This window comes from Ambystoma mexicanum, chromosome 5p, assembly GCF_040938575.1.
Source record: "Ambystoma mexicanum isolate Mex_15411 chromosome 5p, UKY_AmexF1_1, whole genome shotgun sequence".
Taxonomy (NCBI): domain Eukaryota; kingdom Metazoa; phylum Chordata; class Amphibia; order Caudata; family Ambystomatidae; genus Ambystoma; species Ambystoma mexicanum.
The window spans coordinates 549,753,556-549,825,644 of NC_090930.1; the positions used below are offsets into that span (position 1 = coordinate 549,753,556).

Consider the following 72,089-nt stretch of genomic DNA (forward strand, 5'->3'; position numbering starts at 1 on the left):
ACAAAGAGGGCATGTTCCATGTAAAGTGTTGTTGTGCAACCCATAGTTATTGATGAAGCCTTTTCTACGGTGAAAGCGGCAGCAGCCAAGTGTTGTTCGCACAGGAAGTGTCCTTTCATTACTGGGTCCAATTTCCCACTGTAGGATGCAATCGGCTTGTGACCCATACTTGTCTTCTGGGTCAGTACTGCATTCATAACCATGCCGCCGGCATGTGAAAACAGGAAGAATTCCTTTTTGTAATCTGGGGTCACTAACACAGGGGCTGTGCTTATTGCTTCCTTCAACTCATTCAATGCATCAGTCATATCCCTCGTCCAACCCAATGGCTTTGCTTCCCTTTGTGCTTTCTTAAGGGCCGTTAGAAGTGAGGCATGTGTATGAGTTGTAGTCGAAGACCCATGCTCTGCAGTAAATACATAATCTGAGGAACTGCTGCAGCTCCCTTACTGTTTTAGGTTGGGGAGTGTTTTGTATTGTTTGTGCTCTTTTCGGGCTATGTGCCTCCCATCTTTTGATATTATCTGTCCAATGTATAATAGTTCCGTTTGGCAGTACTGGAGTTCAGTCTTGTCTACTTTATACCCTTTGTCTGCTAACACTGTGAGCATGTATATTGAGTCCTTCCTGCACTCCCTCTCTGTCTTGCTACAGATGAGTATGTCGTCTACATACTGCAACACTGTGCTGTCCATTTGTATTACTCTATTGAAGATGAATGGTTACTCGCAGTACGCTTGTGGCATCCAAGTGTGTTTCCATTTCTTGTTACAATACATAAAGCTGGTCAAATCTTGTGAGTCTAGATGCAATGGTATTGAGAGAAAAGCATTTTTGAGATCGATAACAGTGAAGTATGTGGCTTCTGCTGGTATCCCACACAAGATCGCTGCAGGGTTTGCTGCTACTGCGTATTCTGCTTCTACAATGTGGTTAAGAGGGCATAAATCCTGGATAAAACGCCATGACCTCCCGTCCGCCTTGCGCACGGGGTACAACGTAGTGTTGCCTGGAGACTCTGAAGGTACCAAAATGCCTCTTTTAATGAGAGCGTTGATTGTCTCATAAATGCCCCCGTCTGCTTCTTTTGTCAGGGGATATTGCTTTACCCTATGTAGTATTGCATGATGTTTCAGCTTTATTTTCACCCCCCCTATGCTTTTTATGCACCCCACATCATAGGGACTTGTGGTCCATAAGTCATTGTGTACCTTAGCCAGGTCCTTCTCTTGGAATGGGGGCGGTGCTTCCAATGCCATTGCCATTTTCTGGGCAACTTCCCTGTATGTGATATGTAACCAAAAACATACACTCATCTGTATCTATCATATCATTTCTGTCTCCTCCCTGTCTTCTGACAACAGCTCCTCATCTGTCACATGTGTCAGCCTACACCCTTCTGCTGCTGCAATAATTGTCCTCCATGCTCTTGCTTGATCATCTATTGCATGTACTGCAATCCAATCCTTTCTTTCCACAACCTCTTGAATGTCTACAGCTACGACTGTTCCTTCTTTGTCATCTGATGGTGTCGCTGGTCTGGTCTCTGGTCTGAATAAGTACTCACCTGGTCTCCTCCATACCTGCCCTGCAATCCCTGGCAACCACGCAAAGGCCATGTCCATCCGTACTGGAACAATTTGGGGTCTGTTGGCTCCCCCCTCTATGCTGTCTTCCCGCAATATGCTTGAACAAACTGTCTTATCGTGAGCATGTGTATCCCTGGCGTGGAGCATATTATGCCCTTATCTGTGAATGAGATGGTCACGTTAAGTGTGCTCATTATGTCACGACCCAGTATATTTACAGGCGCTTGTTTGGAGTAAAGTAAGGGTAGAGATAAGTCATGCTCTCCTATAGATAAGGAGATTTTATCAGTAAATGGAACCACGTCTCGAGCCCCAGAGAATCCTTGAGTGTTCATGGCATCGCCTGACAATGCAAAAGTCTCTTCCCGGATGAATTACCTTGTCGACCCCAGTGTCAACAAGAAAGGAAAATGTTTTGTCACCTATCGTCACCCTTATGCGAGGTTCCTCCACAGGATTAGGTGTGATCAACAGGATGAGACACAGCAAGTTCGTCTGTGAGCTGTCCTATTGGGGAATAGGGATAATCCATTCCCTGTATAGGGGTTGTTTCCCACTATGGTCACTCCTCCCATATTCTGTATTGGTACTGTTGCTGTCGTATCCATGGGCTCTGGGGAGGGTGCGTGTACTTGTTCTAACTGTTGGGCCACCTGTAAATAATGGGGCTGTGCTGCTGGTGCCCGAGGCACCATCGTCTGGGGTGCTTGTTGGGGTTGTGCTTTTGGGGGTGGTCACATCTGCTGCTGAGTGTGCTGCACATGTGCGTGTTGTTGGATGTCTTGAACCTAGTAGTCATTCTGCCCTCCCTGGTACCCTTGTTCTCCCCACCCTAGTTGTGCCCCCCTGTTCCTGCATGCTTACGAAATGTGAGCTAGTTGTCCACAGGCCCAGCACTGTGGTGGCTCTATTGCCTGCCATGGGAATCCTCCCTTTCCCCCACCTGGTCCCTGTGTCATTTGCAGTGTGTAGCCCATAAAATCCCCCTGCATGTTGGTGCGATAGTGGCCCAAACCCCCGCCCTCTCTGGCGCGTATGTTGGTAGGGTGCTGTATGGCTGTTGTGGTTGGAGCTGAGGCAGTGGTTGAGAGGTCATTGTCTGTGTTTGTGGGCCGGGGCTCGTTATGAGTGCTCCTTCTAGTGCATACTTGGACCATTTTTTCTGTACTAACTTTGCTTCATCTGAATTCCTCTTTTCTGCCTTTTGTTTCATCTTCTGTTGCCATAACCTGCAATGATGTTCTCATCAGTTTTATTTCTGGCCATGTCTTCGCTTCCATCCCTACTACTTTTTTCAAATTCTTCTGTAATGGCTCTAGTAATCCTTGCACCAGGATGTGATAAAATATTGCTATTGTTTTGTCCCATGGCTCTCGGGTTTCGAGGCGCCAAAGCTGTTGAATCTCCTGAATGCGTGGACACCTTGCCAACTGCGGGCGGGATAGACTTCTCAAGGCGGCTCCCGACGGCCTATGTCCGGTTGCGCTGTCCAGTTATCTCGCAATTCCAGCGAAGGTCCTGCAATCTTCTGGGTCCAACAGCTAAGGAGACAGCTTCTGGCCGGGCTGACACCACAAATGATCTGGCGGGACCTCCAACTTATTAGGGGCAGACCCCCGCAGGTGCGAACTCGTGGAAGGCCTAACTCCTTCCCCTGCCCAATCAAGAACGCCAGGTCCACACAAGAGGCATGGAATTACTGCGGTTTATTACAGTCAGAACACCACAGGGATCACATACATGGCGGATGTCGACGCATCTCTCAGTGAACGCTGGCTCGCAAGCCAGTTTTGATAACATATGATGTCACAATTGGCGTCATCCCCGGGAACCGTCTCAAAATCCTATCTTCACTCGGGATAGACTATTGAGTAGTAGGTCCCATGTAGGAGCCTATAGAGGTGCATTGTTATTGGACGAGGTACTGGCCAGTGGTATCCTTGGCCATTCCCAAAAAGTTGTTACTTGAAATTTGTTACAGTGAGCAAGCCCTGTGATTTGTCAGTGGCTCCCCACCCCTAGGGTCCTTGGTTGTGATGGGATGAGCCACGAGCCCTCAAGCCTGGGATAAACTCTGTTCCTAGCCCGTGGAACACCCGTGAATGGTGCGTTGTGCAAGTATGTATCTGCAGGGTATAACTATGTGTCAATGTCATAACCGTGTGTAGCCCATTGCTGAAATGAGCGCGCTCCAGTTCCCAACGTAGAACTGTAGCGTGGATGTAACAACTTTGTTGCAACTATTGTCTGGACGGCGGAACAGGTTGCTCTTCTCAGACAGCAATCTTAGCAGCTCCTCCGCTCGGCCAGATCACGTGGTTGAAGACCACATTTGTGAGCTCGGGAGCTCTGAATTATTCTGTATTTTGTCAGAGAGCGCACCTCTCCTGCAGCCAGTGTTACTTTGGTTCAGAGTGAAGTAATGTAATTTGCAACATTGCAACATTGATGGCGGCTTCACTCCCGCCACAATAGTTCTGCTTTCATGGCACTCTGTGAGGCTCAGGGTCCCTTTCTACATTGAACGTGGCCTACTAAATTTCCTAAGCCATGGACTGGCTTTTACTGTGCACATGTTCTTATAGTCTTTAGGTTAGTACGTTATTGCTGTCAGGTCTCGTGAGTGCTCCTGCCATACCATTGGGTTATTTGCATATAAGTACCTGCAAGCATTAACGCAAACTCTTCATGCTTCTTGTATTACTGCAGTGCTGTAGCAGGCCTAATGACAAAATAATAAACGTGCAGACAGTATGTGTATATCACTGTCATCTAACTCATAGAGCTGTATCCCTGTGTTCTTCATGTAGTTAAGTGTGTGTGGGTGTCCATGGTGTGCGGATAGCACGTGTGCTTCATGTCTGACGTAGCTAGGTCGTTGTGGCGTCTCTAATGTCGAATGGCTTGGTGTCTGGCGTTTAGTCGATTCTGTCCATGTAACTGTCTCCAGCTCCGTCTTAGGTCTCTTTGTTCACTCTAGGTAAAGTCCACATTGCTGCAGGATTATAGGATCCCTGGGAGGCTATCTCTTGTGATAATTATCCATCGTGGAGCAGTGGGAATGGGTGTGAGTTCATATGAACAGCGGCCATATTGTTGCAGATGCTTCTTTCTGTTGGAGGGTCTTCCAGGGCGGAGGACATGTTCGGATTCTCCCTCTTCAGGTTCTTGCAAAAATGTTGTTGCAGTAATCCACTCTTGCGCCCGTGATTGCTCTGGCATTGGTCATACATCTTTCGGTAATGAGAAATTGCCTTGCAGCATTGATGAGCTTGGCTGTGTAAACCGCTGAGGTCGCAATGGCGCTGACCTGTTTTTTGAGAGAGAGAGAGAGAGAGAGAGAGAGAGAGAGAGAGAGAGAGAGAGAGAGAGAGAGAGAGGCAACGAGGTATATGTTTTTATCATGTCTGAGACTGGGATCTGGATTCCATCTATCATGAAAGCTGAGTATTGCAGGCTAAGGATTTTAGCACTGCCTGGAAGCCTACTACCAAAATCTCCATCTTGTCATCGTTTAGGCATAAATAGTTAGATGCCATCCATGACTGTATAGTGGAGTATACTTTGTTAATCATCAGGGAGTCTTTGACAAAAAGACCTGTTAGGGGTAGGAATACTTGGGTGTCATCAGCATAATTGGTATATGACATACCTAGGTTGTCCAGGAGATCAAATAAGGGTTTTGTGAAGATGTTATATCGGGAAGGGGAAACACAGGAACCTTGGGGGTCACTGCAGGGGATGGGCGCTGCGCTAGCTATGTCTGAAAATACTTTCCAGGATCTGCCTTCTAGAAAGGAGGCAATCCAATGGGCGGCTCCTTTGAGAAATTATCGGCTGATGTGAGGTGATGGCAAAGGATTTTGTGGTCTACAAGGTTGAACGCTACTGAGAGGTATAAAATGGGGGGATGGCAGGTTTTCCCTTGTCTATGAATGAGTCCAATTGTATTTTCAAGTCTAATAATGCAGACTCTGTGCCATGGCCAGGTCAGAACCCGGATTGCTGCATCCCTATGATGTGATTGATTCAAGATAACATTGGATCTGGTTGTAGGCTGCTCTGTCTAAGATATTGAGCGGGAAGGGTACTGTGGTGATGGGTTGGTAGTTGTTAGGCATCGTAGGATCAAGTGAAGGTTTTTTAACAGTGGGAGGACCCACAATTCTTTAAGGCATGTTGGCACCAGATTTGTGGCAAATGAGGCATTAATGAATTTCGTGATGAAACAGCCTTTCATGATAGTTGTCTCTGTTACATCTGGATGGTTTAAGGTTTTTGATAATATTAGCTGTTTCGAATTCTGGGATTTCTCTAAAGTGGAAGGTAGGTAAGGTATAAGAGCTAATGTGGGAGCAGGGAAGTTGCTGGGGTTGCTCTTAGCTTGTTTTCATTCTATTATTTTCTGTAATAGACACATTTTATTCTGCATGGCATTCTGGATGTTGGTACACCAGGTTTCTTCTCTATTTATATTGGAAGACAGTGTGGTGGGGGTTTCCAGCTCTCTAAGAATTCTGAATAGTTCTTGTGAATTAGAATTTGCTCTAGCTAGTCTGCCATTATAAAGGCGGGACATGTTGATACGACCAGGGCATAGGATTGTTTGAGGTCATGGTAATTTGGTTGTTAAAGTTGGCTATCCAGTCTAAGATTCTTCCTTTGATGTGGGTAGGGGAGAGACCCAGTGTTTAAAGCCTAGGTCGAAGAGGGCATTAGCGGCGCTTGTCGCAGTGTGGTCTGTTGAGTCTTGGAGGCCTAGATTGAAGTCTCCTAGGAGTATGACTCTAGATGTAGGTTTAATATTATCTCCTACAAAGTGGATGAGGTCTTCTTCAAAGTCTGATGATGAAGTTGGCTGTTGGTAGATGTGTATAGTGATGGAGTCAGAGGGTGCAGCAACAAGTTTGACCAAGAGGCGTTCACAGTTGCCTACTGTGGAAGTGCTAATGGGTCTAATCTGGAGGGAGTCCCTGTGGATGAGGGCTACCCCAGCCCCCTCTGGAGTCTGTTCTATCACATCTGAGGATGTTGAAAACTTTTGGTAATGCTAATGACAATTCTGGGCCTGCGGCTTTATGAAATCAGGTTTCAGTAATAGCTAATAGGTCTAGCTTCTGGGTTGTGATTAGGTCGTTGATGTCCAGAGCATGTGCCGGTAGGGACCTCACATTGATCAGGGCTATGTTAAGTGTTTGGCTTTGTTCTGAGGGAAAGGAGGATGTAGTGGTTGAAAGGAGCAGCTTAGGGCTTTGTGATTTGGTGTTGGTCCCTGGGTGTTTAGCTATGGTTAAAATAGTGTTGGAGATCCTTTTATTGTGCGATATTGGGCCGGCGCAGGTGGATCATAGATCAGCTCATCCTATTGGGCTCACATGACACCAAGTACACTCTTGCTCAACATTGGCAGACCAAACACCAGATGGATGAGAAGAGGGACATCCGCTTCACATGGATCATCATCGTGCCAGCCAGCATCATAGGCAGAGACAGAGAACTTCAACTCCTGCAACAGGAAGCAAGACTGATATGTAAACACAGATTAGTGACCACTGGCCTTAACAAGGAGCATGCATTTAAAGTGTTCTTGTGAATTCAGTCCCACATACTGCCTGTAAACATGCATACCTGTAATGTATGAGCATGCCATCTAGGCTACATGTTGACATATCTGTCTGTATATCTCTATATCCACAAAGTACTGCTTGTTTTAACCTGTCTAGGAAGTGCCACTACCTCTCACTCCCAATGGGCAGCTTCATGCAAATCACCACCAACCAGCGGTTCTGGCACTATGTCTCCCCCGCTCTTATTTCAAGACTAAACTGGAATATGTATATCCCTGAAATACATCTTTCAAATTTTTCAAAAAATGTTCTTAATATCTGTCTCTTCCATTTTTAATTACTTCTTCCTTTTCACTCCGCAAATTTCATTTATAATCTGCCTTATACTCAGGCGCTTCCGATTATTTATCTACTTTTCTCTGTTATGACCGATTGCATGGGGCATGTGTCACAATTATTCAGCATCCCATTAACGTTCTAAACCAATTTTTAGCAATTTTTCCATTTACCCAGTCTGGACCTCACTGGGTACCCGGCGAATGCCATTTGCCCGCCCAGTATCAAGAGGGACCAATAGAATTGTTTTTCTCCAGCCAATAGATGGGTGCCATGTCAACCCGTTCAGCAAAACGTGAAGCCTATTTAGCTTCACAGACAAAATGGCAAACCAACACTGTGAGCAGTGCGATAAACCAGGAAGACTCAAATCAAGAAGCCATCAGGTAAGAGGGCTCTATGCCACTAATGCATTTAGGAAGCCTTACTGATATGACTTCATGCTGTACTAGATTTGATTGTTCTTTACGTTGACTTAATGCACTTAATTGCAACCTTTCGTGCCCTCCATGCACATGCGTCACCTAGATAGTGATGCACTAATCACGTGGGTAAACCGCATTACCAATTTCAAGCACATCCTGGTGTGCCGCCATAATCACGGATGGCCGTACCAGCAAGCTAATTTAAACAGTCTATGTTCATGGGAATGCCGTGCATCTGTACGTAATTATCATGATCTGTTGCTGGTCCCGGATGCACATCTCGGCACGCAGCCCTTAAGTCTCCAACCTCACAAATCATTATGTACCAAGACACGCCACCAGTACTGAGATGATCATGGAGTTGTGTAAACCACCCATTATCAGACCACAGCTCTACAAGTGTTGTTAACAGGCGGCTTAGGAGCTTTCCTCCAGTAAATAGCACGTCAGCCAGGCCACCAACAATGCACCGACCCACCGTCATCTCCTGGCAACCATGGCACTAAATCCTGGGCTTATCTCAACTCATAAGTCCATAAGGGCCTTTCAGAACCAAGCGCCTTACCTTCCCCTGCCATTAATTCCATGAAGGTACAGGTTAATGTGTCTACTCTTCTTGCCCCAAACAGTCTTGATATCAGCCGCCAAGTGGATTAACCAATTTAACATAGGGGACTTCCCCTTCCTGATCTTGGGGCATATTACCAGCCCTACCTAACCCCCCCCTGGGAAGCCTTTTTTATAATTCAGCTCTGGTGCACAAGGGCAATTTCCGAGGGCAATTCACTTAGTTCTGCATGATCACACAATATAATTTTGTGACGTTCTGATGATGAGAAAAACCCTACACAGTCACCAGTACACGGTCCCTAATTTAGAGACTGGTTCACATTTTTGCAGCTTGTTAGTTCAAAGTGGTGGTTAGTCTTTTTTAAGGATAAACAGATAAATTAAATTAAAAAAACAGAAATTACAAAAAGCAAGCATGGCCTTATATGTCACCCCACACCCTTTTTCATATATCACTTTTCCACCCACCAACACATGTGCTAACACTCCCCTTTTGGTTTATATTATGTGTATTATGACTTCCTTTATGCATATAATTGGGTGACATGAACATGGGTGATGCGTGATTGAATGTACTACATATTATGATTAGCCTTGAAAATGACTATGTGGTCGAAACATGTGTCGGCAAATCCTAATTAAACACCTATCTATGCTCAAACCAACAAGATCTCATACGCTTATTTGAGAGAACACTCTTCTGATGTCTACACAGTGTCTAGCGCGAAAGTGACAGGTCTCAAAACTTTAAATCGAAAGCAAAGGATGCTTCAGTGCAAATGGATATTCTTTCAATGCATGCTTGCACTATGACAAAGTTTGCCCTTGTGCTAATACCTTTCCCTTTCAGTGCAAAAGCAAATATTGTCCTGGCGAAAAAATGCACTTAAGGTTTGTGAGAGGGTTTGCACTAACGCAAATTTTGATCCAGAGTAAACACTATGGAAAATCGTTTGCACCAAAGCAACGTGTGTATGATACAGACCTGACAGACTTTTCTACCAAAACTGGGTGCACTTTGACAGCAGTAACCACGGGCGTGTACTAAGTGTCACACTAGGGTGACAACCCTCTATGAGGTGGACTCACATCATCTGAAGTCGCTCATTGGTGGCGCCACGGGGTATGTGCACAGCAGCAGGTATAAGCGCTTCTTGGCCATGTGCCATGGACTTGGGCACCAAGGGAGCTCAAGGGCACGGGGTGGGGGATAACCAGGGGGACTGTTAGGGAGAATTCTCATTTATAGCTAATTTCCCTTACCTAGTGAGTCCCTCATCAGCTTTGCTGGATTTCTGGGTTTTTTTTTTCCACCTGGTAAGAGTGTGAACCTTTTCTCCACCCTGACATGTGTTTTGTCATGTGTATTTCTACTTTGTGTGTGATCTTGGGCTCTGGAGCACACCACTCCATGAGCCCAACTTCTTGAGTGTGTTACACTGCACCTTCAGTGCAGTAACACAGAGTTGTCTCTAAGACTTCCCACTGACTCCATTTTTCTGGGGCTGACTACTGTCCCCCAGAAACAGGTAAAGTTGCCATTTACTTTATGTAGTCATTTAACCTACAGACCCAGTACAACCCATCTTACATGGAGTATTGGAAAGGGTCAACTCTGATCCCTTTTTGTCTGTACCTCTGGAGCCTTGTTTCGCTCCCTTAACCCAAAGACTTGGCTGGTGGAAGTGGTATGTACCCTAACTTTTCTACCGCGATTACACTATATAAACGAGGTACTGTTTTAGGCTATTGTATTAGCCTCAAATATAAACCGGCTTGACCAAATACTTTTTATTTTTGCTCCGGTCGTGTTTAGTCACCATTTCTTTTTGTTAATATCCTTCTTGTGTTTTACTTTGCGCGGCAAACCAGGTTTGCCTTCTTTGTTCGCTGTGCTTTGGCGGGCTTCTATGAAGAAGCCCTCCTTTGGCATCTGGGTGTCTAGGTGGGCTGAATGTGAGGGAGGGGTTTAGTAACCCCCTGCACAGGGTCTCCTTGGAGACCCAAGTCACACTTTGTGTCCATTGGCTGAGGTGGTTATCCGGGCTGGACAACCCCCTGCTGTGTGATTGACAGCCAGGCTGTGTGAATGGGGGATTTTGGCATAAAAGGCAGGACTCTTGGGCTGGAAGTCAGAGTCGCCACTGGGACTATAAGAACTGAAGAGAAGCAGAGAAGAAGATGGCTGCTGCAACCCCCGAGTCCAGGTGAAGCCCTGCTGCAGTCCTGAGCTATCTACCCTTCAACGACAGAGAAGACCCAGTCCGGAGTCTTCTTCCCTTGAGCCTGGTGGGATCAACCAGCTTGCCTTTTTACAGCCAGAGAATCCTCTCCTGGGTCGAAATCACTGCACGAAGCTGTAGTGGTCCGGATAGCCATCAGAAGAGCCCTCTCCTGTTTTAAAGGAGCGCACCTTTTATTCAATGTTGCTTTTGCTGCTGCTGGCCTCATCCCTGGGTAGTGCAGATCACTCCAGACATCCTCCTTCTTGTCCCCACAACTGAAGTTTCAGGAACCGTGAGTCTGCAGGAACTACCAGGAACAACTGCCATGGCACCAGCTTTCTTCATTCGGATAAGGTACTGTGCACATTTGGTCGTTCTCTATGTCCGACCTTGAGGAATCGGGGTGAACCCTTTTTCTTACCGAAGGCTTGTCCTTTCTTCCTTCCCTCTTATAACTTTTGCCTCCCTTTGACAATATCCAAGTACTCCTGGCAATGTTAATCTCGAACTGTTCTAAATCGTGTGATCCTCGACAACAGAGCCCTGCTCCAATTGACACTGGCGCAGGCATATTGACTTTATCTGTATTTCTGAACACGTCCTCTGATTCTAGTGCCTTGACAAAAGTATTGCCTATGATTGTTATCCCCTTTGCCTTGGTTTTTATTCAATGTGCTAAGTGTGTTTGACTATGGTTGCATTACTTCCCGCGGGTACGCTTTTCGTTCGTACGTCCGAACTGTCATTACTGTCAAAAAGTGAACGTTTCTTAACCCCCGGTAACATCTTTTGCTTCACAACACTGGTCTGTCAAATCCTAATGTACTTACCTTGAATTGTCCTAAACCAAAGGAATTGGTTGTGTGTAGTATATTCAGAGTGTGGTTTTATTTAATAGAAGTGAAGTGTTTTGTGAACAGATGGTTTAAAAATAAATGTACTTATATTTTTTAACCAGAAACCTTGAGTCAGTGTTTGCTTGAGTCACAGTAATTGTAGTCCTTTGTGTAATCCCTATTACTGCTCATTTGCTCTTGAGATAAGTCTGGCTGCTCCGCTACTGCTAACAATTTAACTGTGTAGTACAGGCTTGTACCAAAGGTGAAATTATACTGCCACTTGTGTACTTAATCTCCTGTAGTGTCCCCTAAGGGTACTGCAGAGGATTCTGGGACCAGGGCAAGGGAACAGTTACAGCAGGCAAGGGCGCATTAGGCCGCCCTTGCGGGAAAGAGGAATGGCGAGGCAGCCTGGTGCTGCTTCTCCTGACTCACCCCCCCTCCCAAACACCTACCACACTGCAGGGAAGGTGGTGCAACAATGGGGGACCATCAGATGCAAGGTGTAGGGCAGGAAGGGAGGTCCAGGGCTACACCTAGGTGTGAATGGCCGTTGGCGCCAGCCTGCCAGAGGGGCAGGAAGCCCCTGGAAGCATGCATGCCTGCAGGCATTGCAAATAGGAATATTAGCAGAGACCTGGCACTAAGAAACCAGTTCTCTTTGGTAAACTGCACAGAGCACCATTAGTCATTCGGCAGACGCAGAAGACTCTCTTCTTCTTTTCTCAAAACCCACCCATCCCAATGGAGAGAAGAGAGGAACTGAGCAACCTCATCAAGGTGGCCAAGGAGGTAAAGACCTTAGGATTCTATCTCGATTCCACCTTTTCCTTCTCTAAACAATTTAACACACTAGCATCCACTACTGCGTACACGTGTAAACTTACTAGGACTGGTAAACCCTTTCTCTATAACAATAGTTGCATTATCCTGGCCAGAGCCCTCATGTTGCCCCGCTTATTGTAATGCCCTGTATATAGGCTCAAATAAATCTATCATCAGGAGAATCCAAACCCTCCAAAACAATGCCTTAAGAGCGGCCCTTGGCATAGCCAGACGAGATTACATCTCTGAGTGCAGGCGACAAAATAATTGGCTCTCGACAAATGACAAAATCTTACTAAAAACGGCGTCACTCACCCACAAATCACTAAACAATGCTGCACCTACCTACCTCTCTGAGAGATTCCACAGACGAACCTCCTCAAGACCATCCAGAGTAGCTAACCTGAACTGCTTATCCATTCCCAGATTCAAACTATCCATTGATAGATTGGAGGCAGCAGCTTCCCAGTTAAAGCAGCCCAACTCTGGCTCCCTGCCTCCCTCACTCAGAGAAGACCAGTCCTACCAGAACTTCAGATCCAACACTATCACAAGGCTCATCTCTTCCGACCAGTAAACCTGGGCGGTGTAATCTCCTCCCAGGGATGACCCTACGTCTTTGCCACTATGATGTAATATAGCACTGCCTATTTGTGTTGCCTATGGGAAGAACTTTATTTTTTTACTATTTGTAATCCTTCTTTAGTTCCCCTATTCTTCATCCACCTGTGTATGTATTGTATTTTTACTCTATGGGCCTCATTACGAGGCTGGCGGTAGCGGTGCCCTTATTAAGGGCACGGCTGCCACTGGTAATGAAATTTTACCGGGTCCATGGAATGGCCAATTACCGGGTCATGCCGAACTTGGCAGACCCGGTATTTGCCCATTCGATGGGCCCGGTAAAAATGGATACCATTCCCATTCGAGCCCCTTAGGGTTTTACCAGACATCCTTTCCGGGTCCCACGAGGGAACCTCGTAATAGGGCGGAGTGGGTTTAACGGCACCTTCCGCCAGCCTCGTAATGAGGCCCTATGTATCATTGTAACTAAACTTTGCACATTCTTGTAACTGCTGCGGCCTGATACCCCCGGGTCTGGTGCGCATTACAAATAATTAAAAAAAAAAAACAAACAAACTACAGGGCAAAGAACCGGGCCCACGAGGTCGTGGGAAGAAGTTGGCGGCACGGGCCAGGGGCGTTCCTAGGGGGGGCTAAGGGGGCTATAGCCCCTGATCTTTTGGTTGTAGCCCCGGATAGAATCTCAGGAGCTACAGCCAAAAGTCTAGCTAGCCCCCAGTCCCAACAGTTCCGACATCAATTTAGCCCCGGGTCTTTTCCAGACCTAGCAACTCCCCTGCGGGCCAGGTAGATGCCACTGGCCTGATGCCCAAAAGATAACAGTTGTTTATCATTATGTGTTTGTTTTGGATCGATAAACGTACCCAAATGTTTTATGATACTACTGTTTGCAATAAAAACCACAGCCTTTTTATTGCCAATCACAACCTCACGCCTCCGGTTGTCTTTTCACCACAACACCAAAGGTAACAGATCAGCCAACTCTGGGCTCCACAGATTATTGCTAAAGCCCCAGAGTGCCCCAGGCCCCGGGCCGCATGAAATGTGGGACGATAGAGGGTCTGGGAGTTTAGGCGCGGGGTGGGGGGAAACGGCACGAAAGTGTAGGGAGGGGCGTCCGAACGGCGCCACAAGAAACAAAAGCCCTGGAAAGGGCAGGAAGCAGCACCTGGGAAGGTGCGAAATATAACAGCAAGGGACCAGAGGGGTAACCCGGCCGCCCCCAAGAAGGAACAAAAGGCCAGGGGTGTATAAGTAAGCCAGGAAAAGGAGAGGCGGCACAAACCAGGTAAGAGCTCACCTCTCTCGGGTAGGCTCTTAGTGCCTGGATAAGGGGAAGGAAAAACGTTTGCCACCCAACACACCCTACAAAAATAACGGAAGAAGAGGGGAGCAGGCAGGAGCCGGAACGCCAAGTACTCTTTCGGTACTCTTTCGGTACACGGTCCAAAAAAGAAGGAACAGGCAGAAGTGGGAATGCCGAGTACTCTTTCGGTACACGGTCCAAAAAAGAAGGAGCAGGAAGAATGGGCACGCCGAGTACTCTTTCGGTACACGGTCCAAAGCATGTCGTAGGCGGCATGTGCCCAGGAACAAAGGCCCAGGGATAACAAGGACTCAGGAGGAGCCTTGGGCAACTTCGGGACTGGACACAAGGTGCCCAAAAGCATATGGCAGGGTATTGATTTTTGTTGTGTTGTATTTTCTGTAAGAAAATAAAATGCCTACGGCCTACAACTTTTCCATAAACATAATTTGTCTGTGATTTATTAGTTAGGTAGGGATCTGGTAAGAGGAGCAAAGCGAGCCCACACTACTCAGCCTATGCACCAGCTCCAGACTCTGGCCCCATTGCTGAAGTGCCTTCGGTGGGAGTGAGGTCGGTGGTATTAGCGCCACAGGTGTGATTGCAGTGCAGCTGCGAGCAGCTGCTGGCCGCCTGGGACTAGGCGCTTGACCCCCACGTGGAAAGACTCTGCGCTATTAATAAATATACCTCAATTAATAAATCCGTGCTCTGGCGAAACATCAGGAAATCACTTTTCTAGGTTTCGTTTATTTTCCCTTCTACAGCTGTTAAGGAAATAAGGCGAGAAACGGGTTAATGACGTTTTTCCCCCCTCAAGAAAAGAAGTTTCCTGTGCTGGGATCCAAGTGGCTGGAACGCTTCTGGCCGCGATCCAAGCTGTATTGTAATGCGAGTGTTTGTCAAAGCCAAACGCCTTTTGTTGCGCTAACTCCGCCATTCGGCCGCTCAATTCATGGTGCGGGCGCTAAGAGGGAGAGGGGGTGGGGGAGGTCCCCAGTGCCACCGCTCCACTGACCACATGACCAACTGGGCTCCCATCCAAAGCAGCCGGCTCCGATACATAACGCAGCCCACATAGTGAGCGAGAGAGCATTCAGAGCAGAGCAGCCTGGCAAAGCCCGCCTCCGCCAGACCCTCGGAGCTCGCAGCGTGGACTCGGCTCTCACAGAGCGCTGCCGCCGCCTGCCGCCTCCCTCCTCCGCCTCCTCCTCCCGCCTCCCAGCGCAGGGGCCGCGCCGAACATGAAGCTCAGCCTGTGGAGCTTGGCGCTCCTCCTGCTCTGCCTAACCTTGACTTCCGTCCGTGGAGGTGAGTCTGCCATTGGGGTCCGCGGCGGCGCGGGGGGCTGGGGAGGGGGGCACCATGGGGTCTGGATTATAATCCAGGACTAATGATTAACAGGCGGGCAGGGTTGATGACCAGCCAGGCCTGTGCACTTTGAGTCACCTGTTGGGCTGTGTTTGCAGAATGCATGGGTCAATTTAGAACTGTGCATATATATCTGGCATAATGTAATCATGTAACTGCATTTACATTTCCAGGAGCACACCTGCTCCCTTGTGTGTGACAGCCAGGAAGAGTTCTCAAGCAGCGGCTTAACGCATTACATTTAACCGTGTTTATAAAAGATGCAAGCTCCGGGCTGTTTGTCCCCGTGTCTTTGGCTTTCTCTCAGCAACACCAATTCGATCACCCTTGGAATATTTTAGCTGAATCCGATTACGAAGAAGGGCGGATTAGCCATTGAGTTCGATGTGTGGGTTACCCCGGTCGTTTCGCCTGTTGCCGGGCAGTGTCGTGCCGAGCTATGATCGCTATGGCGATGAAGCAAACATCACAGAAACCAGGCAGGGCTCAAATGAAGGGGACACGCGGGTGGACGCAGTCCCCCCACTATTTTTAGAGGACACCTTGATAAAATGCTAATTTCTGGTGACGCCACACTCAATTGGTATGTTAATGAGACTCCCACATACTTTTTTGTTAAGGACTTGCTCCCTGAAACCAGGATTAGTGCCAGATGTCCCGGACACGCGACCTCCTGGGAGTTTGCATCTGGGCTGTGTCCGGTCCCTCGGAAAAGGCTAATGAAACGTGCGTCAGAAATCCAACCCTGTACATGAACCGAGTTTGATTTGCAACTGTTGCCGGCTAGTCGATGTCATTGTTTCGGCGGTGTGGCGCTATACAGCCACCCAGCGGATTCCTTCGTGGCGTGGGTGCACGGCTGCCTTTGGCCGGCGCACTCTTTAATATGACACTAAATTCCAGGAGGCGTTGGAGCGTAGTCTCAGTTTTGAGGATCAGTGCAAAGAGTGAGAGGGGACACGGATCTTGTTTGAGAAGGGTTGGTGGTGTGGATCAGTGCAAAGAGTGAGAGGGGACACTGATCCAAAGAGTGAGAGGGGACACCGATCCAAAGAGTGAGAGGGGACACCGATCCAAAGAGTGAGAGGGGACACGGATCCAAAGAGTGAAGGGGACACCGATCCAAAGAGTGAGAGGGGACACCGATCCAAAGAGTGAGAGGGGACACTGATCCAAAGAGTGAGAGGGGACACGGATCCAAAGAGTGAGAGGGGACACCGATCCAAAGAGTGAGAGGGGACACCGATCCAAAGAGTGAGAGGGGACACGGATCCAAAGAGTGAGAGGGGACACCGATCCAAAGAGTGAGAGGGGACACCGATCCAAAGAGTGAGAGGGGACACCGATCCAGAGAGTGAGAGGGGACACGGATCTTGTTTGAGAAGGGTTGGTGGTGAGGATCAGTGCAAAGAGTGAGAGGGGACACGGATCCAAAGAGTGAGAGGGGACACTGATCCAAAGAGTGAGAGGGGGCACCGATCCAAAGAGTGAGAGGGGGCACCGATCCAAAGAGTGAGAGGGGACACCGATCCAAAGAGTGAGAGGGGACACGGATCTTGTTTGAGAAGGGTTGGTGGTGAGGATCAGTGCAAAGAGTGAGAGGGGACACGGATCCAAAGAGTGAGAGGGGACACGGATCCAAAGAGTGAGAGGGGACACCGATCCAAAGAGTGAGAGGGGGCACCGATCCAAAGAGTGAGAGGGGACACCGATCCAAAGAGTGAGAGGGGACACCGATCCAAAGAGTGAGAGGGGACACCGATCTTGTTTGAGAAGGGTTGGTGGTGTGTGCATGAGGGCTACCGCTGTGTGTCTTGGGCACTTGTTACGTGGGCATGTGATCTCAGACTAGGGGCACGGCATGCCGAGTGCAAGAAGCCCTGCGCGTCTGATCGCAGTAGATGGTGGCTTTCCCTGCCATCTGCACACATGGTGTGCCCACATCACTCGGGACCGGCTCGAGATGTCTGTGATCACAGCCCAGGCTCATTGGCAACGGCTTTAATAAGACATGTGAGGGGGGGGCGTAAAACCCGATGTATTTGATTGCGGTCTTGCACCCTGGGGAGTGCGAACACGCATGCCACATTTGTGTACCCGAGTGCATATTCCTCTCCCCGTGCCACTCTGTTGCGATGGTGCATCCGCCTGGCCCCAGGGGGAGCCACCTCTGTGCCATGCAGAGAGGTTCACCCCCGCTGTAAAGCTTCTTCCCCTTTAGCTCTGTTGCCAGCCCCCCTCCCCCGCCCCAGGACCCGCTTCTAATTCCCTGGCTGCCGGAGAGAGGGGCCGGGCATGCTCGTGCCACTTTATGTTCTGTCTGGCATTCAGCAGCATGGCACCCACATGCCAGCCACTCTGAAGGTCGAGGGCAGTGCATTTCCACGGGAGCATGGGGGGTGAAGGAGAGGGGCGGGCAGTCCCAGAGAAGGGCAGAGGAGAGAGAGAGAGAGATAGAGAGAGAGCGTGCACGCCATATGTCAGTCCATCTCAGCAACCTGCATGCTGCGCCGGCGGGCGACGCCATGTTGGGCTCAGGGTGCAGACATAATAATGACTGGGCGCGCGACTGTGCGCCAGGTGTGGGAAAGGGAAGCACGCACGCGCCCTTTTATGACAGGAATTCGGTTGTTGTGTTTAGTACTTGTAAAATGACATGGCACGGTTAAGGCGAATGTGGTGTTGGAAACATGTATTTTGAGCGGGAATGTGACAGGAACATGTATTGTCAAAAACCTGGTTGTATCTAGTAATTTAAATGGGCAGTCGCTTGCCGGTACCTAAGTACCTGCACTTATTTTACTTGAAATACACATGACGGGCACTTCCATGAAGGAAGCCAATACTTTAACTGGATGAGTGCCTGCACTTCTCAAGAGTAGGCAGGTTCTCTGGGATAGTGAGTACCCACACTTCCGGGGTTCCATTGCAAGCACTGGTTGGATCCACGTGTCCCCCGGAAAGAGCACTGTGCGTTGCAGGGTGCATCGCCATGAACTGACTTCCTACATGCTGAATAATGCGCATTAAACTGTCCAGCCTTTGGCCATTTCTGCCCCTTTCCAGGAGTGCACTGAGCGCACCGTAAAGTCAACGGGAAGGGCACACTCAGCAACGTGGAGGCACCCCCCCCACCACGCCCCCATTTCCCTGGTAAAGTGCTTGAGCCAAGCTTTTCAGAGCGTCACAACACTACATACAAAAGGCTGCTGTTGGGTGATCACTAGTTTGTCACCTGATGCACACCCGCGCTTCTAATGACAGCACGCGGGCTGGGATTAGACCCGACGAGAGCGAATGGAAACACTTCGGGCATTTGCTGTGTGTGGCTGGCATGGCCACACACGACACACACGGTCTCCCTAAGAGGAGACAGTCATTCGCTTTCCCATAATCTCGGAGTTCTAATTGCAAGTTCACAGCGCAAGTGAACCTCCCACTGCTGAAAGGAGATTATGTTTTCTCAGGATTCCTTTACGATGCACCAAACATAGTCTATTGCCTAGCAAAGAAAGCGAGTGTGCATGGTCCTTGCACTTAGTCCCAAATGACGTAGTAACCCCGTGAGCTTGCTGGTGTCTCAGACAAGAACATTCTCAAGCCATGAGAGGCCTGGCCAGGTGAAGATTTTAAACTCGACAGTCCAATACTGGAAAGAGAGAAGTGACTGCCAAACAGGGAGCAAAGCTAGTTCTAATAGATAAAATAAGCCACCCCCTGTGTGCAGATTTCTGATTTTCGCTGCAGGCCAGAAATTCCCATGCCAAGCGAAGCAAGGGAGCCATATCCATCCCCAGTTGGAAAATCACATTGTACAGCAGGCCTTGAAAAAAAAACAAAGCATTTACAGGCAAGCAGCGAAAACGCATAACATCTCAGCAACAATGCTATAACCCGCTGAGCAGCCTTTGCAGCATTCTGCTTTAGGATTCCCTACTTCAGCCTTGGCCTGTCCTTTGCATGCCCTGATCAAGGCTGAGGTGACAATGAGGCGGCTTTCACACTTTGAAGCGAGCAGGTCTTGCAGATGTTGCCAGATGTATGCTAGAAGTTCACCAAGGCTGAGCCCAGCAAGCACAGAAGCCATGCACCCCCAGAGACTTAGAAGAGCATATCAGTGAATTCAGATTTTTTTCTTGGTTTTTGGTTGCAGAAGCGCCCTGGAGAGAAAATGACATTACTGCCCTCATTGTTCAAGGAGAACAGAAGGGATGGGGGGTAAGAGCCCCCCCTCTGCCCCTGTCTACTCAGTGCCTATGCTACTGGGCAGATCTGACCCTCAGAAAAACACAGTCACGGTCAGATACAGAAAGTCTTCTGCACAAGGAAATAGATTTCAAAGAGGCCTAGCATTGCTGAAGGGTCTGCCAGAATACACAGGGTTCAAAACCCAACACCTGCAATCCCCACACGCCCAAGCAAGTGGCTCTTGGAGAATCCAGTCCCAAATGCATCTGTGCAAACATTGTACTCTATTCTACTGCTAATTATTAATGCAGCAGATGTTTGCAAACCATAAGCATGGCCCCTTCATCAAGAAACACCTCCTCATTATGCAATGCTCCCTGTTGCTCAAATCACAAACACGCACCACTTCATCCACAACAAAGGCACACCCACTGCATCTGCATACGAGGCCCCTCCCCCTTATTCAAGGCTCCCCATTGCTCCAACCACAAGAGCAGGCTTTCATTGCAAATGCACCTCCCCCCACTGTTCAGAGAGTATATGACTTTGTGTATAAAGTGTTTTGCAAAGATACAAAATAAGTACATCAATGCATGACTCGAAACCTCATCTTAAATGTCCAGTCCTCCTAAGCATGTTTCAAAGAACCTAAGGGAGACAACCCGAGATGAATTAGCCGAGATGAATTGCCCTGCAGTTGGTGCAATTGCAGATAGAGAGGAGGGAAATGTGTTACTCCTTGGAAGCTTCCTGAATCCATTCAGATGCTATCAGAGTCTGTCTAAACAGAGCTCTCGGGTCAGTCGAGGGACTGATGCCAGTATTCGTAGGACTGAGAGTCATGAGCACCTGTGTTCTACTGGCCACATTGGTTTCAGCCGCTTCCTGCAATGCTGCTTATTAGTTGAAGTCGGTTTCCTCTCGGAAGTATGTAGTATTCTGAAGAATGTGACTGGCCATTGCACACATCCATCCTGCCAATAATAAGTCAGCCAGTAAGCGTGGCGTGTAGTCGTAGAGTGCTTGCAAGACAACATTGCTCCATAACCTATATTACCGCCTTCATGCAGCGTGGTCCACCTCGTGCAACATGGTAACACTTTGTCGGCAATAGTTGGGCTATTAGGTGGCAGAAACGATTGCATTAGAGTACAGAGAGGGAGGAATGGCATGTGAGGACGGACACAGAGCTTGAAGGTGTTTTTTGATTATGTGCCCACCCATTGACTGCCCATTTCTTTCTATGGCTGTGGCCTCCTTCTGAAACAGCCTCCCTGAAACTTGAGGAGAACCATCTCTGCTTCCAGAAGCACCTCAAAACCTTCCTCTTTGCTTCTGCTTTCTCTCTTCATCTCCCCTGCTTATCTCCTGGCTGAAACTACACTGGTCACCTGGCTACCCTCTGATCTTGGGTCCAGGTCCCCTCCCCCACCAGTTGCATCCCTGCACTGCCTCCCTGGCATCCCCCTCTTTTGGGTCTGTTTCTGTATCCCTGCAGCCCCCTACCAGCACTTGACACCTGATATCTGCACTTACCTTTGCACTTGCCACCAGCTGATCGCACTTTTACTCATTGCTTTTATTTATTGTATTTATTTTTGCTATTGTTCCCATGTACTGCACTGCCCCTCCCCCTTCCCTCTGCACTTTTCCCCTCCCACCTTCCCCTGCACTTGCACGATCTCAATGTAACTTGGCCTAGTAAGATTGTTGTCTCTGTCTTCCCTCTGTATCCCCCTCCCTTGACTCATTGCGCATTGAAACACTTGTGTATAGGCGCATTATAAATGCCATATCATATCTCATATCATGGCTCTGCTAATCGCCATTGCCACTCAGTTCCTGCCCCTTCCCGCCCAGTCATGGGAACTCTGTCAGTTCAATTTATTCAAGCCACACCATCAAACTTTGCACTCATAGTTCCTGCCAGTGTTTTTTCAAAGCAGTCTTCTGAGAGTTAATGACTTAATTGGAGTTGTTAACAGCTACTGGTGTAGTAAAAATGTCTAAACGATGTCTGCCTTCAACCATTCGATTGATAAGCAGTACAGCTGCTAACATCCATGGTTAGTTAATGCCACTATGGCTGTGCCTGGCAAGTGCATTTCCCATGCCTACCCAAAAGTCCAAACTGTTGCCACTGCCAATGATTGACTTTCTTATGCTCGATCCAATCAAAGCTAAGTGATGACCAGCACCTGTGGGGAGAGCGCTTGCAGTGTACACGAGTGATAGGTCTTATTGGGAAACGTCCCCTAAATAGGCAAAGGGACCTTCTTTAGAGCCATTTCGTCACCACTGACGTCTATTGAGCGAGAGAGACGAAAGGGTTAAGATTCAGCAGGCCCGTTCAAAGACGTGTAAAGAAATGCGCAGAGAATCCGGGCTCGGTGATCGCTCTCAGATAATGGCCGCTGTCTCTCACGCAGGTGGGGGATGAAAGGCAGAGCACGTGAGCCTTCAAGATGCAGGATTGCAGTGAGAGGGGCCCTGCACCGCTCAGCCCCTGGGAGCGCAGCTACCGCTGCACCACCACGCCCCCACTTCAGCGGTACCTGCACTCTACTCCACCCCCCTCCCTTTGAAGCTACGAGTAGAGCGGCAAAGGCTGATAAGCTGCCGTGATGATACCTGGTCCGCCCCATGATTGAGTTAACCAATCTTCTGTCTGGCCGCTGCTTCGACGAGGGCCCACCTTTCTCGGCGTCGTACAGGCCCACATTAAAGAACACACTGCGCTCTCGTTAACGCCTCCACACATCAAACAGTTTCTGCCACCACAAGGGCTCTCTTTTGCAGTATAGCAGCGGAAGCGAAACCTGCTTGGTTCTGGCCGCCTGTCTTCTCACTTCATATCATGAACGCACCACCTTTCACATCTTGCATTTCTTCATCCAGACACGTTCGTAGGAAAGCAGCGCAAAGGGAGCGAGGCACTAAAACGGGGCTATCTTTCAAGTGTTCACGAAATGGCTTCCATGTGCCGTGCTAGTTATCTCAGAAATGAATGGCAGCCGCCGAGGTTGCACTATCTCCCGGGCCTGTTAACATGTGTGCCGTCCAGCTATCAGCGGCCTGTGATTGGAAACAATTGACACCCGTCAGCTGCTGTTGGGCAGTGTTTACACATGATACAAGCCTTTGCTACTTTCAATGCAGCTCATGTTCCTCACAGTTACAAACCAGGACCTCTCCATGGAAGGCGCTCTACCAGGTTTTCTTGCATTATGTTTGGGGCTAAAATCTTTTAAGATCAGGTGCCTCAAATCAATGTGGTGGTCATTATTTCTTTGCCCATTTAAATATCCTGAGGGACACTTTTCCCTTCCTGGGCTTCCCTCTGTCAGAGAATCACAGTATTGGTTAGTGGCTTGGCCGGTAATGCCCTGCTAGCGCGAGGGCTTAGGGCCGTTCACACCCAAACCCACGCCACAAAGCGGCGAATAACGCTATTGGCACCCCGAGGCTCCCTCCCTGGTGCTAATATTTCTTTTTTAAAGGAAATTGGGACCCTGCTTATAGTACTAGTCCGATTTCCTTTCTTATATTGTTGATGGATATTTCAGGAGGACAGAGCCGGGCGACGGGGAACCTGAGCAGTGCACTACGGGTATGTGTGCTGAGGGGGAAAGAGACTAGGCTGTAGGGACGCAACCGAGGGATGCAGAGGGAAAGTGTGGTGGCCACAGGAAGTGGGGAAGGACAGGAGGTAGTCAACAACTTGGTGCACAGGGGAGCAGGGGCGTTGCTGGGGGGGTAAGGGGGCTATAGCCCCTGATCTTTTGGTTGTAGCCCCAGATAGAATCTCAGGACCTACAGCCAAAAGACTAGCTAGCCCTGAGTCCCAACAGTTCCTACATCAGCGTAGCCCCGGGTCTTTTCCAGACCTAGCAACTCCCCTGCAGGGGAGTGCTGCGAACAGCCCACGGTCGAACGTGGGCTCATTCCGGAGTATGCAGCATGCGTTCCAGGTGGACGCAGCACGCATTCCAGCCGAAGGTAATGCTCTGTGCCTCTCACCAGGGTGCCAATAGGTGGTTATATTACCCAAAATAATGGTACCCAATTGATCAGCCTCACCAAAATGAAGTGCTAGTCCTGCCAGGGTTAATTTCTGCTTCCTGTGGTCTCAACACGGATGTCTGTGCCACACAATTAACTCACTGACATATCTTGCTACCCCTTCTATCCCTGGGAACTCATTTTATTGGTCATTTGCTTCATTGACTACCTGTCGCATCTTATTCAGGGCAAAAACAAAGAGGTGATGGATGGAAGGTTTAGAATGAATCTTAACCTCTGGCATTGCTCTGGGAAACCCCCCAGACCATCGTTCTTCACCTGCAAATCCATTATATAAAGGGAAAGATCATATGCAAATCAGGCTTGGTCCCACCCCAAAGGGGCAGTCCAGCCCGAACTGCTAAGCCACATCCCTTCTGCACGAGACCACAAGCATCCCCAGACATCCATGTTCGGTCGCTAGGCCCAGCAGGCATGGGACCCACGTCTGGGCATACCCGTCCCACTCGGGGTGACAAAGCAAAAACAGAGGTGATGGCTGGATGTCATAGTGTCATTCACCCTATCTTTACTGAACTACAGCAACGCCCTGTACTTTCAACTCTCAAAACAAATAACTAAGCAATCAGGCCATGGTCTAGAACCTCACTGCTAGGTTGCTCCAGCGTCTCCCTCCAGCACAATGGATTTAATTTAAGACCCACTGCTTCACAAAGACTCTCCAGTAATCAAGCCTGATCTGTCGTTAGGACTGGTTCCTCCTCCATGTGTTCAATGCATAACGTACAGCTCGGCTTTAAGCGTAGACTACACACGTTTAGAAAGAATTGCAGAGCTGACAGCTCCTATAACGACAGGGGGGCTTTTTTGGTACACAGTACCACCAAATCTGCTGCAAAGCCAGTTTTTGTCCTCTTTTTTTGCTTTCGACCCACACCCCGCCTGAAGACATCACAAGGTTGTAGCATCTTGTTATCGCCCACAAACACATGGGTAGCTGACGAGCATCTACATAAGAGACTGAAACGGCAACAGTGCATTTTGTGGTGGATCAGTGGTGAATTATGCGGCACAGGCAGACATTTGTGTCTGGATACCAGAAACAAATATTCTTTGAAAGGCATTAGGCCGCATTTATTATTACATCTCTCAAATCACCTTGGCTCTCCACTTCCGGTGCCGGTGCAAGCCAGTGACGTGGCTGCGCCGGCTGAGGCCAGGAAGGTCCCCTTCTCCAAACTGCTGCCCTTCCATCCTTGGCCCGCCTCCACACCTCCCAATCCGGTGCCCCTGTTAAACGCCAGGGCTGCTATCGGTAGGTTGCCTAAAGTGAGCAGAAATACCAGCGATGGAACTGCAGCCGGATTTCCCAGAGGCAAGGATCCATCAGAACAACAACCAAAAGAACATCACCCACCACCAAGGAGGAACTGTAATTTGCAGCATATAGAGAGAGAGCTGGGATGTCAGCATACGGATTGTGCAGGTATGTACTCTCAGCTGCATCCACATGAAGCAACGACTCTGCTTGAGATTACCCAGCAAGAAGGTTCCCCCGAAGCACACACTTTCTGGGGCGGAAGGAGGACTGACTCCATGGCACATTTCAATAGATTCCTCACCCTTTCAGATATGAAAGTGGCGCAGGCAAGGGGTGGGGCGGTGGCGGGCCGAAGCCATCACAGACCTTCGTGGCAACGCTCTCCTCCCTAGTGCAAATAAAGACAAACAGATCCCAGGGACCCCAGGCATAGATGAGAGATTGGGACTGATTGCACCCCGGGAGCCCTCTTTTAAGGCACACAGTCCAAGGGTGCTAGACATCCAAACCCATAGCGCTCCCACGTCTCAGCGTTCTCTTCGTTGGGAAATCTCCGCTGCCGTAGCGTGTCTTCTTTACAGCACGCTCAGCTATGAGGGGATTCAGAACCCGGACGCCCCGCTCTATGCATGTGGCAAGCAGACATTATGGATCTGGCCTGCTTACTTTGGCAGCAATTATGAGAACTGCGCCAATTGAAGCAGCCAATGAGAAATGTGGCCAATTGTGCAAGTGTAGCTTGCAAGCTATTGTTGCTCATGTTGTGGCTGGCATTTTGCTTTTGAAGAAAATGCTCATCCTTTTTCAGAGAGAGGGCGAGAGAGACATAGACTATTCTTAGCTTCTACTTCAAGTGCCAACAAACCACACCACACTTTAAAAGCACGTCCCAAATGAAGTGCAGCATTCATGCTGACATCAAACACTCGTTCAGCAACACTGACATCAGCAAGATGGTATTCTTCTCAGCTTGCACAACCCACAACAGTGAAAGTGATCAAGACATGTATTATACTGTATTCATGTGTGTGTGGCATTTCTAGTGTGCGGTGCTCGTTTTGAAAAGCAGTGACGCTCTGTACTTGCCATTCTAGGGATAGCTGCAGGAAAACTCGCCGGTCCAATAGGCTGGGTCTATGATCGGAGCCTGTGGCCAGGCTTTGTCCTGGGGAACTCACGGCCTGAAGGACCTATTAGAGCATAGGCCGTTCTCTAGGTCGCAACACGGCCCTTCCTCGGCAGCAGATGCCTGGAGGCCCTCTGGAGTGACCCCAAGTCTTTGAGCGCCCAATGACGCAGCCATATATTCTTCCACTGTCAGAAGTTCCCGTCCCTTGCCCACCTTACCCCGAGTTCATTAAACCGCACTCACGATAACAGCTTCCTCAGATCAGAAGACTTAGTGAATGTCCAGAAAGGGTCCCGTGCGGGGTCTCCTTTTCAGGTCACTGCACACGGTCAGTGTCAGACATGCGTTATCGTAAATAACCCCTGACTCAGTCTGAATTCATTCACTGTTGACCCCACCAAGCACTCTCCCTACTTCACACTTGTCTGAATGTATATCATTGCAGCACAATTCTTTGAGGATGTTCTATTGTGAGACTTGGGTGGCTGTACGAATGGGTGGCGGGGGGGGGGGGGCGGGGGCGGAAATGCTGGGAGTTAATGTTAATGCCACTGCAAAGAGTACGCACTTTCCTCATAAAAGAAGCAGTTGATTTACTTTGGCCGAGAGGAATATTCGAGAGAGTAAAGAAGCCCGGGGAATGGAGGGGGATGTTCCGAATGCATTCTCTTTCAAAATGGCCGCACCTTGACATCAGTTCCATTGGCTGCCGAGGTCCCATTCTTTTGTCACCTTATGAGGCCACGTTGCTAAACGTTGGCACAAGATGCATGAAGTCCCCCAGCAATAACTGCCGCACACATTAGTCACGCCTCTGGAGTATCTGTATTGACCTTGCAACAGGGAACAGATCATTAAAAAGTTTCACACAAGTCAAATACATGTTGAATCTGATTCACAATGGGGCTGTGCAAGCCCAAGATATATTTGCACCAACACACAATTAGAGGGATTCACAGAACACACATGTGTAGGCCCATCTAGTGATGTACTTGCACAAATGTGAAAATCACACATTTGCACCTCTGCATGGTGATCTCCCGACACTGGGCACCCAAGCGTGATTCACTGAACACCCCGCTGCCATTGCACACTCCCTCTGGCTTGGTGCTCGTGTGCCACCTTCAGGGTGAGGCAGAGTGGATTATGCGGCCACAGCCACACAGGTGCACTTGTGAGCACTATGTTGATGCCATACAGACTTGGTCAGGCATGTGCAAAGATGACTGGCATTAACCGCCTCTCCATTAAACAAGGAAAACGTAGGCACCCACAGGAGAGGCTGCTGCCAATCTAGGAATGCAGAGTTACTTCACTGGTGAAACACTGTGTTCCACGACAGCTGCCAGCAACTCCCCCAATCACTGCCATTCTCACGCTCTCTCTACCCACGCAACACCACAGACGACGGGATCGATTTCTCTGTACGACTATCCACCTCAACCTCAGAACCTCCCTGGGACCATCTCTTACCACTTACCTGCTTCTCCTTGCTCCTAGAACGTCGTCTTCCTAGTTGCTAATCTTTCAGTCTATGGAAATGGAAAAGGGACTTTGCCGTCCATGGTGGCAATCTTTGTATTTTTTTATTTGTCGATAGAAACGTCTCATGCTGTACTCCAATTTCTTCTGTCAAAAAACACTGGCTTATTTGCCCGGACATCATTTAAGGGTGCGTAGTGGTATAATCACTATTGCGGTCCTTACCAGGTGACAATGGCTATGCTCCGGCCTGTTAACTCTGACTCTGAGCAGGAGGTGGGAATTAGGCTCATGCCTCCCTATCCCTGAGTGTGCAGTTTTACAGTGGTGCACAGAGAAGTGTGCCCCATTAGGATGCTCCATTCACCAATGAGGCACGTGCATACCTCCTTGCGAATCTAGTAAATACCGCAGAACCTCCTCCAGAGGTTTTACCTTCACATACCAGATGCAGAGCGTGCATTTTAGCCCAACTGTTGACCAGTCCATATTGACTCACCATGCCAGAGGTGCAAACAATTGGAGATGGAGACTCATGCAGGTGGAATCTTTTATTAACAGGACTGGGCCTGTATGCCAAACATAAACCCTGCAACAAGAGGATCACCTGTTCTGCACAATGTGGCTTGGAAATGCCGAGCATATATCCGAGCTTCCCTTTTAGCAGATGGGCGCGCGCGACACACACACACACGTGCACGTGCGCGCGACTGGTGGATGTGGAGTAAGGGCTTTCTGTGGTGTCATTGCTGTGCTAGTTTGTAGAGGCCCACCAACCCAAAGGATACTTATTGGTGGGAGATTACACACAATCCGACTTGTGCCATGGCCAGTATACTAGAGTAATTGTGCTACCAGCTGTGCTTTCTGGGGGTGGCTGTGGCATTGGCCCACAAAAGATTTTAGCTGGACTGCAGTGACTGCTCGAAGACAGGGGAACGTTAAGAACTTTGTGACAGACTTATGTGGCCAGATTTGAATGGTTCTAGGGCATCAAGGCTCATTTTTTTGCTAACTCAGTACAGTTTGGACAAGTCTACGTTCTGGATTTTCCACACCTGAATGAAGTGAGTTTTTTCACAGTATGTGTTACTACAAAAATACCAGCCAATAGTGAGTACCATTTTTACTCCCTATTCCCAAAAATCATTTTACTCACATCTTTCGAAAGAAGAGACTGAACTACTCCCATCTTCTCTGGACCTCCGGGTGTGGGGAATCCTGCTGTTGAGGGGTCTGTTAGTTGTAATCGTCGGTCTGCACATGTGTTGAACTCTCTAGAAATGCGAACACGTGTTGCCAACGTAACCCGGAAGTGCCAGGGTTGAAAGGCGCGCTGTCATTGTTGACATTTGTTTAAAGGAATTTTATGTACTGTCCTTCCTGCCCCACCAGCACGAACAACGCTCGTTTCATTCCCATAACAATCCCCATCCTGTTAGGACGTCTCCGAGCGGAGCCCGAAGCAGAACAACAAGCGATAGCAATGCCTCTCCTCCAGGTCAGAGGGGTCGGCGTGTGCTATGGGGACATTGCTACATCCAGTTCCAAGACAGACAGTGGCATCACTATGCCGTGCAATGCACTGGCCGAAGAACCCACTGCGTCAATCTAGGCTCCTGCCCATTGACGCCTGCTCCTTGGACGCATTTGACACATCCGCTAGGAAGACCATGCTCTTGACTTCTGGTTAGTGCGGGCCTGTGTGTGTGAGTCAGCAGAATGCTGTTCAAAATATGCCAGCTGCATTGCATATTGTGCTGTTGCAGAAGGTTTCCCCTCTTCCACAGTCAAAATGGCCTGTGGGCTGATTCCAGCTGACACTAATAAAACTGCCTTGAGATTTACAATAACAGCCAAGGGGCAAAGTAGGGCCTGCATTATATAATGGCCTCTGTTTTTGCTGTGTTTTTCATACAATGCAGAAACAAATATCATATAGGTCACTTCTGTAATAAACAATGCAGAAATGCGTTCTTGGTGCTTTGTGATGGGGAGTTCCCACATTTTCACAGGGCAGTTCCACACATGAGAGGAGTCCCTCTTCCATTTCCATGGCGGCCAGAAGGAAGAAGGAGCTGCAGCAGCGGTGGCGGGGGCTACGCGGAGCTAGGGTTGCAAGGGATGGTAAACAAAGGGGAAGGGAAGGGAGGGTGGGCGGAAGGTGGTGGGGCGCGGGAAGCAGGCGTCTGGTTGCTCAGAACGTGGGTTTGGATTGCGGGATTCAGCCCCCGATCTGAGCAACCGGATTGGTTACTCCTGCTGCCCCGGGTGCTAATCAGATTTCTAGGAGGTCTAGTACCACTCTTCCCACCATGAGTAGGGGCCTCTGCTTCCAGCATGCTCTTGGCTGGAATCTAGCACTAGCTGAAGGAGAGCCTCGCACCATGGAGCCGGTTTGCAGGTATATTCCTGTGAGACATAAGGAGTGCCCCCAAAACTCACAACTCTATGTGTGTCTCCCACCACAATGCTTCTATAAAGTTTTCTCTCATATTTCTCGTCAATGTAAGATATTCAAGTACACCAGAAGACTGCCTACAGGCCAACCTCAATTTGAGGCCTTTATCTCGAATACCTAGACATGTCCTTGATCAGCTCCTAAATGCTGCATGAAGCCTGGGTAAAGCTGTGGACTGTGGAAGTTTTGCCTGCCTGAGCAGATACAGTGACAGTAAATGGTGCAAGCTTGTGGGAGTGGGTGCCTCTGCTACCATATGACGGCGTGCGTGCGTGCGTGCGTGCGCGCGCATCCCTGTGGAAGGATAATGAGAAGCGTTCAGTCTGAGGTTTTCCTTTCTGAAAAGGTTACGCTTGTCTGAACTCTGCAATCTGCAGTGCGTGGAAAAGCGGAAATGACCAAGAGGGGGACTGGCAAGGAGAAAGGGGGCCCAGTGGGAGTTGAAGGTGTGGAGGAGGCGATGGTGGTGTCTTTCTGCAGGGTAATGTGTTCCTAGTGCCTTCGGTATTAAAAATAACTCCATGGTCTAAAAAGAACAGCTTATTGCGTTCTGTCAAAGCCATGGGGTTTCAGGGGCTTGTGAAGCGCTCCCCCTGTGACAGTGCACTCAAGTTGGCACTGGTTCCCCTCTGGGTATTATAAGAGCACCGTCGAATTGGTTGGTGGGACATTCATTTTGCACATTCATTCAATTTACTGAACTATGCAGCGCCCTTTCCTTTAACGTTGCCTCAATTAAGAGTGTCCAGTGGCTGCCATTGTGTGCTGGGCGAACAGCTTTTCTATTTGTTTAACCCTGTGAACCGCTTGCAATTGCGGGGGCTGGTGGGGGGTGGGGTGCGGGGGGGGTGCAGGAAGCTTTCTTTTTCTAAATACACTGGGTCATTAACTGAAAACCCTCTTCCCAGAGCTCCACCTCTCACACTTCTCCAGAGGGTACAGTCTGCGTACCTGCCATATTTCACCCTGACTGGGGCATATTCCTGTGCAATGTGATCTGTGCCCGAGCCCTAAGGGGCACATCCTCTAACAGCGGGTCGGCTTGTAATAGATTAACATCCTCTGGGAGTTTGTTTCATGAACTATACCCATATAGGGCTAATGTACTACATGTCTGCTTCTAATTTCCATCACAGTTACTCATGATCCTGAGTTGCACATGATATCGTCTGGCGGCACAGACCGCGCAGGAGTACGCAAAACACGTAGATCGTCCGATAGGCCTGAGACAGATAGGACACTGTTGGTTTATTTTTTTTAAGATTTGGCTGCGGCGTGTTTCTTGAGTCAGAAGGCGCCTGCCTCTTTGATGGCGAGTGGGATTGAATTCCACACCTGGGAATCAGCAAAAATGCAAAGTCTTGGATCCTCAAGAATGTGTAACTGCTGAGTTTCTACCTGTGCATTCTCTTTCGATGGCAAATTATGGCTATGTGTTTCATTTGATCCAGGTCCTGGGGAATTTCACTGGACTACACTATATGTGAAACGGGTACAATACATATTATTTAGAAGTCACAGGGGCACCTACATCAAAGGGGTGTGTTGTGGCCATTTGCAGAAGAGGGCTGCGAACATTGAACGGTCCATCGGGCTTATTTTGCTATGGCATTTAAATCCTGTAGTATTTGGAGACCTTGTTAAGAATCACTGAGCATTTCCCCAATTCCCTCTTCATCAATAATCGAAGGATTTGCCAAACGGCTATGAATAACACATTAGCCCCAAGCAAACCAAGCTCCTATGTGAACCCTCCTGTTTCACCCACTGCAGTCCTTTGCTTCCACTTGCCAACTTCTCACCTTTACCACCCAAACTCTCTTCAACGTTCTGCGCACACCCACCTAGTTTTGTGTGCACATGGCTACTAAGAATAGAGAGCTCTGTACACTTTCCAACAAATCAATCCTGCCTCCATCTTGCACAGATGATCTCCGTCCACACACTCAGAATCAGCAAATCAGATTGGCATCTTACCAGCCAAACTAAGCATGCCACCTCAATGTTCGGTTATTGGTGCTTCTTGGCCCTCTGTGGCAGAAATGCCCGGCTTCAGAACTTGGCGGGTATCTCCCCCCTTCCCACGCTCAAGTCTGGATTCAAGAATCGTTGCCTTCCCCAAAAGATCCCCAGATCTGCGGCAAGGCCTCATCCCCACACATTCTCTGGGCCTGATTCATGGAACGTTTTCCTATGGGATTGCGCCATTATAAAACACTTCCTTGAATCAGGCCCTCTGTCTCCTCAGAATGTTGCTGCGTGGCTTGGCCTACGTTGTGCATCGGTTTTGCTCTGCAATGTCGCAGAGTCACAGCCGTATTCCCCAAATTCCCCACCGGTCACTTGAGCGCAATCATAGTCTACAAATCCCGCAATCAGGGCTAGTTCACATGCGTCGCTTCTGGCAACGTAAGTGATGAGTAAGTGATGACTTTCGTGTTGAAATGGTCTTTGCAAACGAACAGTTTTTATTAATGAGCAAAGATGCCATATCAAACTTGCATCGCTATAATATGCTACAATACATTGCTTGAAAGCAAAGAGGGAGTCTGGAGGCCTCTTCCCCCGCCGCCGCTGCGGAGACCCAACGTGACCCGGAAGTGAAGCTTGCGTCCTCGTCTTATCCTGCTGCCACCGCTTGCAGACTAGAGGTGCAGCTGTTCTCATCTGTCCCCTGTGCCATTGGCAGGGCATCCGACGGGAGCCGGAATGGAGGTCCCAAGAGTTCACCCACTACCTATAAATCAATCCCCGGGCGCTGTTTCTCACCAGCGAACAAAAGCCGCGGACTCGCTGGCAGTCGGAAGCGCGGTCGGTAAACTTTTATCCCTGTTTCCCCGAGACAAGCACAGCTGGCAGGGGGTGATAAAGGGAGACGGGCCTCACCCTTCCCTGCTTCTTCCAGCTGATGGATGGCGCGTGTGGAGCGCTGTCTTGGGCAGAAGTGCGAGTAGTCCGTAACACGCATTGGCAAAGTCAATAGGTTTGGCCTTAACTGTTATTGATTGCATTTTACCTTTTAGTCTAGAATGCAGTGAATGTTTGGCCATACATACCCAGGAATCTGCAAGTTAGTGTTTGTTTGCAGACACATAGCATTAGTGCTGAGATAATACAATAACGTAAGATCACGTTGCTATGCAGATGTCTTTTTACTATAGCGTGAGCTAATGTTATGTGTCTGCAAACACTAACCTGAAAACATGTTTGGATTTTTACAAGTAATCACTGTACATGTAGGGCCTGCTTAAGTGATCACTGTGATTTTAGGGGTCAGCTTGGGTGGGGGAAGGTGGGGTTAGTGGAGCTAAGGTGAGTAGGTGCTGGGGTAGGGTGTGGTTGGCAGTTGTGAGTAGACATGAGATGAGGGGTTGGGTAAAATGCTGAAGGCAGGCATGGGGTGGATTAGGATAGTTGGGGTTGTCAGGAGTGAGGTGCGGGGTAGGCCTGGTGATGAAAGGGAGACCCGAGGAGGGGTTGGATGAGTTGGGTGAAGGTAGGTCTGCCTGGGTGGAGTGGTCAGGCTGTAAGTGTGGTAGGCAGGATTATGTAGATATGCCTGTGATTCAATGGTGGTAGGTCAGGCCTATGGTTGGGTGGTTGGTGGGCAGACAAATGGATGTAGACTGTCTTGGAATAAGGTGGGTGATGGTGAGATAAGGATTGGGATGGGTCTGTGAGTGGTTGACCTTGGGATATTGGGCAGTATGCCTAGGGCATGTAGGTAGGTGTGCGGTACTTTGGATGAGTAGACAGGCATGGGAAAGGTTGGGTGTGCTAATAAATAGACATTGTGGCCAAAAGAGTCTGTGGGTAGCAGTGGGAAAGGTAGGGAATACACTGGGTAGGTAGGCAGGGGGCGATAGGCATGCATGTGTGGGTAGTCAGGTATGAGGTACCTCATGAGGTGGATGGTTGAGCAGGCATGGGTGTTTCAGGCAAGCCGCTAGACAAGCATGGGGTTTAGGTAGGTAGGTGTGCCTTGTGGAGAGTGGGAAGTCCGGTGTAGAGTAGTACGGGAATGTGGGTGGGTAGGCAGGCCTGGAGAAGGGCATTTTAATGGACAGGAAGGAGTGGGGTAGGGTGGGTAGGCAGGTGTGCTGCAGTTTGAGTGGGTAGTAGGCAGGCATGGAGCAGGGGAGTTGCTAGGTCTGGAAGAGATCTGGGGCTAAGCTAATGTCCAGGCTGTCAGGACTCGGGGCTAGCTAGTCTTTTGGCTGTAGCTCCTGAGCTTCTATCCGGGGCTACAGCCAAAAGATCCGGGGCTATAGCCCCCTTAGCCCCCCCCTAGCAACGCCCCTGGCATGGAGTATCCTGGAGGGGCGTGGGGTCTGGTGGGTGAGGTAGTAGGCGGGCAGATGTTGGGTGGGGTCAGGAGTCCTGCTTGGCATGGATGGGGTGGCTTGGTGGGCATGGGGTAGTTTGGGATGGAAAGGCAGACATGAATGCAGACATCATGTGGGTAGGCATGCAGGAGTGTGGCACAATGTGTGGATAGGCAGACATTGGGTTCAGGCAGACGAGGGGTATGGCTGGTATGTTCCTGGGGAGGCAGCCATGGTGTAGGCTAGGCATGTGGGCAATGCACGCCTAAACCGCCTCCTATTGACACCACTGTAGCTTCCACCACTTTCAGAGAAGCACTGAAAGAAGCTGTGTAGTTGGCTAAGTAAGGGGCGTAGATTCTTTGTCACAAGCTTCCAGCTCATTATGCAGGAGGTTAATAATATTTCATTATCTACATAAAGCAAAACCCTGCTTTTCTGTGTCAAGCTAGTAAACGTCATAGTTCTAAATGTATCTTTAAGCTGGGGCATTATTCTGTTACTCACGTTAACTGATGGTGAAGTGGGCACAGATTTACTGGGCAACTGGTGGCATTTCAGGTCTTTCAGCTGGAAATGTCCCGACCATCACGCATAAGAAAAGTTGTGCTGATAGCGAAAGAAAATGTCTTTGCAAGGTCATTAAACTGCGGCCTGCTGAGCCCCCTAGGTTGCGTGTGTGTTTCTCAGCCAGGCCGTGACTGGGGAAATGGGCAGTGCACGCTCTTCCCAACTCAGCTGATTCTAATTGTGGCTAAGATGCTTTTTGTGAGCCTTTGAAGAAAAGGTCCGAACCTATATAAAAATGAACCGGCGCTATAGTGTACTAATAGTTGTGTGACACTCCCACCTCTGCATATGAACAATCATTTTATTTCCAGAGCTCTGCCATACTGCTTATCCCTCCCAACAAAAAAAAAACGCACACTCCTATCATTTTCCACACACATGGTTTATGAGTAGCCCAAATGTCAGGAAATAGCCCAATCGGGCAACCGTGCTAGTGTGGTGGCCATGGCGTCACCACACTACGTTAATATTAGGCAAGGGGGCTGTCATACTGCAGATCCATGTGTCAGACCACCAGTGCTACTTTAGGTCACCTGCAGGGATTTATGGGTGGGACACTGTGTACAATGTTTACACATATGACAGGTCCCCAGAGAGACTGTGTTTGGCATGGGAGAGGGAGGGCTAGTGAAAACGGTGACCCTGGCGCCTGATTGGCCCACATCATGCTTAACACACCCTCATTGGTACATAGGCTGCAGAATACAGAAAAAACAAGCAGTATGCAGGCGTTTCCATTCCCCAAGCATTGCCGCTTGCCATGGCAATTGAGTATTCTGCTTCCCAACTCCCCTTCTCTCTCTGTCTTGCTGTAGCCAACACCAAACAAGTTTAAATGTCCCGGCACTATGTAAAGACGTCTCACAGTTTGTGTTTTATGGAGACCGGGGGCCCTTCTAACTTACAGTGTCCTTGTCACTTACTCCCTGTCTTACTACACACGGGGACTCTGGCCTGCCCTCGTCTTTTCCAGCAAATGCTAATTGGTCATTTTTTCACATTTGAAGGGATTAATTGAAGTACAATGGGCCCTAATCCTTCAGTGGTCGCCACGCGGGGGAACTGCTGACATATCTCACGCGATTAGCTCATATTTGTCCTTCCTGAACCCATTCCAGTAATATAGTCAGATTTGTTTCAGGGCCACACACCCTACGAAAAACATTTCATTCTCCAGAATGTGTCTTTTTAAATGCAAAGTGCTGCTGTCAAAGAAGGAACGCAGGGCGCCCTTTCTTTGGGACGATTCCGACTGAATGGCAGTAGGGGACCCATTCTAATGCTAGGAGTAATTATGTAGCTATTTCTCAAATGTTGCAAGTGCATTAGTTGCTGCAATTGTATAGCTCACTGCACAAAATGAATCATCTGTAGGAGCTGGTGATCCAAATTCTCTTTAAAGAAAGGCAAGTAGCAGGGTGACTCTACACGAGGCACTAGAAAGGTACTATGTATAGGCCTCATTGAAGACATTAAAGGTGGTGTTAAGATAATCGGATTTAAAGCAGTTATTTAAATATCGCAGAAGCCACCTATTTAGCACATGCCACACAATGAACGTCCCTGTTGGTGGCTTGTAAAGAGGAGTGTAACTACTCAGACTGTGGGGACCAGAAGAATCACGTCTAAGCAGCACCTGCCCTTCCCAACACAGTGGAGTCAACGCTTTAGAACGAAGGACGATGAGAGGCTGAGTACGACTGGCCACAAATCACCTACGCATCTGCCCCAGACTCCCGCCGTGGGCATCCCGTCTTCTGGGGTATCACCCTCCTGGGAGCTAATCGGGTGAGTTGAGAACTCTCCTCAGCTATCTGCAACCTGCTGTCACTGGTTGGAATCCTGACAATGTCAATTCACTTCTTAATCCTTCTGAGGGCAAGACACTGAGCACCACCCAACTACGCAATGCTTAGGAGCGTGAGGAATACAGGATAAAGCACACTATAGAAAAGCATTGCATCATCGTTATGGACGCCCTCCACACTGACAAGGTTCAAGAGAAGGGTGTGTGTGTTTTTGGGGGTGTGTGTGTGTGTGCGTGTCTGTGTATAATGTTTCCAAAATTCAGACACCAGGAATTTAACATGTCCCCTGCCCTGTTCTATCTTATCTCCATAATCTGCTAGGCCAGGAGTCTTCAACCCTCGGCTCTCCGGATGTTTTGGACTAACATTCCCATCAGCCCTAGCCCCCATAGTCAATGGTAAGGAATCATGGGAGTTGTAGGGCAATTCACCAGGCGCACCGCAGGTGTCATATCCCAGTGCTAGGACATTCCGCAACACCTTCACCTTTGTTAGCAGAAACAAGCAACAATGATTTGCTTATGGATGACAAGGGCTGTTAAAGAGATCAATGCTCAATCCAGTCGTAAAAGTCAACAAAGGTTCATCCAGACCCATCTCCAACTGATAAGAAGACCTACATCACAGCTATTTGGAAAAGTGTACAATAAAATGCAGCTAGAAACGGTATCCAGCGATATCATCGCTGGTGAAACCATCCAGGGTGACTCAATATTTTTTTTAAAGACACTATCCAACACTTTCCCCAAATAGTCTAGGACTGAAGTTTGTTTATATGATTGCACCAGTCCTAAAATATGTTGGGGAGGGTGAATAGTGCCTTTAAACAAAATATCGAGTCACCTTCGATGTTTTGACCAGCTATAATATCACTGGTAACCGCTAGCAACACACACAAAACTCTCTCCCACCTGCATACTAACTACCTTGATAGGGGACTCATGGTTACCCAGCTGGACAAGCCTTACTTTACTGCTGCGATAAAGCACCATGCACACATTCTGATAAAACTGAATGAGGTGCATTCTTTCCGCAATGTTTTGGGCAAAGAATTGCACTGTTGGGCTAACATGGTACCCATGTGTGCGGGTGGAGGCAGACACTGAAGTGAGTGCTGGGCCGGCCTCCACCTCGCAAGTACTCTAGAGACCACGCCAACTTTCTAGAGCTCTCAAAGGAGCCAGGAATGTGTCTCAAGCCCCCTGGCGATGACTACTGAAGACGCGGAAGCTTGAAGAGCCCCATGGAGTGCCACCATTCTAGAGGTGAGTGGTGACACAGAGGTGAAGGACGTGGCAAGGACACGCGTACAGGTCGCAGAGCCCAGCAGAAGGACCTGGCTGGCAATTATTGAATGCAGTAAAAATGTGCACCATTCCCCACCTGGCTGAGAAATTATGCTCCAACACGGCGCTTCAGGGAAGGTGATAAAGGGAGGAAGGAACCCTTGAAGTGCTTAGGAAGCATTTCTACAATGCATTGGTTCCTGTTGGGAAATCATTCAGAAAGCTGGCAAACACTGCAGGCCGTTCTGTGGCAAGGTCTGATCACTGCCCAGTCAACAAAAGGCACATTCCCCGGAACATTCTGGCCTCGCTCACTTTCAAACTGACCCTTTAGCGACCACTCTCAGCCAGTGGCACACACTCCCCTCCCTTGTCCGGAATGTGACACGGCGCATCCAGCCACTTGGGGATGAGTGCTCTCTGACGGCACACTCTGTGCCAAAGGGACAGACAGAGTCTTCACCACGCTCTAGATGCGGGCGCTTGTTAATCTGCAGTGCATAGGGGAGGCATCAGCTGACCTGTCGCCTTGCGTGCAGAAACAGGAAATACTTCCGCCCTTAGATACACGGGAAGATGGTCTGTTGGCTCTGAATTGCACTCTACTGCTACTGCATGTCACCTTAATGTGCAGAGGCGTGCGACTAAACAGTACTGATCATCAGTGCTTGATTTGTAAATAAGTGCTGTGGCTCAAATATTTCCCAACAAGCCCATGGCGCGTCAGGATGGCCAGCTCCACACCCTCTGTTGCCACCACCCACAGCTGCTCCCCATGCAGTCAACATATATAGGGCTAAAGCTGCAACTCTCACCGGCTTAGTGTGGTTGAAGGATGTACTCGGTCACTACGGCAGATGTGTGATTTACAAATACCAATCAACGTACACAAGAAATAACATACTCCTTGTGTCTTGCCAAGAGACAAAAGTTTAAGTGTGTCTTTAAACACAATCATCATTTACATTTTGCTCTGATTCTATAGGTGTTTATTATGTGACTGGCAGTTACAATAATAAAGTTGCCAAAACACCACATCATAATCAATTGTCTGAGACATTAAGTGCCGGGGCCGAGCACTGGCAAACACACCCGCAAATTTAGCACTGCTGATCACTCATTCGCCTGTGGACTGCCCGTGGGAGGTATCGGTGCATGGTATACATCAACATAACATAACATTCTTGACCGTCATATCCCCCAGTCTCCCTTTGCACAGTGTTGTGCCATGCCACTTGCCCCCCCTCTTCCCGAAGCTGCCACAGGGGATGTTGTCCTGAGTTCCACCGCGCAGAAAGAGCTGCATTGAAATGTGCTCTGAACAGCCGGCTAAAGTAACTACCCAGAATTCAGCAGTCCCTCAGCAAATCTCTTGGAACTGAGAAATCGCCTTCACTTGTCTGGCAATATAGACGACGGGATTCTTGCAGGCCCCATTTCTAGCCATTGCACCTGGAGGGCATCAGGGCTGCCAAACTGTGTTTAACTACCTCACACCAGAGGAATGCCTGCGCTGGCATGACTTACATGGGGCAGGACCCATGCCGGAGAGTCCAGGGGTCGACTGGCTTGGCAGCGATGGAGTGAAACAGAGATGTCACTGGGAAACATCTGTTGTTTTAACATACCGCCAAATATCTCATGCGCTATTGAACCCTTCAATTATGTAAAGTACGAGAAAGAGGGGGGATTAGGTTGCACCGCTGAAGCGTCAGCGTTACCATAAGTTCAGTGGTTGGTTGGTCGTTTGAAGGGTCTCTGGTCTTCATCCATCAGTGAAAGAGTTAATCAGTACTCTGAGAGGGTCAGATTTCTATTGCTGTTATGTGAAGTATGTAACTCTATGCTCATCCTGTGATTTACAAATGAAGGACTGTAGAATTAGCATTGCATTCGGTTATGAAGCCAGACTGCATAAACTGAAAAGCAGAGCTCACTAAAAGTAGGAGTACCCTCTTTTTGACAACTTTTGTTTAGGCTCCATCAAGATGCATTCAGACATGGACAGCCTCTTGGAAACCCGAAGCTTTCCCGGTAGGATGAGGGTTCTGAAAAGCTAGTAGGGTGTGAGTAGAGTTAGTCCCATGCCAAGCGAGAACATCTTACAGAATCAAAGCTATGACATGTGGATGTCATGGCAACCATCATTTTAGTCCAAATCCGACGTCACTAACCCTTTTCTCATGCACACACAAACAAGCAGTGCCATAACTTGCACTGCAGGGGCTTTGATAGTTCACTTTCCTGTTACAAGAAATCGCATACAGCAAAGCTGTGCTGTTCACACCCTGGACATGAGGCAAATGGTGTCTCAGGTTACCAGAGAGACAACAACACATTGCAATATGATGCATTGGAATCTGTAGGAATAAGACTAATAATTACTGCCTTTTTAAATGATATGGCATTTATAACGGGCCTACACACAAGTGTTTCAAGGCGCGAAGAGGCAAGGGATGGGGAACAGAGGGAAGACATAGACAACGATCTTTCTAATCCAGGTGACATTGAGATCGCGCAAGTGCGGGGTAGGGGAAAAGTGCGGGGGATGGGGCAGTGCAGTACATAGGATAACAGTAAAATAAATCAAGATAATAAAAAGAGGTGCGGCCTGCTGGTGGCAAGTTCAAGGATAAGTGCAGACATCAGGTGTCAAGTACTGGTGGGGGGCTGTAGGGATACAGAAACAGTCCCCAGGTGCAAGGTTTGCCAGGGGGTAGTGCAGGTGGGGCCAGGGGGGCAAATGAGGTGAGTGGATTGGGCACAGGACCTGCTATTGAAGAAATTATAGGGAAAGACCCGTGCTGGCTGAATCCCATCACTCTGTGTGCTCGTGCATACAGTCTGCGATACATTCCTGAAATATCACAACCATGCACACTTCCACACGTTGGATGTGAGGCTGTGGGAGGTCTTGTACACAATGCCTAGTGTAGCACAAGCTCACATCCAGCAGGAAAACAAAACAGGGATGCGAGTCTATTCAGTAGACGTTAGTAACCAAAAGGAAACAAATTCTAATGGGCGGCTTTAAGTTGATAATTTCTAGCTGAAGCTTCTCAGCAGAGGCTACGGGAGCCAGCAAATAAACCCTGGACTTCATCCATGAGAAGCTCATCAGGGGACCTATAGTGAAGGTCACCCTCATATAAATGGGTCTCAGAAGCGATGGGGGATGTTACCCCAAGCTGCGCTAGTGGGGCACACAGGCTTCTACCAGTCAGCAAACACTACCACAGTGCACCTATACGAAGGGCAACGTGGTGGATCAGAGGCGAGGCAGTTTCCTCAAGCATATAAAAGCAACATACACATAATGTATTCCTCTAACTAAGTTGTGGAAGAGGTATACTCAAAAAGCACAGAGCTGGTCAAATTCAGGTTGATACCAGAGGAGCAGGAAAGAGTCCAGAAGCTATAGATGGGGCAACATGGAGTTTGTGGTGGAGAATTAAGGGAATCAAGACCTTGGCCTCTGTCGCCCACGACTATGAGAGATTCATAGACGCGCAGGCTCTCTTTGTTTCATTTTGTTTAATGTATCCAATGAGATGACAACTAAGGACTTGACAGGTCTCACTATGTCCACTAAGTATCTTTGACACAAACAGGGGTCTCTTCAGAGGTCTGATACTGGAGGGCATGACCTCTCTTGACCCAACCACCATGCTTGCTACTATTGGTGCATATTGTTCTAACTGTAAAAAACCCAACTGTTCGCAGCCTCCATAGCAGGGCTTTCCCAATGGGAAGGCATGCAAAATTCTGCTGAATGAGTGCTTTAGCTCGTCCACGAGCTTCCCTCAAGGGAAGATCTGGTCTACGAGGTCCTCAATACATATGATAAGATTCCACATACATTCACATACATACGTTACACAGCCCTGAATTGAGAGCTTCTCGGGTACACTGTGTAGGAACTGTCAGAGGCAAAGGTGGCATAAAGCTCTGATGGACAGGTTTCCCTCCCAGGGAGAGCGGTCCTGATCATTGCACTCTTCCATGCATTCATTATTGGGACTGAAGGGAGCGAGAAATACAGGCTGTGATCTCTGCTGAAAAAACGAAGCCATCTAACGGCGTCGCAGCCTCGTGACTGCGTAAAGAAGCGGGCCACAGTGGAGCCTGGGGGCCAGGGAATGTGCTTGGAAGGGATATCAAGGAAGTCAAATGCTTTGGGTTATTTTCTTTTATATGATAGCTGGAATAAGCATATGGCCATCAAAGTTTGTTGTTTTTGATACAAAGACAAGCAATTGGGAATCAGTTCAAAATGGGGATGAAAGCGGGATCAGTCATGACAATACGAGAGACGCAGGCGTGTTGCTAGGTCTGTAAAAGATCCATGGCTAAGCTAATGTCGGGACTGTCGGGACTCAGGGCTATCTAGCCTTTTGGTTGTAGCCCCTCATATTCTATCCGTGGCTACAACCAAAAGACCTGGAGCTATAGGCCCCCCTAGCAACGCCTCTGCGGGAGAGTCATCGAGGCTTGATCCAATTAGACATCCTGAAAGAGGCCTCTAAATGGTGATACGCAGAGAGTATGCTTGCGGGGGGGAGGGGTCAGTGATGGCAACATCTCATTCTGGGTCTGGGTCCAGGTCTGAAGGCCATATCCTAGGAGGAGTGTGGTTAGAATATGAATGACCCAGTGGTGCTAATGCTTCAACCCCCTCTTCATTCTCATATTGCAGCCACCAGAACAGCAGGGCATTAATGCAAAGTGATACCTCTTTAGCTCAAATGCATTTTATTGTAAATGTGGACATTTCAAGCCCTTCTGATAACCCAACTTGAGTCCATGAAATGCAACGCATGCGCATTTATATTTCATTTGTGTACATTGGGAATGAATCGAAACGTGTTCAGAAAATAATATATAGGCACAAAAAACGGTACTGGCAAACATCAGAACAGTGCAGGTGCTGTTCATAAATTAGCAATAGAACACCCTGGAGCATTATACACAGTGTTAGGCTTACCACATTATAATGTGAGTTTCCTTCACCAAAACCTGATGTGCTGAGTACTCAGGAGGACATTTCATACCGTCTGTGTTGATTTGCTGCTTTTCAGTTGTACCACATGTGTTGCAGCTTTGCAAACATCTCTGGTGACCAGTTTGTGTCTCTTTGCACTGACTTAGTATTGTTTTACCTGCAGGACCACTGGCGGAAATATCGAATGGAAAGGAGCCGGAGGAAGATAATATTAGGAACTTGGTGCACCCAAAGGGGGTGCGGAATGGCGTGGCCCACCGCCAGGGCAACTGGAGGAAATACCGTCGCCAAAGACCCCGTCTCTCCCACAAGGGGCCAATGCCTTTCTAATGTAGGTATCCGGGAAGACTTGATCAAGCACTACCCATGACTGTATCACCCTCTAATGGCGCAACCTGCATTTCCCCCCTTTAATGTCTCCTTCATCACCTAAAACATTTACCTAATGATCACAAATGAGAACAAGCGCAGGTGTGTTGTTAGATACATTAATACATAGTAGCTTTCCCCATCGCCTTATATCATTTTAGAACTGTTCCTCCCTTTAAGCCACTTCACGATTTAAAAAAATATCCTTTTTGTGGACCCAACACCTAGGCAAACTGTTCAGAATGTCATTTCATGCAGAGTTTACACACTACTAACACGCCAGTGGAAGAGCTGATCAATTACCCCTCAGCAGTGTAGAAGATTCTATTTTTACAACAAAAGAAATAGAAAATGTGCAGCAAAAGCCTTTAAATACAAGAAATCAGGTCAATTCCATGGAGGGTAATAAAATAAAAGTGAGCACAGGAGCTGACAGGCCCAAAGGAGCAAAGAGCGAGACCTCCTCATCCATCCCCAGCGCAGCTGTGAAGTCGGTTATGGGAAGCGTGTGCTGCTGTTCCAGATGCCGGAGCATCTGGAAGCATCCCTGAGCCTCCGGATGGGCCGAGCTGATGACCGGTGCTCTGAAAGAGTGACAATACAGCTACCCTTAAGTGGCAACGCATGTAGGCATCATGCTGCTGCTACCTCGCAGGAGTCCTCTCCATAGGGACAGAGTTGTTTATATTTAAAAGTGAATGCTACAATTGTGGGGGAGGGGAGACTGTTTTCTGAATGCCACGCAGACGTTTCTGGTTTGCACGTGACACTCACTGTCTTTGATCAAGCCCGTGGACCATTGTGCATTTGCCCCATATCTCAATGTCTTACCCCAGAGAGCATCGTCCGACTGAGGCGGCAAAGGGGCCTCTGTAAGGCTGCTATGAAAGACCATGGGGTTTACTGTGGAAGCATCCGATGTCAAGCTACTGAAAGGATGGTCTGGTACCACCAAAGGACCCACCGCGTGGTTGATATCCCATTGCAAGATGGGCAGGGTATTAGAGCAGAGAAGCAGGCATTCGGGCAGGGGTAGAGCCCTTTTCAAGATGGTGTAGTTATGGGGCTTCTGGGGGTCATAAAGTAGATAAGTTGGCACTATGCATGGTACCACCATCACAGTGTGGAGGTGGCAGGCTGCACAAAATAGCTGGGCATGAGGGATCAGTGCCAGCACAGACCACTGGCATGCACCATTTACTCAGAAGACATTTTCCTCCTTACACGCGTTGAGCTGCCAAGCGGCCCACGATGGGAAAATTTGTGTAGGCTACAGTGCGTGACGAGCCATCAAGCAGTGAGATGGCGAGACATGAGTAATTTTCAAGTACATAGAAATCAAGACAGGCACCCACCCAGACAAAAAGTCTCCCACCTTATTACTCAGAGTGCCGCAATGACATTATCGAAATTGAATTTTGTTGTGGTGTTCTTCCCGTGTCCATGATGTCACCATGGATTCCCTGGTGGAAGCAGACATGTCGTATCTACATTTGGGTATCTCCACCTACAAACACTTTACAAGGACTTCCAATGACAATTTGCAGTTCCAGGATAGGGATGATTAAGTGTGTCCATCCACATAACATGCACAGCTCTTCAAAAGCTTAAGAAACCCAACCTCAACATCTCCAAAGAAAGGAGCAGGAGATAGCAGGAAAAAGACTGCGATCTAATATAACCAAACTCTTCATTGCAGTATGCGTCCCTTACATTGGTACTCTGGTGGTGGTTATACCTAAGCCTGCCTTTCTTATCCTATGTATGTTTTTAATGTGTTATGTTGTGTGAAGTCCTAATGGCCGGCTTTCTTAATTTCTTTAGGTGTAGAAGGGGCCCTGCTCATCTCCTGTGTCTGCTTGTTTGTCTTCGAGCTCCGAGGATGTGTTAGCCAACTAAGAGAAATCCGCCATTGCCTTGTACCAACCACTCACCTGGACTGATGAAACGGTCTCCAGCTTTCTCCTTGGAGGCCTTTTTTTGTCCATACATCTGTCACGCTGTGTGCAGCGTCTTGGATGGTGAAGGTTTTGACTCTTTGAGAACTGGGCGGTCGGACTGATGGGAGACCTCCTCACTGTTCTGTGGTCCTTTTGTTTCACTGCTTGGAACTTCTGCTGAGAAACGTCACTGCACTTTGTCACCTCCTGCCAAGGACTCAGTCTTTCTAACTTATACTTTCCCCGCTCCCTTCCCTCATTCCTGTCAGTATGGGTGAGCGTTTCAGTGTATATGGTTGAATATTATCAAAAGGCTTGATAGAGTCAGTAGCATATTTGTGTGGCTCATCTATCGGTGGTATTCGCGTTTGATGCCAGTAGAGCTTATCGATTGCTCGTCGCTCGATTGTTAAAGGGACCTACTGCCACCCTTCTGTCGGCGCATCTTCCTGTCCATCCATACATCTCTTAATGTTTCTGCACATCTGCTGTGGAAGTGGGAACTTTGAAACGAGGCTGATTATCACTGTAATCCTTTGTATATGTGTGTGCATGTATCAGACGGTCACGTCGCGGGAATCCCTCCTCCTCCTCCGGGATCCCATCCTTAGACTGAGGAAGAGGAGAAATTGAGAGGAGAAACTACCTGGAATTTCATCTTCATGCTCCAACCGCCCTGTGCTTACAGAGGCAGCCAATAGCAGATGCCTGGTAGCATTAACCCTGGGCTTCAGGGCAACACACATGGGACATGGCCAAACACTTTCTGTGAACTTCCTGTCAATCACACCTTCTGATGTATGACCCAGGTTTCTTGGGAAAATAGAAAAATGGCTCCAGTGCACATTGGGTCTCACAGAAGAACGGCGTAAGCTTCCCCAGTTGTTAGACGCCACCTGGTAATTTGACATTATGGAGTTCCCACAATGTGGTGTTTTTTTTTTAACTTGCAATGTTTTTGCTGTGCCACGGCACTATGGATGTGTGATGTATCATGACATTTGCCTTGATATACTCTGCCACACACACAATCAAATGACAGTGTTCTAAAAAATAACTCCCCCTATTATAGCATTTAGAATTCCCTCGATAGTTTTTTTTTAAAGGGATGACTCTATCTAGCTTAAGAACGTAGAAAGAACAGTTACAACCCGTCCAAAAAACAATGAGACCCTTGTTTCTGGTTTCATCCATTTTATCGTCATAACCCCACACACAGCAGTTAACCAGATAGTCGGAAGAACCAACACACACGAGGCCCACAGTGTTCTAACCTGAGTGTTGGATATCAGAAAAGGCGACACAAACCCCAAAAGAATCCTGCATGGCTGTGTGTCCCAGTAAGATGAACAGAATCTTGCTGGACGTTCCCCGGCCACAGCAGCACAGGGGATCAGAGCAATGTTCATTTAGATTTTGAAGCCCATCCTATAAAGCTCAGTATTAATGGACAGATCCTGGTAAAAAGCACTTTGAGTCAGAAGGAAAAATGCACTTCCTTGGACTCGTAAACTTTGGTCGGAAAAATATAAATCCTGATATAGGATGTACAGCATTGTGGTAATCACAAAATACCCCCCACTCCCCTCCCCCTTTATCCAGCAAGTATATTACGTATGTACATACTCTTGAGAATTCAATTATTTTTGTTAAATATTAATAGCTGATTTTTATTTATTTTTCAAGGGATCACACCCTATGTTTTTATTCTTGTTATTGTTACATGTTCAGAAATGTTGCTGGTGCTATGGCAACAGCCAGTCTTAATCTCACATGTGTAGCAGCAGTCAATGATCATATCCCATTAACTGCCTGGGGGCCGCCGCATGGCCCTCTTTTAGAGGGTCACAAAAGATGGCTGTGACTGGCAGTTCTTACTGGTGGTCATAAGGCATGCTGGGATTTGCAGCCATACAGTCAGGACAGGAGAACCCATGTCACTGGTTAAGAAGTATTGCAAATGCTTTTGAAGTTCTCTGTTCTGCGATTCCTTAAATAAACATCATGTTGAAGCTCCTATCTCATGTTTGTAGAAACTTTAATAAGTGTGATCATTTTTCATTGGGTTTGTAGGCATGTGAGCTACACTGCTGTTTGTTGCTGTTTTCTAGGAGTGCACTGCTACCTTTTATATGTGAGTTAACATCCTCCTACAACCCCTCCCATGGATGCCTCCATCTTGAAAGGGCATTTTTTCAGACACTGTAAATTGGCCTACCAGTGCTGGATTACCAATGCTGGGTTAGCAAACATTGCTCTAAGTAAATCATTTACAGATGATAGTCTGGCTGGGAGGTCTTATTTTCTGAGGAGATTCTGTTTTGGGGTACTAAGACCTTCCAGGGCATGCAATGATAATTGAACCCAAATGCCAGTATAATAGTGAAATCGTCTACGGGCACCTCCAAAAGACCAGCTGTATTAGTCCAGCAAAAAACGCAGTGGAAAAACCATCCATGCTCCCTATTCGCACCCTGTGCTTCTTCCTGGTTGGGGGGTGGGGGGAATTGAGGGCGGGTGTAAACAGTAATGTGTCCAACAGAATACAGTAACCAGTTACCCAGTGTTCACAATTGAGGGTGAGGTATTGTAATATTTACACGCATTCCTACTTGGGCACAGCATGTTATTCGAGGGCATCAGACTGAAGCAGGAGGCAATATTGCTTCCAGGGACCCTGGTAGTGGAGCTCGTCTTGGAATCAAGACAATGCAAGGCAACACAGGTTCGAATCCCGGGTCCGCGCATAGAACCCTCTTCGGTATTAAGCGTGTTATTAAAAAAACATTTACATTTATACATACTGGCAGAACCGGCTCGTGCTCACAGAATAACAATCTCTTCATGTCGTTTGACCACATTTTTTTTAAACAGCGGTTGTTGGTTTTCTGCGAGTGTGACCGTTTACATTCAAAGGTTTTTTTAAAAAAAATATGTTGGGTGGAAACCTCTTTGCAAACAGCATATCCGCCGTAGAAGACTGGAAGGGGGACTGGACTGTGAAACCACCGACCGTTCTGAAACGATGAGGCAAATGAGGTATTTCCAGCCTCCCTTCAGCCTTTGTGAGTTGCTCTTAGGGGAGTAGAATGGTTTTAACCAGTGATTGTAGACCCCCTCAGTTCCCCTCGCCCACCTTCATGGTTTTCTCTGAGCCTGAGGTCAATCATTACTTCACCCGTGTTATCAGGCGTGCACGTGACGGCGAGCAGTTTGGGGGCTTCGTGATATCATGGATCATGCTGGTATACGCACCAGAATCAGTCATTCTAACGGCCTTGACCGTACTTCGTTTTCAGACATGGTGGTAGATACAGTTTCTTATTCACAAAGCCATCAATAGGTTTTAAAGCATATAGTCACATTTTATTCTACTCTTTATTACTTTAGCTTTCCTTAGTATTCCATAATTGAAGCTACTATCTCCAATTGTTCAAAGGCGACCTAGTCTAGCAGAGGTTAAATATTCAAACACATTTACTGAAAAGCTATCTTTGGATTGTCCCTCTCTGTCCACTAACCTAACTCGCCCACCGTTTCATATCCACCACCGCGCCTGGAGACCATGCAAATTGCTGAGGTGACAGTATAAATCTCAGTAACTCAACATAGCATCACATTAGCACCAAAAAACCACATCCGATCCACCTTCTCCCATCCAACACGTGGAAAATCAGGATATCAAGGTAGAGCCGACTGCGCTGACGTGGCCTCAAGTTCCTCTTGATTGGCTCTGCTGGTGCAGGAAAGATCTGCGTTACTTGAGAAGATAGCAATTTCAAGGACCTACCCGTGTCCCCAAGATTAAGGTCCAATGGTCACCTCGTGTAAGGAGAGCGTTGCTGGTCCTGCCAAAATCCACTTTCCTCAGGCCTACATTGTAGCACTTTTTTATGACACCTTCGAGACACAAACGCTGCTCTGGCACTGGGGTACATATGTCTGTAAGCACATACAGTGTGCAGCCGTGTAGCGCTGCACAGGGGAGAACTTTGCAAAGCACAGTTATGTATCAATGATAGATCCGCCACGGAAAGCAGAGCAGGTGAGAAGTTTCTATATGTGTAAATATTCAGGTTGTCATTATAACTCTTATCAAATTCAAATTGATATGAAATCAAAAAGTTCAGCCCCTAGCCGACTGTTTCCAACGAGTAACTGTGTTTTCTGTTGTCTGTTAAAATTGTGCTGTGTAAATGCGTCATTTTAATAAAGAGATGCGATTAAAACAGACAACTGTTTTCGGAGGTAAATATGTACTTTGTTCATTTACTGAGCCACTCAGCGCCTCCACACTTGTGCAAAAACAAATGCAGGGCGCTCACTTTGAGATGCTCTTCAGGGCGCCAGAGGCTGGAGCTACCGCTCCCTTATCTTCTGGAACCAATTCAGTGAATCGCAGCGGCTCTTGAAAGTGAAGAAATACTTCTGGGATGTGTAGCCCCGCCTCCAGCCTCGGTGGGAGTGGCTTGCGACCAGACTGTGACTCTTCTTCACAAACAACACTCGGCACGAACACGCACAGCGCATGCTCGCCACCAAGCAAGAATACGTCACCTATGTACCTTGTTCTGCTCCCTCGACTCCCACTAAAACACCTACAACCCCTGCCTGTTTGCCTGCAGGAACGAACCTCAAGAATGCATGCAAATGTGTGAGGCTGCACTATGAAAAGACCTAGTAACCTAAGCCAACATAAAATATAACACATAAGGTACAGAATCAGGTTATATAACAACCTGATTCTGTACCTAGGGTTTACACACCTCACAGAAGATAATCAATCCAATGCGCGGACTCATTCACGCTATCCACCTGCAGGTGTGCCAACGTCTTAACTTACCAGGGGGTTGGCGAGTCTTCTGGCATAGCTTATGGCCAAGTTGATATTATGGGAAGTGACATCACACAGCATTATATCACAGGAAGTGACATCACAGCCAAGTGCACGTGCTTTCTTCCCAAACCAGTAAATGATGGATTAAAAGTTTAAAATTAATTGTAACCACTCATCTAGGCAAGCATGCCCCATGCCTTAAACCTCTGTGATGCCACCTCCCCACTCATAAACTCGGTAGCAGGTGGAAACTGCATGGACAAAGCCACTAACCTGCTTGAGGAGGGCAGAAGAGTAAAGCACAGTGTGCTAGCAGATGCCTTGCACAGTTGGCGCCCAACCAACACTCATCGCTCAGCAACCAATGTAAACGCGCCGTGATACCTCCTGGTGTGGGTGCTACCAACAAATACAATAAATAAAATAAAAACACCTTTTATTTCATTTTCCTACCAGGAGAGAACCATGGCACACACGTAATGTGCCAAGAGCAACGAGTAACCTAAGGGGCAATTTGGCCCGCGGTGTGCACTATATAAAAGATCAATATTATTGCTATATACGGAGCAAACACTGTATTAATGCATGCATGCCTGAGGCTCTTTGTGCAGTGCACACTTAACAGAATTCCTCTTAGGCAATCCTGAATTTGTCAGGCAATCAAAATAAAAGCCTTTTAGGTAGAGTGATCAGTTCCAGATCACGTAGCTTGATCACGTGGCAAAGCCTGGCCATGAGCCCAGGACTTCTGGTAACAGCGTTTGCATTCTTTCAGATTTCAGATGACCTATTCTCCGGTTTGAGCTTCATTTTGTAAGCAGGATGTAATATTGTTGGCATGGAAATTTGTCAAGAGTTAAATTCTTACCAACGTCTAGATTTTCCATATTGTGGGGCATGACTAAACCTCAAAGCCAGAGGCGGAGTCAGGAGTGTCTTACAAGTGGGCCCTGAAGCTAATGTAGTTGGTTCCACAGCAGTGCCAATAACATCTGTAAATGCCCACACAGCGCTGCTGAGTGGGCATTTACATATTTATTTATTTATTTGAGCATTTATTCAGCGCACTCACCCAGAGGTATCTAGGCGCTTACAGCTTACGAGACTGGTTACCGACATATATTTGAACTTGATCTCCTGGGATCAAGTGGAGGTTACATGTATGGTAGGCATTTTTAACAAGGTAACAAATGTACATAACTATTTACAAGGAGGACCCTTTTACACACGTCGCAGATTTTGGGTGGGCCTTGCCCGATCAGGCCCTCTCCTGTCTACGCCTCTGCCTAAGGCGCAATCCTTTGACTGAACCAGAAGTACAATTTCAAGAAAGGACAATCTGGCCCAAACAAGTAAGGGTATAGCAAAAGGACGGTGGGGGAGGGCTGTGGGGTGGCAAGAAAGATGTTTGCATAAGTGTTCTAATGTGTCCCTTTTTGGACTGGATATGAAAATGCTAACTGGTCCTCCATCTCGCCAGTCCCAATAGTCTCAAATAAGGGACATTAAAGACTAACCAAATTATAGTGTTGCACACACCCACACATTTTAATTGGTAAAAATGCAGAAGCAACACTCTAAAGATGTCCTAGGGAAGATTTAAGATGCTTTGCAAGTTCTGAATTTTTATCTTGCATTCTGTATTCTTGTAATGTTTTGTTATTATGGTTTGTCTCATGCACCACTGCCATTTGCATGGCCTGTCGGCTCTCTGTTGGATCTGGAGGGGAGTGTGTGGGTTTGGTGTGTTAGGAGGAGAAGGAAAAGCGTGATTGTGGTGCCTTGCGTTAAGGTGGCAGCAACTCAGTAACCTAAAATCTGCATGCTTGTAATCTTTTAGGTGTGAAGTGTAGGAGCCATCAAAGGCTTTCTCTGAGAGGGGGGCCTCTCGCCATAGTGTAGGTGTGTGTTGGCCAGGGTCTGAGCATGTAAGTGTGTATGTTTGTAATGTTAAAAGTCTGGGGCAACAGCCTTTTTCAAAAGATGTGGATGTGTGCGCGTCACTGGTTTGTATTTGTGTGTGTTGAGTAAGGCTGAAAGAAACTGAAGGTTAGTCAAAAAATGGGAATGCTCTTAGGGTTTACATAGTGCTTTTAACTAATTAATATTGCTGTTAGTTGTGTTATGGTGACCTGTGTTTGGCCTTGGTGAATGATGTGTAAAGATGTCCTGTGTTGAAGTTTAGCTACTGCGGGAGACAGGGAAGGATTAGGATTTTTGCGGTGCCTTGAGGTGGTGTCTTCCAGTCGTTATAGTTTCCTGAGTGCCGTGCAATGCGTTCATGACAGATGGTCGGTATGGTATTTCCTTAGGTTGTGCCTGTCAAACTATTGAGCAGTGGTTTTACCACTACTTGTGTTGCACTTGTGTTATTGTCCTTCTATAAATGAGTGTTTACTGAGCCTAAGATTTCCCTGTTGCCCTCTATTAAAAGGACTAGGTATCTGTAGCCCAGGCTGTGAAGGTTAGGCAAGGTCTGCTAGGTAGCACATTCTAAGGCAGCATGCTTGTGTACAGAATACAGAATATTGTAGAAATGATTCCCCATTCTGGAATCCACTGTAGCTTTGAAAAGATCCGAATTGCCCCATTTGTCCATTTGCTTTGTTCAGCATAGCAGATTTGGAGTCAAATTATCTTCTTTGGGCAGCGCTTACCACCTCCTAGGTCAGAGGTCTGCAACCTGCGGTGCTCCAGAAATGTTGGACTACAACTCCCATGATTCCCCACCATTGACTATGCTGGCTTGGACTTATGGGATTTGCAGTTCAAATCATTTGGAGACCTAAAGGTTTCAGGTAGGTGGCCTAGGTGAAAGCCAAGAGACATTTGCCTCAGGTTGAGCAGAGGTGTCAAGGGGCTTTCCTATTCACTTGAGCTCTTCAATGAGTCTCACTTTCTTAGCCCTACTGCAAAGGATCCTACACACACATCTGGAAAGGGTGAGTCTGGAGCAGGGTCTATGTGTCTGCAAGTGTTTGTTCATGTGAGTGTTTCTGTTATGTGTACATGTGCGTGTGTGCCTGTGAAGGTTTGTGTGCAGGTGTGTGCGCGCTGTGACATGTTATCCACCATTGTTGTGTAAAGCTGCATGTGTTTTGCTCTCACGCATCTTTACCAGAAATGGTAACATTATATTGTTCTTTTCAATGTACACATTTGTTTACTCCTGCTGGACTACAACTTCTTTTCATCTTTGTGTTTTATTTTAAGTCTTTCTTCCAAATTTCTCTAGTGTTTCTAAAGGCAATTTTTCGATTTTAAGGGCGTTTTGTTCATTCTTCGTTTTATTGGTTGTATATGTATCCACCCTTTGGACACAAGGGTGTTTTTGTCATGCTATCATGCTATCATGTGTTAGTATGTCATGTTAGGTGATGCTATGCTGTGTCATGTTTTGTTATGTTGCTTCACTGCAAAGGCACGTCTTTTTTTTGTACATGGCCATCAAGGGTTGTAAAGCAGCTGGTGGGTAACACGTAGCACTTGCTAAGCACCCAAATACATAAATAATACACATTAGTACTATTCAGTTCAGGAATAGAGCCGCAAAGTCCATGTTAGACCTTAAAATGTACCTGGTTAAGTAGACTCTGCAACTCCTCTGAGTTTAGGATTCAACTGCTGCCTTCTATTAACAGGATTAGGAAACTGCAGCCCAGGTTGAGACGGGTAGAAAATGCTGGATTATGAAGATTAACTCCTCAAAGAGCCGAGCCTCCGCACAGACAGGATCCAACCTCCCTCATGACGATTGCCATCCCCATAAAGCTCCTAGAAGGCCTTAAGACCTTCCAGTCAGCCCGGTCCACCATCTTGCTCGCAGAAATGACGCAGATCGAAACACACGCCCATTGGGGAGTTCCCATGGTTCTGTCCAGCATTCCTGTCTGTAGAACCTGATTTCTCAAAGCCTATGGAGTGAGTAGAAGATTGTGTTTGCTGTCCTGTTCCATTGAGCATCGATTGAACACACCTTTTCAGTGCACGGACGGCATCAAAGCCTGTGGCTAATTTGATTTGTGCTCTCTGCATACAGGTCTTGTAATACGCAGTTGCCTTACTAAAGTGTTGCCTTTAATGTGAACGATTCTCTGACCTAGCTAACCTCCCATGTATTATTTAATATCCTTAATTCTAATAGCTTTCTCTCATTCACCACTCCAGTGGCTTATTTACCAATTCACTTATGTATAGGAGTGACACTCATTCTCTCTTCTCCACACGCGGCCAATCGGGCATGACTCTGAGTGGGACAGATTATGGGCCTGATTCCCAGATTGTTTTTCACAGTTCAAAGTGACTTTGCACTGCTGAAAAGTGACTTTGCACTGCTAACACAAACCATGATTCATGGAACTGTGCAAAGTGTATGTTTGCAGGGCAAAGCCAGTGCAGAGTCAAATCAAGTCACTTTTCACAGTTCCATGAATCAGGGTTTGTGTAAGCAGCGCAAAGTCACTTTGAACCGTGCAACAAATTCCATGAATCGGGCCCTTTATGTGAAACCCTCCTTATGTGTCTCCCAGCACTCAACTCCTGGCTCGGACACCTGCACCAGTGGACGTATCCAATCTTTAGCCGGATATCCAATCATTATCTGCTTTGTAACCCCCAAAACTCCTAGGCACTCTTGAGCATATCTCAAGGCCATCACGCATCTACATGATTTAACATATTATCAGCACTACACTAGTAACTGCCTCCATGAAAGTCCTGTTGGACAATAAGGGAAACTCTCCAACCTTCTCTTGATTCAATTTTCTTCTGATCAATAAAGCCAAATACTCCTGAATGATCTCCATTATATTTTCATTAAGTTAAGTCTACGTTTTTGTCTACCGATTTTCCCACTCTCCCACTTCAAAACTGTCCTTGGCCGCAATTCCTCTTTACCCCACATACAGTGGTCTGGCTGCCACTCAAGGTGGGGGTCACAATTCGTCTCTACCGGGACAAGATTTAGTCCTTTATGAGACCTCTATGCTTGTAATGTGCTCAGTAAAAAAAACAATTACCATAACACAGCATAACTACAAGTACCATAATGCAATGTGATGGAAGCCTAAAAGCTGGATTGGCTGTTCATATCATACTTGGCATGGACCAACTGTCTTTAATGTCTCTCCTGGGTAATACTTGTATTATTTGTTTGATACAGACATGCATTTAACGAAAACACTAAACATACAGTTAGGGAAATCAATTAGTGGTTTTCATTTTAAGAAATTTTTTTTACTTTGTACGTTCAGTTTCAAGAAAGGTTGAAATACAGTGCTAACAAAAACAACATATGATGTTACGGAGATTATAAATCAACCCTATAATATAAAATCATAAGCAATGATTTTGTTTAATGTTTTTATGTAACGGTTTGTGTAACGCTTGAAATTGGGCTCATTCTGTATCCTACAGACCTGGGTCTGGTGTCATTGTATCCCACTGTAATGGTATGATGTCCAAACTGCAATTCCTAAGGTGTTTGAAGTCCATTCACTGGAGTTCATTCACTGATGAAGTTGGGTATAAGTGACGATTTTGTGTAACGTTTCATGAGTCTGGTGGCCTTCCTTTCCACATGCATCCAACTTTGATGGTATACTGTCCAAATCTACAATTCCTAAGGAATTTCAAGTTCAGTAACTGACATTAACTGATGAAGTTGTCTGATGAACTTGTGTAAGTGATAAGTGACGGTACTGTAACGCCTTGAATTGGGGCCATTGTATGCCCTAAAGATGTAATTCTGTCCCATATTTCTCCAACTTTACTGGTATACAGTCCAATTTTCCATTCTCCAAAGGAGGGGGAGTGTGAGCGAAGCAAGCCCTTCGTAGAGTATCCTTACAAGCGAACAAGCCACCGAGGTCAATGGGCATCAATCGCCAGGGGGGGAGCAAGCTTAACGAGCTCCTTGGGGGGTTGGGCGCCAAAGAGCCCTCCTAGCTGACTATAAACATGTATGCCTCCACTTGAAGAAAGAACCGTGTGCTTCAGGTGCATTGGCATTTCACTTAGAGGCGTCTATGGCACACCTTCCCTGCTGCCTTGCTTTTAATGACCAGAGCTTTCGCTACTGTGGTGCTGTCCCTTTAAGGGAATGCACGCAGCGGCGTGACGTTGCATGCCGCTGCCTACCCTATTAATAAAGGGGGCGTTCGTGGCATTTGCGACCGGGGAGCCCGAGTCTACTACTTCGCCTCTGTGTGAGTTCCTGGAGTGGAGGGAGGCCCGGGGCTCACGGAGCGCTACAGTGGGGGCAAGGGATTCCCCCACCAACATACAACAGTGTCGACGAGGCCAGTATTATGCCCGGACCCGGTCGTGATCATCTGTTTTAATTTTTTCACTGAACGAGGGACGGATCCCTTGTTCTAAGCGTGGGGGGAGGGGCAACCCACGCGGCGGCCATTTTGTCCCCTCAACTGGAAAACTTCACAGAGCTCCGGTGGTGCTTGTGAGTGCCATCCAGGCACAATTTTTGGAAGAATGGATAGCAAACTGCTATCCCCACATGGACATGCCTAAATTTTGCAACATTTTGTAATTTTTGGGTGTAATTTACTGAGTAAAGTGGAGGCCCTTGTTGGGGAGGCATGCTACTCTGAAACTCCTACCCTAGGCCTCACTGGCTCAATTTTTGGACACTCCTCATTTGCTGGACATTCTAACAACTGGTCACTGGACCAACACTATGGCTGGAAGCTAGTAAGTGCCTGTGTGCACTGGTGGAAGACTAGTGGGGGGTTTTGAAGATCAAGGTGGCCTGGAGGCCTGAGATCCTGGTGTGGAAGGTGGAAGAATAAGCTGGCTAAGTAAAGGACATCTGCACTGGGTGAGTTGGCTCAAAAAAAACAAAAGTAACACTGGGCAGCTCACTCACAGTGCAGGTCGTTCATGTTATTCATTAAAATAATGTTCCTGGAGGGGGCCCAACTCCCAGCAGACTTGTGCGGTGTGAATTAGAACACTCCGCACTTCACTGGCCATCTGCGAAGACATGAGTCGATTCCAGTTGCCAGCTCTCTAATGACTGATATGTGGAACGCCCCTTGTCGCACCTCAACCCACTGCCGCAGGTACTGAATCTTAGCTTACTCCTGGCGTGGAACTGTAATCCTGGCCAATTACAGGCAGCCACGCACCCCCAACCCTGTCATGTAACGCCCCCAGCAGCTCTCCAGCGACATTGCTTATGGCACCAGAGACTCACACAGACACAGGGGCGTCCTTGCGGATGATTTATGACGTTTCATTATATAGTGGTGAGGAGCTCCTACCTTCAGATTGACAAAATGCAAACACCTTAGCAGCAGGCTTCTCATGTTTCTGCTCTCAACTCTTTGACGAGGATCAACGGCTTCGCTGTGCTGCATCTTGGCGTCTCTGATTGTTCTTGCGCCCCACACAGGTTACACATTGACCGCCACTGGGCACCACTGCGAACTGCAAGAGCCTGCACAGACTATTTTAATTGCTCTTAATCACCAATGTTTTTGTTTCAACAAATTGCTTTTACGTACCTTGAAACACTAGCATGAATACCTGCGGTCGGGCCGATTGCTTCTAATTATCCTCTGGCTCCGAAGCCTTTCCCGGTGTAGCGTGCAACCACTTTTGAGCATCTTTATGAACTTTGAGCTCTCCGATTGCCCAGAGCAGCAGCGTTTATTTGTCCAAACGGTCTCTAATTAGACCATTATGAGCCAATGGCCATTAAGATACTGCACAGCATTTGCTTACATGCCTACACACGCGAAAGTGATTTGAAATTCACCTCTGCACCAAATGTTATTTTCTTATGGCATTCACATGCTGTATTTAATGTGTGCACATGCTTAAGTGCTAATTTCAAGGCCCAAACAGGCTGCTTTCAAATCCTGCAGAGCATCATGGCTAATTGCACAATTTCACACATACTATCGCTTCAACAACAATATGCCACAGTTCCGGAAATAGAAATACGTGTATTGTGGGAAACCACCTCCTTTTCGGGTTGGGTGGGGTGAGTGGCTGGAGTAATTGGAGCTGGAATTTGGGGTGCAGTCATGAAGGATAGTAACAGGCTTGTTGAAAGTGTAAAACCAATAGCAATCGGTGTAATAGAGATGAGGGAAACATGCACAAATCACATGATAAATCAACCTTCCAATATATAACTCATTAGGGTAGCATAACTCAGTTAAATGTTATCAGAGCATAATATAGTGACAGCAAGAATAATATCAATTCCATCAACATGTCAAATAGACCTTTTAAGGAAATCGCCCGAGGGGTCAGGTCCCAGATTATTCATTTTGTCATCAAAACCTTTGTGGGCATGCACATTACAACCTTTATTTAGGTAATATGCATTGCACTTGCAGATACCGCAAAGCTAGAACGGGAGCATAATAATATCAATGCACTAAAAAGAACTGAAAGAACTTCCCACTAATCATCGTCCTATTTCGCTATTGGATGTCTTTGGTACAATGTCCCAACACTTTACAAGACTGGTATTACAAAGCAGGCATTAGCCCTTTTGAGCAAAAACGTTTTCAAAAGGCACAATCCACTATGTACAATTGTCTCGCTATAAGGATATTGCATAGTTACTAGTAAGTTTTTCAAATAAGTCCCATGAGTGTCGATTCACTTGGCATCTGTTCTCAAAAGCACTTGAGGTGGCAAAGGATCATAGATATCCAGATGTTGTGCTCCAGGGAAACTTAAGCTGGGTAATACATCTCTCAGAATTACCAGAAAAAGCAATTATTCCTGCTATTGCTTTTCAAAAGTTTCTGAATATCGAGAGTCACCGGGCCTTTAAATCACTAGTAAAAGTCAATAAGGTAAGCATTCCATCAATTGTTATATAAGGTGTGGATTGTCACCCAATTAAAGCGATCTTGTCATTAGAAAAAAATTGAGATCAGAGGAAGACCTGGAGTTCTCTCCCTCCCATCCCTTCATAAACCAATTACAATATAGGGCCTGATTCATGGAATTGTTTGCACGGTGCAAAGTGGCTTTTCACTGCCAACAAACTCCTTGATTCGTGGAGCAGTGCAAAGTGCATTTGTGCAGTGCAAAGTCACTTTGCACCAGTGAAAAGTCACTTTGCATCGTGCAAAGAATTCCACGAATCAGGCCCTACAATCTTTAAGACTTGAAATGGGTGTAATGGGTAGAGTTGACAAGGGGATGGGGAGTGTTACCAGACTCTGGAAAGAACTTCCCAAGTCACTTCCCTTCACTTTCAGGCGCTTCATTACTTCTCTGTTGGTCTTGCACTTCCATTCTTTTTAATGTACCTGGGCATTTTAGTATTTAACCTTGCCTGCAGAAGAATCACATCTTTCAGCCTTAGGCTTATCTTTTAAAGATGTGTCGAAGCAATGTTAATTGGCAGTAGGTTTTCGCCAGCTATTGCAATATGCAGGATTAAAAAAGGAGGGCATTTGCTCTATGGTAGAGCCCAGTGTTATCCAAAGATACCTGATGGCTATGCCTGATATTAGGGCTTGGGGATTTTACCCGCACTTTAAGTTGTGGCAGCTGCATATCAAGGCAGTGCTGGGGCATGAGGAAATGACAATATAATGAAAGAATGCGTACACTGTGCAGGTTAGCTGTTCAGTTTTGACATATGCTCGGAGATTATTTTTAAAACCACTTTTTTTTAAAGTCTGGAGAAAGGCAAACATAGAAGGCGTAAGGACTTTTATATGCAGCTCCATCCAAGAACATGTGCTTCAAATTATCTAAATGTATTAAGGAGTTTACTATTTAATGGTAGCAATATGTGCAAAATTATGAAGTGATATGCACTGCAATTTATTTAAAATTGTTTATGTTTTCTTGTTAGTGATGTGTGTTGTTTGAGATGAGTTGAAACTGGATTCCCAACAATAAACTCAAACTGCAGAGGCAGCAAAAAAAGTAAAATGAGCTTTAAAAAAATCACATTCCGGTCTTACTACTGTATTATCAAAGTTGAAAGATGTGCAGTTAAATAAATGCATGATCCAGTCACTTGCTTAGGGTTGTTGTTCTCACATCATGCAGCCATATACAGAGCTCCCATCTCTAATCACCCAGCAGTCACCACACCTTTAAGGGACGTCCCATAAATCATAGCCACTCCCGTTTACCTACTCATTGCTATGTCTGCTGCCATGTACTGTTAATCGCACTTTTATGTAATAAAATGGTCATCGAAAAAAGACAAACTGGTGCTGTTCTCTAATGCCGAGCACTGGGAACTGCCGATCCATACGGATACTGTGTTGCTTTGTGGCTTGGGCCTGGTCTTTTAGTTTGGCCATCATTTCAGCTCCAAACATTCCCAGAACTCATTCCCTTCCAGAAACACCAACAAAATAAAGCTACAAACCCTTGCCAACCCCACTCCCCTTACCACACGAGGTACTGCATTCAACAGCCACACTTTACCACAAGACACTGTAGTCCACAACCGGTCCATTGACTCCCTTATGGAGCACATGCAGGACACGTGTTGACACACTTTCAGACGTGCACACAACTATTGCAAACCCAATGAATCAGATCTCTCGCCTGTGCAATGTGTATCTTTGGTTATATTTCTTGTGATGTTTGGCTCCTCTCAATGTTGGGATATCCAAGACACACAAGATGCAACTCTCTTGACGGCCACGTCCTTAAGCATGAAACACCACTGCCCATTTTTAATTTTATCGCTATAAATATTATCCGTTTTTATAGAGCAGACTAAGACCACCACAAGTGAAGGTAACTGACACTAACCTCGCCAGCTTTAGGAATGTCAGTGTCAAATTGCTCGACCAATTGATAAGGCTTGTGAGCAAATTGATGCCCCCATCTGGGCGCTCTAATAACAGGAAAATAAAACTGGCTTTAAGTCCAAGGGCACACGGTTCTTGGCGAATGATTCATGGGACTGTTTTAGGGCATTGACATCACTTCTTCTCCAACTCAAGTGGTCTACAACTTTTGGTTCTCTGGACTACAACACCTATCAGCCCTATCCATTGCGATGGATCACGGAGGTTGTAGCACAACACATCTGCAGAGCCACAGATTGCGGATCCCTGTCCAACATTTCAAGTGGATCCCCTTATGTGTGTTCCTCTCACTCATCGGCAGCACCAATTGAAAGACACAGACTCTGGAACATGAACCAAAGGAATGAATATGCAACCCAGAGGACCCCACTGATCTTGCTAGTCATACATCAAAAGATGCAAATGAGAGATCTATCAGCGGTGACCCTTTTATGACCAAATCTGTGTTGATTTCAGACTGTTGCTCACCACAAACAAAACAGCTCTGTTGACGAAAAGGAAGTTCCTAGCCACAGTAAGTGCTACCAAACATGACTAGAGTCTTCATAGAGCAAACCTGTGGCTCAATGATGATTTTACTACCCTCCTTTGAACACTGGACTATGCCCCCCCAACTACCTAACTCTCTTCTGCCCCTACAGCCTTATGTTGGACACTCCCAGGGAAGATTGTGCTATGACTCTCCTTCATGACATTGGGCCACAATACGAGCATGCCAGTACAGAAGAAGCTGGTAGGATCAGAATGACACCAACGTTTAGCACAATGCCATAGTCAGAGTTTGACTGGATGCCCCCCCCCCCACATCAGAAAATTGAGTAGTAACCACCAGCAGAATTAGAACCAGTGGTAATTCCTCCAACCCCCAAAGGTGTCAAGTGGGACTCCATAATGGGGAATAAGAGTCGCTCGGGATCAGGGGGATTTACCTCCAGTTCTGGGGTGATCCGGCAGTAATGGCAGACCAGTCTACAGCAGAGACTTTCCTGGCCATGCTGGCAACAGAGTGTGGTTAAAGATCGGCCAACTCATTTCCCATCATTACCAAAACACCCCTCTAACCAGCAAAGCTCCGAAGAGGTCAGTCATCACACCTCTTCTGGGGATGCAACTAACCGGCCAACCTCTCCTCTGAAACTGAATGCATTAGTTGCCAGCACTCTTAACAATCTGGTTGCCTCCAAATATCAGCACCTCATAGAGTCCAATGGCATATATGATACCTAGCAAAAAGGCTACAGGCCAGGTCTTCATGGTATGGCAGATAGCACTGGCTGCAATCTGGGATTCGATTCGAGGCATTGCACACACGAGTTGCCTATCGTTGGTCATCCTGCTAGACCTGTCAGCACCCTTGACACCATGTGCATAGCAGGGCATGCCATCTAAAGGGACCACAAGGCAACACGTGGCACTATTCAAAACTCCGAGAAAGGAATACAAATAACGAAATAAATACATGAATACATCACAATAAATAAGCTTGGTATTTCCTGTGCACTAGTTGGAGCAGAACGCATGGCTCAGTGATCAGAGAACAGTGAGGTACAATTCGCCCTTTTTAGGAGGCGTACCAGGCACAGAAGCAGTGCATTCCTTAAAATGAAGAATGCAGTACATCACCACATCATCATGCATGGCGGTTTGTGAGAGGCAGTTGGAACAGCTGGAGCCGGGGGGGCATAGAGTTTAGCGTATTCTCCTTCCCCTGCTCCCTTGCCGCCCACTGTAAGGAGCCGTTTCTGCTGGCCGAGCTGATACTTTTCGTTCTACGAGTAGTCTGATGGAGTGGCTTAGCAGAAGCTTCAGAACCATCAGCGACTTAGGGAACGTTTGAAGGGGTTTCCCTGACAACGGCCCTGTGGCCTACTGCTGACAAAGCTGAGCAGAAGACAGAGAACTGGAAATGTCCCGATAGAAGAGAGGGTAATCAGAAGCTGCTCTATCTTTTTATAAATTGTAGCTCTTTACGGCTCATCATTATTTTGTCTCGTTACTTGGCATCCCTGTGGTTTCAGTAGCACCACTAAGACTCTAAGACATTGTTAGGTGCCTCCACCATGTGAAGACAGAGACATACAGAAATATAACTACTTGTAGTATACCATTGGGAAAAGTTGCCATCTACCAGGGTATGAAAGCCTTTGATCTGTTTTTAATTTTTATTAATAAAATATGAGGGTAATTCGGTCACTGAAAGGGAGGCCCTGTGCATTTATGTCCATTTGCTGTGACCAGTCTTTTAACATTTCCAGCAACTATTCTACAGTGGGTGCAGTGCAGGTTCAAAGGTCACATGTTCAATCTTGACAGATGCTGGTACATAAAGTTCAATCAGGTAGGGGTGGCTTTTTAATCGTCTGCACCTCTGATAAAAAACATAATCAAAATTGTGCACTCTAGTCAGCCCGGTGGCACGTTAAAATAAGCCATGTCTGGGTATGTCATGGTGGCTGCTGAGGTTACATAATTATACAGCCACATCATTTGGGTATCATACTTGGTGAGCAGGGCTCTAGTTATGACAGGGCAATGTGTATTAGCTATCTGGAATTTCTGCTCCAACAAATGCCATGTGGCACAATGACCAGGAAGCTGCCTCTTTGATCCTCCAGTGGAAGGCGAACACCTACCACCAAAAGCCCAGGAACCCTCCCCAGAAGGTCCCCTCTGAATGAGTGCTTCAAAGTAATTCCTGACATAACGAAACCACATTCACATCAGGGTGTTCATCACTGGGGTCCCTTTGAGGTCAGTAGACATGGGAAGCGGTTGGAGTTAGGGTAGCCGGAATGTAGAGGTAGACTGAGGGAATGGCCCCGCTATCTGTGTTTGTGCTAGGGCACTCCAGGCCTTACTGTCCACTCATTTCCTACAAAGGACTCTGGTTATGTTGCCAGGAAGCACATGATACTTGCCACATCAGCATGGATAGTACATCTGTCAACAAGCTTGTTTTGGACCAAACCAGTGTAGCAGGATACCTGATCATGGCAGGAAATCCTGTTCTCAGTTGTTTTACCTTTGCACTCTGGAAGAAGGTGGTCTCATATAGAACTCTGTTGGTAATACAGTCTATTTCAAGGTCCTCTCCCCTAAAGGTGAAGACAGAGAGCTCCAAGGTAGAGGAACTCTCTTCTCCCAATCCATCGCCAGGCAATATATGGGTTGACACTGCTGTTAGACTAAGCCCTATTTGCTGACTGTGCCCTCGGATCAGGATTTTTCACACTGGAGTTGGAGGATCCCTTGTAGATGCCATACAATCATCCAGCAGTTGAATTGGAGATCAAAGGACTCAGAATTCCCATGTTGACCCTGGTTTTGGTCTCTGAGCAAACCAGAGGTCCAGAAGCAAGTGAAACCCTGTTTAATTGCCTCAGAGATCTTCAAGCTGGTGTTCCCATACTCATCTGACTTGGAGGCGCTACAGAATCCTTGTTGCTGCATTTGGCTCTCCATGCTCTTGGAACCACATTCCTGCTCTTCAAGCCATCTAGACGACAGCTCAACCCATTGCAGCGTACCACAGTAATTAACCCAATCATTGGCTCAACTCTGTGGAAGCAAATCACTTGAACGCCAACTCATCTCGCTGTCTCAAAAGCAGACTCACCACTACAGAAGCATCATTTAGACACTGATTTGACTGCCAAACGGAACCATTGGAAGCCATCGAGTCAACCTTCTCAAATGCTGACTCGACCAAACAGGAGCATGTGCCTCAAACCAATTTGATGCTTACCCTCCATTGTGTAATTAAATTGTAAAAAGGGTGTTTTTCAACTAAATAACAAATACAAAATTAAATAATTAAAAAATCTTGCCCTCCAATAAGAATGCAAGAGTCGACCTTCTTGACTCCAGCATGATTGCAGCAAAGAACATTGAAGCCACGGTTGACTCGGTGGAGCACCAAAGACAAAAGGTATTTGAACAGGTCCTGCTGCCCTGGTTTTCCATAAAGTGCTACAGTGACTTTTACGCCCCCACTGCTCTGCCTTTTTAATGAAATACACCCAAACACTGACATTGCTGCTAAAGTCTTTTGCCTGAAAACCCCTGCCTATGAACCAAGGTTGCCCTTTCTTATAAAAATGTCTCTCAACAGGCGTGGCTCTGTGTTTTGAATTAGTTGTGTGCATTCATTGCTTTATTAAAGTCCCTATTTGTATATAATTTTGGTCGGACATTATTTGATTTTGGCACTACTGTGCTATGGTTGTTTGTTTTGCAACCATGCCAGCACATATCTCTCCTGAAGATAGAGGCTGCACTCAAACCAAGTTACCAAAAGGGACCAAGGCATTATATCAGATAGACTATGCCGGTTTCACCCATTTAAATGCCCCTTTTCGCCGCTTTGTGCATATTAGGGGCTGTTTGTGCACATATTAAAGGGCATCCGAATTCACAAATGGAAGGAGCTTTAACAAACACAGAAAACTAAGGTATGTCAGCGCCTGTTTTAGCAGGCACAGTTGGATGAACATTGCATTGCAGGGTTAATTCTGACCACGTTATGTTTTTGTTTGTAAGTGGAACAGCAGGATTAATAACTGCTGTTGTCCCACTTTCATTTATATCCCTCACCAGACCAGTCGTAGAAATAATGTTTTATTTTCTATGTAATTTCACAGTGAGAGGACCTTGTCACTGGGAAATGGGTGCTTGAATTCTATAAAGCATTAGTGTCAGGAGCGCGTTCCTGTCACCAATGTATGCAAGGGTGCTGGGCAACACATCTTTTCTGCTGCTGTATATTTTCCCTGTGAAGGCACTACAGAAAAAGGAAATGACGTGCATTTTGGGAACTAGCGAAAGTCCACTGATTCCAACAATATGAGCTCCAACGTCACTAGAGACTATCACATGGACATACTAACAAGTACATCTTCTGAACTGCTGAAAGGCAGCTGTACTGTTGAAAAAAGCTACAGCCAAAGCCATCAAGGACTGGCCAAGGCTTCCTCGTATGCTAAACCTAACAATTCCAGATTCTAAAAAAACATTCACTACTTTGCAGTTATTATCCTGGATTTCTAGATATTACAAAAATATTATGACTAAGGCAGCAACAATGGACATTTTCACCAAACATGACAATCTTTCTTCAAGCGATTTGGTTGACAATATTAATAATGATAATCGATAGTTATACTATTTGATTGCAAGCCGCGACTAAGAAGTCAAAGGGTTGGTAAAAAGGGGGTTTAATTGTGGGTGTCAACAATGGGTTAAACCTAACTAGTGTGGATGCACATTTTTTATTTCTTGCTGATCGGGCACGTGATCTCATTGTGTCATTTATGCTTTTCTCTTACTTTAATGCTTAGAAATGAATGTCTAACGTTTTATTTTCTTCCATCTAATAACAATGGACATTTAATGTAATGGTTGGTTTATTATTAGTGTGTTATGTGTTTCTGTGTTGAAGTAATTAGCGCCACAATGTACATAAATTGCGTTGAGCTGTGAGATCTGCTGCGGAAGCGCTTCTGTGCGAAGAACTAGAGGTGTCACACAGCACAGATCGTTTAGACTTAGAGCTTTGAGAAAGTAACAGTTGAAAGTTACAACCACACACAAGAAGGAAAATGGCAATCCTGATCATTGTTGAGACAAGACCGTTCCAGTAGGGTCTATATGAAATGTTCTTAGTGGTGGAGACAACTGGGTAGACAACAGGCTTTTCCATGTTTCAAGAAAGAACTGGACATGGAGGCTGGAGGCTGGACAATGAATATTTGTTCTCAAAGGCTGTTCCTGAGGTTTCACTTTAAATCACATGGTCATAAACAATAAAGGTAGAAGTCGGGTGGGAGGATCCGGTTGTTGTGGGATTGTTCTGGTTGACGAACATATAGCTATGTAGATTGTTATGGAAGATAATACACTTGTCTCTGTATTTGCTACTATGCTGGAATGATTGTGTGTGTTCAGTTTCTATGACAACTTGCTGTCATGACTCAGACTTGTCGGGCTCTGAGGGAAGACTATCAGCCTGAAGACCACCTTCCCCTGAGTCCCTCCACCACTGGAACTGAGAGTTAAGGAGCTCTCCAGCAAGGAGTCCGACCGCAAGTTGTGTTTCTTTGTAGTCACAAAGGGAATAGATTTTGACAATGAAGTGGGAACAGCCGGAGAGGATGTCGTCAAGTATAAAACACCATATCAGGTCAGGAATATCAACAAAAAATTGTAGATAATCAGTAACAAGCTTTATCTACCTCCTGGTGCCACAAAACAGCAGCATATTGCTCGCCCAGATACCCCCGGGCTTGACGTGCTATATAAATAAATAAACAAACATACAAACATTATCTAGTCTGGTATTATAAAATTCACCCTCAGGCTTAAAAATCAGTCAGGAAAAATCAGGATTGCATTATGTCTGGTGATGTCAGCTGGTATGTGTGTCTTTCATTTTTTCCTGCTCAGGAGATTCTTCCAAAGACACATTAATGTTTCCCCTCCACAGAACCACAGAAAAGTAAAGTTCTCCTTTTCTGTGGAAGGAAGGATGGTGAGTGAAATTAGAATGGTAGATGGTTAGGTAATTAAGATCGAATTCTAAAAGAAAATGGAAAATGTTACAAGCTATGATACAGGACAGTGAAGGGAGCTATTAATACCACTTAACAGTACATCACCACATTTTATATATACAAAATACTACAGCAGAACATGAAAATATTTTCAAAATTGGCATGACTTAATGTGGGAGAATTGGCATGGCAGGTTTGCGGTAAAAAGGGTACCTTTCAGGCAGACAGACAGGTCAATGTAAAACCCACTAATAAATAGGGAACAGTTTGTCCAAAAAAAAGAAAAGTTCAAAATGCAAATAAAAAATGAAAGAAATAAGGGCAATACGGGGAAGAAAGAGAAATTACAACACCTCTGCTGTATCCTCAATTGGTAAAAGATAATATAGGATGAGGAAAGAGCAAACGATAGAGTATTTAGTATTTATGGGCATGCAGGCCTCTCCTTTACAGAGCAAGCACTTGGATGCTGCAGCTGCCCTACCATTAACTGTTAGTACGCAGTCTCCGGCAGCCCTGACTTCGGGGAAGCCGGTGCCCCAACCAGTGTCAACTCATCATTCGCCTGCTCCTGAGTTTCTTTGCCTAGACTTTCATAACTACCAGATGTGGGGACCTGTTGCAGTTCTGCCTGCATATTCTCTCACACAGTTGTCTGTGAAGATGGCCACCCCCATGTTCTCGAATATATCCCTACCTCCTCCATGTTTGCAGCTTACCTTACAAGGAAGGTGTCAATTATATGCAATACCTGTCAGCCAAGTCCACTGAGACATCTGCCAGGGCCTTCAGTCAATGAAGAATAGAGCTTGATTACCATTCATGTACCAGGGTGCCCTGGAGATGTTAGAAATCTGGTAAAAGAATGTCCATATGTCAGGGAGGAGCCCCAATGGTTCGCGGAACATTATCCAGTCCTACAACCTCTCCTGGGCTGACGTGAATCAGATCATGACGGGCATTATGCCAGCAGATGACAGAGAGTTATCCAACTAGGACAGTGGCCAAGTGAAGACCTAGGGATAGGCACAGAGCTACTGCAAGCAAGAAATGAGCTATAAGCAGCTGCCACTGAGGTTTACCCCAGGAAGCCGGATTGGGGCAAATTTCACAATTGCAAGAAAAGGGGCAAGAGAACGTTGTTTTTGAAGAAAACATGGGGTCCATAGGCATTGAACTACCAGAGTTACTGGTTATGACACAGTCTGGAACAAGAAATGAGGCCTCAGATACATCATTTTAAGACTCATCAACTACAGCAAACTCTACACTGACAGAACGGTGCAGTGGAGGCAATAAAGGAAGATGTAGAGGGGAAAGAGGAAACAGGCAGACGTCGGGCAGAGATTCTTTCGATGACATAGGTTTGATCCAACCAGTGCTATGTCTATGTTGACCATCGCTCTTGCCCCTTTTACCAAATTATATGACACACTGAATGACGCACAAGGGATCAAAGAACTTTGTTGGCGATGATGCATTTGAAGCTGCTATTCATGGAAGGTTACTTCACTGCAACAACAACAATAAACAAGGAACTCATTGGAGTAGTGAACAGAGAGCTTGATTAACAAAGACACCCAGAAATCCACCCAGCTACCATGGACAATTGACCAAGTCTTGACCATGGTAGATCAGGAGTCACATTCAGGGTACCAAATTCAAAAGACCAGCAACATACTAAAGAAGGGTGTTGCCTGTCAGGGGAACCCTGTATGTGAAAGTGAAGGGGAGAAAGGATCGGTGACCGTGAGTTGCAGCACAAATGTAACAGGGATAGTCCCAAATGGAAATTAAAAATCTCAGAGTGAGACCCGACTACAGATCGACGAGGGAAGTGGGGGAGAGTGTTAAGGGAGGAGAGGACAAATGTTGTGATGGATGAAGAGTCTCCTTCAAATGTCTCCTGAAAACCCTTCCCTATATTTAAGAAAAAACAGAACGAAAAAGAACAGAGTACTTTCAAACTTGCTATTGAAACTGCAGCCGGTTCTATGCAAGCTGAAATCATAGGATTCCCGGAAATCTCTAAGAAATGTATCAATCCCAATTAACATCACAGAACCTCACACAAAATCAAAAAAGAAAGGGAGACAGGAACCAATGGACCAGGTTGTGGAGGAAGAATAGGCTGAAACAATAGAAGATGAGCCTGCCGTGGATGATTTGATGAATGTATCAGTTTACTCACTAGGTGATTTGGAAACACAGGACGTTCCATATAACAAACCCAACTTGGCTTTAAATAATAACACTAAAAGGGGAGGAAGAGAAATAGCCAGTGGTCTAAAAGATAACCTGGATGCGCAACTACAAAAATGTGTGACATTAGCTGAGAAGAGAAAGGCTACGGATGAGTATTTCAAGCTAAGCCAAGCAAAGTGACATTCAACAGTACAAGCAAAAAAGATTGAGGAACGTGAAACAGAAGACGATGTTGCATGAAGTGTGCCAGTTTTGCCAGATCCGACCTCAAAGTTAATAAAACATAACCCAGATCTTGGCAAGGGAACTGAGTTGCGACAAACTAAATGGAGAAAGGTAGGAAAAGATGCACCTTCATTCATGGATTGGGCAAATCCCAAGAACAGAGACAATGTGAGAGGTCTACGTTTGGAAAAGTTGTTGGACAAAAGCGACAAGTTATTCTCAAATAGAAGGAATGTAATTGAACGTATACATTTTGTTCCAACCTTAAGACAAATCTGTTCAAATGATCTAAACGTGATTAAGTTTGTGGATAAGGCACGCATGGATCTTGTGTTCCTCCACATCCATTCATCCATAGTCAGGCAAATGTTGCTTGACACAGCGGGTGGTTTTCAACTTTTGTGATTCGACCTGACAATAATTTAAAGCCCCAACCCTGACATTAAGAGAACAGAAAGTGACCAGTGGGAACAGCCCCATGGGATACCCAAGGCTCAAAACTTACAAATGGTAAAAGATAGAACAAAGGAGGTGGGGTGAAACAATATCAATAAGGTCCTTGCAAAAAAAGTGAATCTCTCTATTTCAGTTAACTGTGAATGGGTCTGCGGTGGAACAAGAGCAGTGGTAATAATTCAAACGAAGACTGTAAGTGGAGGAGAGCAATTCTTGGGATTGGCTACCGGGAGCATTGGGCAGTTTGACATCACAATAGCTGATCAAGATGAACACCCCACACACATGGTAATGGGATCATGGAATTCGAGAGGATCTAAGCACCTCACATTGAACAGCAACGTGAAGCTTGGGAATTTGACCTATTATGCCGCCAAGACACTTGGCTATGACATAACCTGAGTCTAGATGACTATAGTATCATACTAAATCCAGCAAAAAAGGTCTAAAAGGGAGACCAGTGTATGGTTTATCGATGGCCATCGAAAATAGAACTGGACTAGAGGTGCTTATCTCTAGAGGTGGAGAACATTGGGTTATTCATACAACGAGTTGTGCTGAAATGGGCCCCCTTGGGTAACTTTAGCAACTGGAATAAGAAGTCTTGGCCATCCATTATTATAGGCTGAAGTCTTCATTGGGAAAGTAGCAGATCTGATTGACAAGTCCTACAGAGAAAATGATCCTGGATTTATCATTCTGTGTGATGGCCTAAATACTAAGTGCATGAACGATGAAAGAGCCATATTCTGTTATGAGGGGCCCGGTATACATGCTTTAAAAAGGATTGGCCTGGCATGGATGAAGCTCATGTCAACAAGAGACTTGTACATCTTGAATGGTCATTTCAAATTAGACATACCGGGCCACCCAACATGGGCCAGAGAAGATCAAAAAGCAATGAAAGATTATGTCTTTGAGTCTAGACCAATGTTGGTGGTGGTGCGTGACTTTGGGGTAGTGCGGAATAATGCATGGAATGTACACTTTGGCTGACTCTACTCTGGTGAAAATAACTTAGAGGTTGAAGTAGGGGGTGGGCTACTAGAAGAGTTGTTGATCATGCACATTATAGAAGAGATCTGGTTAAAAATAAATAAAGTAAGCACCTCACAAGCACCGGGTCCAGATGGAAATCACTAACGTGATGTTAAAACATGCCCCGGATTCGTGGTCAAGGTTTTTACACATCTTGTTTGAGAAGATTGAGGAAATGAAAATGTTACCTGTCTCTTGGAAAAGAGCTGTGAATTTTCCAATTTTCAAGAAGGGCAATAGGGACGATCTCCAAAACTATTGCCCTATTGCCCTTCTGGGCATGATTAGCAAGATGTTTGCCTCGCCACTCTTAATGTGATTAAATGAGTGGTCGAAGAGGGAACAATGTCATGATAATTACCAAGCAGGCTTTGTCCGAGGTGTAGGCACTAGTGTGAATATATAATGA

At 46.8% G+C, this 72,089-nt stretch overlaps 1 protein-coding gene across 1 annotated transcript; it reads left to right on the forward strand.

Moving 5' to 3' along the window:
* Window positions 1–15,339: 15,339 nt before the first annotated feature.
* On the forward strand, window positions 15,340–47,561 carry APLN (apelin). Its single transcript, XM_069612978.1, has 3 exons — window positions 15,340–15,578; window positions 43,397–43,564; window positions 45,427–47,561. The coding sequence occupies exons 1-2, from the start codon at window positions 15,512–15,514 to the stop codon at window positions 43,561–43,563; spliced, it is 234 nt and encodes a 77-aa protein (XP_069469079.1). The 5' UTR covers window positions 15,340–15,511; the 3' UTR covers window position 43,564; window positions 45,427–47,561.
* The last annotated feature ends 24,528 nt before the right edge of the window (window positions 47,562–72,089 follow it).

Coding starts and splice junctions, on each gene's coding strand:
- APLN (XM_069612978.1), top strand. CDS start 15,512: ATGAAGCTCAGCCTGTGGAGCTTGGCGCTCCTCCTGCTCTGCCTAACC. Junction 15,579..43,396: donor CTTGACTTCCGTCCGTGGAG/GTGAGTCTGCCA, acceptor TTTTACCTGCAG/GACCACTGGCGGAAATATCG.